Raw genomic sequence first — 72,089 nt, 5'->3', positions numbered from 1 at the left:
GTGGTGCAATCTCTGGCTCACTGCAACCATTAATTCGTAATATCTTGTTTTAGTTCCCCCCCGCCCCCACACTGATTAGGCCTTTGTGGGCCTTGAATATTGTCCAAATAAATTTCACCTAAAGCTGGATTTTTACCTCTACTTATAGTGATTTATAATCTTTAAATCATGTTAGTGTTTTTTTTTTTTTTGACAGTCTTGCTCTGTCACCCAGGCTGGAGTGCAGTGGCACGATTTCGGCTTACTGTTACCTCTGCCTCCCAGGTTCAAACTATTCCCCTGCCTTAGCCTCCCAAGTATCTGGGACTACAGGCGCACATCACTACACCTGGCTAATTTTTTTGTATTTTTAGTAGAGATGAGGTTTCACCATGTTGGACAAGCCAATTTCAAACTTGCGACCTCAGGTGATCTGCCTGCCTCCGTCTTCCAAAGTGCTGAGATTACAGGCATGAGCCACTGCACCTGGCCTAAATCATGTTAGTTTTAAAGTTAGCTATCAATAATATATTTGTACATCTTTTTATGTTACTTTGCTTTTGTGGTATATAAAAACAAAGGGGTCTTTAATGGATAATGAATTATCTACTGTAACTAAAATGAATATTTTAGTTTTTATGTAATATTTTTGGGGAACATGTATTTTTTATTGCAATTTGGGGCATAAATGGAGAATTTTAGAAGCATATATTAACCTATCTAATATTCTGTTTTGATTGGAAAAAGTTTAAATGCCTTTGCTGTGTGACACTTCATCCTTATTGATTATCGTCAGCAGATGTAATAAACTATGTATCTCTTTATTATTCCAACTTTTATTTTAGCTTTTCAATGATCTGTTTAAAAATAATGCAAACCGTGCTGAAAATACAGAGAGAAAGCAAAATCAGAATTATTTTATGGAGGTGATGACTGTAGAAGGAGTCTATGATTACCTGATGTATGTAGGTAAGATCTAAGTGGTTTATTTTAAGACTTGTTTTTCATTCATCTTTCTTCTTCTGTGATGCAAATAATGATCTTGAGTATTGCCCCATCATAACTGTTTTTTTAATTGAAGATACCTTTTATAATAATTCAATACAATTGGCCTTGATCATATTAAAGTTGCTAGTGTTTACAAATAAAATATTGACCATGGTCATTTGTGTTTTCTACATTGGCAAATTTCAAAAATACCAATTCATCTGGAACAATGAGGTATCCCATTTGATCCTTTCTCAGGACGGGTCGTTTTCCAGGTTCCTGACTGGCTTCATCATCTCTTAATGGGAACTCGAATCCTCTTTAAAAACACCCTGGAAATGTATACTGATTACTATCTTCAGTGTAAACTAGAACAGCTATTTCAGGAGCACCGTTTGGTCTCACTCATAACACTTCTCAGAGGTTTGTATTTTCTAATGTGTTTGTTTCATATTTTGTGTACTCTATGATTTTAACTGAATCTAAAAGAGGAAGAAATCTTGTTTTGCTTTGGTTTATTAGTATTTCTACTATGAGGAAATCCTTTGTGTATAAATAGATGAAAATTCCAGAAATATTTCTTTTTACTCTTTTTTAGATGCTATATTCTGTGAAAACACTGAACCTCGCTCTCTCCAAGATAAGCAAAAAGGAGCAAAACAGACATTTGAAGAAATGATGAATTACATTCCAGGTGTAATATTTAAGAAATAACTTAATTTCATATAGATTAGCAGTCCGTTGAGGTCACAATGTATAGTAATTATTGAAGCTAATTTTTACTGTGAGTTTTCATTTTACAAATAGTTGCAAAGATCAGTTAAAATTAACACAGTAATTAAATAATTCTTTCAGATGTTAGCACTAAGACTAAGATATTAGGACTTTAAGGCAAGGCTGTTTCTACTCACATAATAGCCAGATTCATTCAAAAATAACTTATAGTCAGACTGGTCAAAGTGACGTGGGACAATTGAAGGCCTGTGTCAACGACACCATAAGAATAGCTCACTAGTGTGTGTGATAAAAGATCAGAATTCATTCATTCCAAATTTATTGAGCACCTTCCATATTCCAGGCACTATGCAAAATGCAAGGCATATAAAAAATGGACTTGAGTAGGTCAGTCTAGCAGGAAGACAGGCATATAGACAAAACATACATGTGATAATAGAGGCATTTTCAAGTTACAGAGATATCACAAAGGAGGAGGATAGTCACCTCTTCTGTAAAGTTGGTAGGTTTGGGCCACTAAGGAAATGAGTGGTAGTAACCTCTTACTGTGATGGGAAATAACAAGGAAGAAATGTCAAGGGGTCAAAGCAGATGATTCTTAGTTTAGAACATTTTGAATGAGAAGTGCCTATAAATTACTCAGGAGGAAGTGTCTGTTAAACACTTAGACATCGAGGTTCAAAAGAGGGATGGAGAAAAGGTGGTATAGGATAGATTAGTAGAGAAATGGGAGCCATGTGTGAGTAGATACTCACACATATCTCACACATAGGGAGTAGATACTCACACATAGGGAGAAAGTATGGAGTAAGAAGAGAAAAGGGTGACTTCCAGTTTCTGGTCTGGCACATAAGAACCTGGCCATCATCACTCCATCCTGGTAACAGGCAAAAAGCTGAATGAACTAAAAAAACTAAACAACTCTTAGATTCACCAGAGAGTGAGGTCATACGGCAAGCCACTGCCCCCCAGGTTGGAGAGAATCATAGCTAGCTGCAGCAGAAACCCGTGAACCCAGAACCCCTGGAGAAGCCAGTGCTGAGCTAGGGAAACCTGAACTATAACTGACAAATTGCTACAGCCTTTTAAATCCTTTTTAAGAGATTAAAAACTCCAGGGGAACCAAGTCATGGGGTTACCCATCCACATTTTTTTTTTTGAGATGGGGCCCCACTGTGTCGCCAAGGCTGGAGTGAAGTGGCACAATCTCGGCTCACTGCAACCTCTGCCTCCTGGGTTCAAGCAATTCTCCTGTCTCACCCTCCTGAGTGGCTGGGACTACAATCCTGCACCACCATGCCTGGCTAATTTTTGTATTTTTAGTAGAGATGGGGTTTCACCTTGTTGATCAGGCTGGTCTCGAACTCCTGACCTCAGGTAATCCACCCACCTCGGCCTTCAAAAGTGCTGGGGTTACAGGCGTGAGCCACCGTGCCCAGCCCATCCACACTTTGTGAGTTTTACCTCCAGGGCCTTGACCAAGATCCCACAGTGAATATTGGAGAAAAATCTCCATGTGCTTCTGGCAGGGGGGCCAGAAGGGAACCATTTTGAAATACATCAGTCAGGGCATTCTGTTCTTGACAAGGCCCTACCCTCAGTAGAAACTATTTAACCAGAGCCTGACTGACCTGATGGAAGGGAAAGAACCAACTCTAGCCAGCCCTGGCCTTCCACATGGAAGAAGGGAAATACCCAACTCCAATCCACTCTAGCCATCTTGTCCTATGCAAGGGGGTCAGGGGGGCGTGAGAAGCATGTGTGAAGTTCACAGTTCAGTGGTACAAGCTCACTAAAAGATTGAGACCCCCTCCTAGGACTATAGAACCCTTCCTCTCCCTCCATATTTTATCACCACATTACTAAAGGCCTGTTTGCAGCACTTCCTCTTAACTTGTGCGTCATGTCCAGCTATCAAGAAAAAAATTACAAGACATATTAAAGGCAAGAAAAAACAGTTTGACGAGAAAGAGCAAGTATCAGAACCAGAGTCAGATATGGCAGGGATGTTAGAATTATACACCAAGTGGGATTTATCCCAGGTATTCAAGGCTGGTTCAGCATTCATTGAAAAGTCAATTAAGGTAGTCCATCATCACATCAGCAGGCTAAAGAAGAAAAATCATGATCATAACAGTAGATGCAGAAAAAGCATTTGACGAAATCTAACACCCACTTATGATCTCAGCAAACTAGGAAGAGAGGGGAACGTCCTCAACTTGATAAAGAATATCTACAAAAACACCTATAGCTGACATCACACTTGATGAAAAACTTAAAAGCTATCCCACTAAGATGAGGAACAAGGCATGCTCTCACTACTGCTTTCAACATTGTACTGGAAGTCCTAGTTAGTGCAGTAAGACAAGAAAAGGAAATAAAGAGCATACTGATTGGGAAGAAAGAAATAAAACTGTCTTTGTTCACAGATGACATGATTGTAGAATATCCAAAAATTGACAAAAACGCTCCTGGAAATAATAAGCAATTTTAGCAGGGTTGTAGGATATAAGGTTAATACACAAAATTCAGTTACTTTTCTTGTATATCATCAGTGAGCAAGTGGTATTTGAAATTAAAAAAAATACCGTTTGCATTAGCACCCCCAAAAGTGGAATACTTGGGTAGTAATCTAACAAAACATGCACAAGATTTATATAAGAAAAATTGTAAAACTTTAATTAAAGAAATCAAAGAACTAAATGAGAGAGATTTTATGTTTGTGGATAGGAATACTCTGTTTCCAAGATGTCCGTTCTTCTGAACTTCATCTATAGATTCAATGCAGTCCCAATCCAAATCCCAGTAAGTTGTTTTGTGGGTATTGACAAACATTTTGAAGTTTATATGGAGAGGCAAAAAGACCCAGAATAGCCAACTCAATATTGATTGAGAACAACAAAGTCACAGGATTGACACTACTTTTCTTCAAGGCATACTATGAAGCTACAGTAATCAAGAAAGTGTGATATTAGCAAAAGAACAGACAAATGGATGGATGGAACTGAATAGAGAGCCCAAATATAGACCCACATAAATAATGTTAACTGATCTTTGACAAAGTTGCAAAGGCAATACAATGAAGAAAAGATAGTCTTTTCAACAGATAGTGCTGGAACAACTGGACATCCACATGCAAAAAAAAAAAAAAAAAAAAATCTAAACGCAGACCTTACACTCTTCACAAAAACTAAACTCAAAATCAATTATAGACTGGGCACGGTGGCTCACACCTGTAATCCCAGCACTTTGGGAGGCTGAGGTGTGCGGATCACCTGAGGTCAGGAGTTCGAGACCAGCCTGGCCAAGATGGTGAAACCCCATCTCTACTAAAACTACAAAAATTAGCCAGGCATGGTGGCAGGCACCTGTAATCCCATCCACTTGGGAAGCTGAGGCAGGAGAATTGCTTGAACTTGGGAGGCAGAGGTTGTAGTGAGCTGAGATAGCACCATTGCACTCCAGCCTGGGTGACAGCATAACTCCATCTCAAAAACAAAAAAGAAATCAATTTTAGACCTAACTGTAGAAAGCAAAACTGTAAAACTTAGAGGATAACATGGGAGAAAATGTAGATGACCTTCTGTTTGGCGATGACTTCTTAGTTGCAACACCAAAGGCATGAACAATGGAAGAAATAATTGATAATCTTTACTTCATTAAAATTAAAAATTTTGCTTTGTGAAAGACACTATAAAGAATGAAAAGAGAAACCACAGACTGGGAGAAAATATTTGCAAGACATATCAGATAAAGGACTGTTACCAAAAACATACAAAGAAATCTTGAAACTCAACAATAAGAACACAAACAACCTGATTTTAAAATTGGCCAAATATCTTGACACCTCTCCAAAGAAGATTACACATAAGCATGTGAAAAGATGTTCTACATCATATGTCATCAAGGAAATGCACATTTAAAACAATGAGATACCATCACACACCTGTTAGAATGGCCCAGATCCAGAACACCAACACCACCATTTGCTGATGAACATGTGGAATTCTCATTCGTTGCTGGTGGGCATGCAAAATGGTACAGCCACTTTGGAAGACAGGTGAGCAGTTTCTTACAAAACTAAGCACACTCTTACCATGAGATCTGGCAATTATGTTTCTTGGTATTTACCCAAAGCAATTGAAAACATGTCCACCCAGCAACCTGCACATGAATGTTTATAGCAACTTCAGAATTGCCAAAACTCGGAAGCAACCAAGGTGTTCTTTATTTAGGTGAGTGGATAAATCAACTCATACTTCTAGACAATGGGATATTATTCAGTGCTATAAAGAAATGAGCTGTCACATCATGAAAAGTCATGGAGGAGCTTGAAATTCATCTTACTAAGAGAAAGAAGCCAATCTGAAAATACTGCATACTGTATATTTTCAACTATCTGATGTTTTGGAAAAGGCAAAACTAAGAAGACAGTGGATTGGAGGGGAGGGAGGGATGAATAGGCAGAGAAGAGAGGAGGATTTTTTGGGGCAATGAAACTACTCTATAATGATGGTTACATATCATCCCTATTTGTCCAAACCCACAGAATGTACAACACCAAGAACGAACTCCAGTGTAAATTATGGACTCTGGGTAATAATGATGTACCAATGTGTGTTCATCAGTTGTAACAAATGTACACTCTTGTTGGGGATGTTGATAGTGGGGGAGACGAGACAAGGGAACATATGCGAAATCTCTTCCTTCTCAGTTTCATTGTGAACACAAAACTACTTTAAAAAATAAAGTCTATTTTAAAAAGAGAAGAGGTCTTAGGACAGAACCTTAGATAATTCTTAATATTGAGGAACTAGCTTTAGAATAGTTCTGCTGTTCCTTGTGAAAATAATAACTTAAATATCTGCTCTGAATATAAAACTGAACATAAGCTGTTTTTGAGTAAATTTTCTGTAGGCAAATGATGAAATAATTTTTTTTACCTGTTTTCTGATATAATGACCCTTAGCATTCATACTTTTCAACAGTCTCAGCTTTGATACTCAGAAACAACATGGAGAGCCAGAGAATATAGTAATTTGTTATTTTGCTGAGGCACAAATTGAAACCACATTCATTTTAAGACTCCCGTTTGGGAGAGTAACTTAGCTCTTGAGTAAGCTTACCATTCCTTTCTGCTATCCTCTGCTCCTCATCTCTTAGTGACACCTGAAGGATCTGAAAGAATTACGTATATTTGTTCATTAGTTTCATGCATATTAATTGGGAAATTCCATGTAGTATTGGTGAGTTTGAGGATTAACAAAGATTTGTATTGGACCACATATCTTGAAAATACCAAGGATGTACTATGCCTATTGTAAATTAAATTTGGCCTTGTCTCCTAGCATTAGAATTTTTTTATGACTAACACTAGGAGTTTAGTTATGATAGGGGAAAAAGGATAAATATTTGAGTACCTTGTTTATATAAGAATAACTTCTTTTTTGTCTGCTTGGGGAAGCATTCAGTGGAGATCTTAATAAGGATTTACTTTTCTTGGTAACAGAATTGATATCAGTGGTACATGACATCTACGCAGCCAGACACAAATCTGAACTCGTTGGACCCTAAATAAGTGTTTAGATATTTGTTATATTTCCCAAAATGATTGGTTTGTAAGATGGTTAATAGTAACTTATGCAAAAGTCCAGAAATTAGGTGTTCTTATTCACTGAGAAAAGTCTGCCTTAAAAATTAAACTTTTTTTTTCTGATATTAAGAGCACTATGAAAATATATAGAATAAAAAGTAGAAGCTATCTTCTGCCCACTGTATAGAAGTCGACTTATCCTACATTGGGTGTTAATCCTTACATTTTTCCATGCATTTCTATACATGTATGTACAGATGTGCAAACATCATTTTAGGGTTTAATTTGTTTTGTTTTCCCTTAGTGGGGTAATACAATAAGTATTATTTTCCAACTAGCAGATTTTTTTTTTTTTTTTTACTGCAGCATTTCTCAGAGTTTGCGTTATGGCTTGTCCATTGTGAATCTCCAAAAGTGGGATACATGATACTGCATTCGTCAACTTGACCATAGAAACCTCTTGTCCAGGAGCCTTTTATAGAAACACTGGTTTGGGGAGTACTGATTTGCAGTTTTTGTCTAATATCTGGGAAACAGGGTGGTGATTTTGCTTTATGATCCGGTTAATGGTGAGTCACTTTATAATATAAAATTATTTCACATTTGGCCTTTTTGTTTAGATCTGTTAGTCAAGTGTATTGGTGAAGAAACGAAGTATGAAAGCATCAGACTTCTGTTTGATGGCTTACAACAACCAGTACTCAACAAGCAGGTAAAGCTCATTAAAGCTGGTAAACTCACGTTGGCTAGGTTTGGTGAATGACGTAGTAAGGTGTCTGGTAACTCATTAGTTGTATAAATGACACTATACTAAACCAAGGCAATACAATTTTAAACATTCAGATAGAAAAAAAGTTTTATTTGAGTTACTTTTTGTTTCAGTTTTTTCTAAATAAGATGAATTATTTTGATTTAAAATTAATATATAGTAATTGTAGAAAATTTGAAATAGAAAATTGATTAAATACAGTAAAAAATTAAAAATGGATAATTCCATTATTCAAGTCACATAGAATAACCAGTTAACATTTTTATGTTTATGGTTTATGTAAACTATATATAAGCTTTATATATTCTGTTGAGATCTCAATACAGTTGTGATTTTGTGTTCTTGTTTTTCTAAAAATTAAAATATTTAACATAAAAATGAATTAATGAGGCATAATGAAGTGTCCTCATGCAAACACATGTGTACTTATTACCTATTTTGAGAATAGAACATTATTGATACTACTGAGGCTACTTTTGTGCTTGTTTTATATTATCAGTCCCATTCCCTGCCTTCCCACTTAGAGGTAACCACAATCTTTAATTTTGTGTTTATCATTTTTATGGTTTTTATGTTTAGTGCCTTAACATTTATTATTATTATATTTTGGTGCTTTAGCTGACTTATGTTTTATTGGACATTGTGATACAGGAACTGTTTCCAGAGCTCAATAAGGTAACTGAAAAGCAGTAATTTTATTCATTATTTTCTTAATGGTATGCTGACATTTATTTTAATTAGGGACAAATGTAAGAAAACCCTTGTCTCTGTTCTCTGTGGTTCTTTAAAAAATTAACCTCAGCAAATTGCCTTTTTTATTTTCTTTATTAAACATGCCCAAACAATTCTGGGGGACAGCTATTGAATAGCTTCTGCTTTGACTTCATCCCTTTTTAATTACAAGCAGATAGGGGCCCTATATAGTCTTTCCAGGGGAAGAAGTGAGTGTAAGTCCTAGCACTAGCATAGGCCAAGCTCAGTGTTATCATCTGCACCATTGTATGCTGTGTAATTCAGAAACTAGAGTATTTTTGAAGCAAGTTTTATATAAACCCAAGCACAAAATGAACTAAAATTAGAGCATGGTCATATTATTATTATGTTGAATCTTGAGGATTTTGAGTTTTGAGCAAAGGTTTAAGTCATTATTTTCTGTCTTATTTTTTGACTAATCCTTTTGGTTGGATGAAACAACTATTGTTCAGTGCTGTGGTATTGCAATGAAGTGTGACTTTAGTAGAGTAGAGGAAACCAGATTTGGGCTATTTACTTATTATAAACTTTCAAGTTGACTGGGCACGGTGGGTCACACCTGTAATCCCAGCACTTTGGGAGGCCGAGGCGGGGGGATCATGAGGTCAGGGGATCAAGACTATCCTAGCTAACATGGTGAAACCCCGTCTCTACTAAAAATAAAAAAATTATCTGGGCGTGGTGGCAGGTGCCTGTAATCCCACCTACTTGGGAGGCTGACACAGGAGAATCGCTTGAACCTGGGAGGCGGAGGTTGCAGTGAGCCGAGATCGCGCCATTAGACTCCAGCCTGGGTGACAGAGTGAGACTCCATCTCAAAAAAAAAAAACTTTGAAGTTATTGTGATATTAAGTCCATATTAAAACAGGGTGGCAGTTACAGACTTTGTATCTTTAATTTTCATGGGAATCAACAATAGGAAACCTTTAGCTCTGTTTGAGACTTCATAAGGTCTGTCATTAAATGTTGCCTTTTTTCTCATATCTAGAACATAGATATTACTTGCTCCATATGCCAGCCAATTTATTTTGGTTTACAATATATATATGTCTTAGGTTAGAATTTTAATACACTAGAGCTGTTAGGCAATTTACAAATGAACCTGTGTCTTCTTGTCTTCTATTAAATGGATTTATTTTTACTTTAGGTACAAAAGGAAGTTACCTCTGTGACATCTTGGATGTAAACACTTGGATTTGGTATAGAATAACCCATTGAAATTTCTGCTGTGCTAGGGTGGTAGAAATTTACTTTTTTGGGTATATTCTTATACATATTATGTACATCGCTGTCTGAAATTTTAATTATTTTTTGTTTTTAATAAAGACTAACACAAACTTAATAATGATTAAAAGTGATTGAGTCTCATAGTCTTTCATTTGCTAGCTGTGATCCAAATTTTATTAGAACATACATCACTTGTTATTGCCACTTTTAAAAGAGAAAATTCATAATGATGTTATGGCAAACAGATAAGACTGATAAACTTCGTATTGTATAGCTTTGAAAATAATTATGCCTAGTATGGAGAAACAGGAATAAGATCTGATTTTCTTATTTAGAGTTAATATATTTTAGTAGATTGGTTTTCCTTTTTTTTATTTTGTACATAGTTAACTGTGTATCTATAAATAAAACATCCTATATGAGTTTTTAATAATAAACAAGGGATTTCTCCTTACTCTTTCTGGGTGTCTGACAGGTTGTAGCCCTGTTCAGTTTGAAAACTGAATACTTACAGATACTCGTGATTGTGTGGTTGCCTCTAAGTTTCACTGAATTGTCTGTAACTATCAATATATTCCCAAAGCTCATATAAACAATTTAGGCAAGTAGATTTTTGGTTTATGTTGTCTGTTATCTCTTCAAAAGAAAAATGTAGAATTACTTATACTTCTTGAAAGTTAACTTAAAAGATTATTTTTAAAGAATCAGTGTTTCAAAATTTTTGCAATTCCTTACCATGTCGTGCAGTTATCCTTGAAACAAGTTTGTCAAGATTGAGCATTTTGCATTAGGTTATTGGCTGTAGTGTTTATTCAGAGTATTTATTGAGCTTCATCCATGTATTAGACACTAAGCTGGGTAATGTGAGAACACTGAATATAATTTAGAAAACTAACAAATTTAATTATACCATTCATTAATTTTTCTCAAGATTTCAAAAAATGATTGTTAGGTGTTACAAATTTTTTAAAAGGTTTTCTTAGCAGTTCTATTATATTTTTAAATACTTGAAAGTTCTAGGATATGTATGAGTTTCCGTGAATCAGTGATTTAATACCAAGCCCTAATAAACAGTTACTGATTTCTCAGGGGCAGGTGGGAAATTGATCAAACTATTCACATTTAAATCCATAGCATTTTGAATATTATTATTTAAAATGTTATAGGTAAACTGGAAAAATAAAATATTTTACAGCCTTTTTTATGTCATCCTTACCTATTCTTCTTTAAATTGTGATATTCTCTTTATTAAGATAAGAAAAAATTTGTGTGTGTATCATGTCTACTCGAGTTGCCATAACAAAACACTAGACAATGGGTGGCTTACACCACAGAAATGTGCTTCTCACAGTTACGGAGGCTGGGAAGTCTAAGATCAAGGTGCCAGCAAATTAGGTTCCATACTGGGCCTGTTCTCGGCTTGTAGGTGGCTGGCTTCTCGATATGTGCTCACATGACCTCTTGTGCACATGTGGAGAGGTAAAAATAAATCTCATTCTTTCTTCCTCTTCTTAAAAGGCCACCAATCCTGTTGAATTACGGTCTGACTCTTCGGACTTCATTTAACCTAAATTACCTCCTAAAGGCTCTATCTTCAAATATAGTCATATTGGGATTTATGGTTTCAGCATATGAATTTTAGGAGGATATAGTTCATAACAATAGGTGAGCTCTATTTAAAGAAGATGTTATGTATAAAAGACTGAATGAAGAAACAAATGAGTCTGTACATATAAAATTAATAAATCACATTGTGAAAGGGGAAAGGAACTAAAATACAATCCCTATTTAATTTGCCAGGCATTTTATATATATCATCACAGCAACTCTGAGGTGGTGTTTCTTCTGTTTTATAGGTGAGGATATGGGGGCTTGAAAGAGTGGTAAAATTAGAAATTGAACTTAATATCTCTAGTCTGCATGTTCTTGTCAGTGTTGCACCATGAAAGGAGCTTGTTTTCAGATGTAGTCACTCTCTGGATCCCTTTAAAAAGTATGCTTCCTGATTTATTTAAAAAATTTACTTTGCACATTCCTTTCTATTCATTTTTGTGTGTGTCCTCTAGTGTGAACTTCATGAAGAACACATTTTTAAATGTGTTTACATAAACAGAGCTGTCAGTTTTTCTGGTTAGGGGAGATACAATGCAGTTAAATATATGCGAAAACACTTTGAAATTTATAAAGAATATTGTAAGATTGTGTTAAAAGTATTAAATTTTTTTCTTCAACTTTTAAGTTCCAGGGTACATGTGCAGGATGTGTGGATTTGTTACATAGATAAACGTGTGCCATGGTGGTGTGTGGCACAGATCAACCCATCACCTATGTATTAAGCCCAGCATCCATTAGCTATTCTTCCTGATGCTCTCCCTTCCCCTGCCACCTCCTGGCCCCCCACCACAGGCCCCAGTGTGTGTTTTCCCCGCCATGTGTCCATGTGTTTTCCTTGTTCAGCTCCCACTTGTGAGAACATGCAGTATTTGGTTTTTTCTTCCTGTGTTAGTTTGCTGAGGGTAATAGTTGCATATTAGAAGATTCTGTGAAATGATTGAAAGCATTTAAATTAACCATTTATTGACTTCCTAAAAAATGTTATAGTTTTACAATAGAAGTATAAACAGAAGTCTAATTTGCCCACTGTTGTTCTTAGCAGACTGTATAATGACATATATACCAGCTATAATTTCGGATACAATCAACATGAGAGTAAAAAATGACTGACTGAAGAAATAAATGAGTATGTCTTCTTAGTCCACTGTACAATAGTACTCCTTTGTTTTTCCTGATGCTCTCCCTCCCCCTGCAGTTTTGCTTTCCAAGGTTTCGGTTACCCAAGGTCAACCAAGGTCTGAAAATAGGTGAGTACGGTATAAGATATTTTGAAAGACCACACTCACATAACTTTTGTTACAGTATGTCATTGTAATCATTCTATTTTGTTAATCTCTTACTGTGCCTAATTTTACATGAAATTTTATAGGTACGTATGTATAGGAAAAAACAGTATAGTCATGCGCTTCATAATGATGTTTTAGTCAATGATGGATTGCATATATGACAGTGGCCCCATAAGATTGTAATGGAGCTGAAAAATTCCTGTCATTTGGTGATGTAGCCAACTTAATGTCGTAGCACAACATTTGTGGTGATGCTAGTGCAAACTAAACCTACTGTATTTCCAGTCACATAAAATTGATAATAAATCACTATGTTACTGGCTTATATATTTACTGTACTTTTTAGTATTACTTTAGGGTGTACTCCTTCTGCTTATAAAAAAAGAGTTGACTATAAAACAGCTCCAGATAGGTTTTTCAGGAGGAATTCCAGAAGAAAGCATTGTTATCTTAAGAGAGGACAGCCCCATGCACGTTACTGCCCCTGAATACCTTCAGTGGCATAAGATGTGGAGGTGGAAGACAGTAATATTGATGATCCTGTCCCTTTGCAGGCTTACGCTAGTGTGTATGTGTCTTAGTTTTTTGTTTTTTAAACTTTTATGAGAAGGGGTCTCACTTTGTTATCCAGGTTGGAGTGCAGAGGCGTGATTGCAGCTCACTGCAGCCTCAAACTCCTGGGCTGAAGGGATCTTCCTGCCTCAACCTCCCAAGTAGGCAGATTCCCAGGTGTGAGGCTGAGGTGGGAGGATCCCTTGAACCCAGGAGTTTGAGACCAGCCTGGGAAACACAGTGACACCCTTTCTCTGCAAAAAAAGAGGAAAATTAACTGGACCTGGTGGCACATTGCTGTAGTCCCAGCTACTCATGAGGCTGAGGTGAGAGGATTACTTGAGCCTGGGAGGTCGAGGCTTCAGTGAGCACTGATTGTGCCATTGCACTCTACCTTGGGCAACAGAGTGAGACCCTCTCTCTAAAGAAATTAATTAAATAAAAATAAATTTAAAAATAGAAAAAAAGCTTATAGTATAAAATATAGTAAAAGAAAATACTTTTGTACAGCTGTACAATATGTTTGTGTTTCAGGCTGGGTATTATTACAAAAGTGTCAAAAAGTTAATGCTACCCTCACTCATTTGCATGTTGTGGGCTTTCCTGAATAGGATGGGGATGGGTAGAATTTTAAGCAGTGATCAGATAATCAAGGGACCAGCAGCCTGCATTATCAGTGCTGTAGTTCTAGAGAACAGCAGTTACTGAAGTTACATTACTAGTTTGTTCATTATCACTTTTATTCTCCAGTAGTAGATGGGATCTCTTTCACAAAGAGATAGTTTTACCTAGAGATAGATTTTTCTTTTTTTTTTTTTTTTCTTTTGTTTTGAGACAGTCTCACTCTGTTGCCCAGGCTGGAGTGCAGTGGCATGATCTCGGCTCACTGCAACCTCCGCCTCCTGGGTTCAAGTGATTCTCCTGCCTCAGCCCTCTGAGTAGCTGGGACTACAGGCGCCCGCTACCACCCATGGGTAATTTTTGTATTTCTAGTAGAGACAGGGATTCACCATGTTGGTCAGGCTGGTCTCGAACTCCTGACCTTGTGATCCACCCATCTTGGCCTCCCAAAGTGCTGGGATTAGAGACATGAGCCACCCTGCCTGGCCTCAGAGATAGATTTTCATTGAGGAATAAGGCAAGGCTAGATGAAGAAGACTTAAGCAGATTAATGATACATCTATGTTGTAAATGAGCAGGAATGATGCTATTTGTATTAGTGTGACACAAAATTTGTGATCACATAATCACAGTTTCACAATGTGATGAGTTATTGAAATTTTCAGGAGTACTGTTTGTATTAATGCTAATAATATAAAGTCTGTGCATTGTGATTTTACCAGTAAAATAAAACATATGTTTGTCCTGCAAATGTATAGCCTTCCTTACTTCATCTGTGGAGTTTAGAGCTGAACAAAGAGTCAACATCCAATTAAGAACATCAAGCCCAGTTAAAAATTTGATTAGCCGTATTTATTTATTGCTATAAAATAATACTTTGAAATATTTTAGAGGCTGATTTCATTACTCACATGCTTACAGATTATTTAATGATTTGTCTTACTGAAAAAAAGGTTATTTTGTTTACTTCTCTGGCATTTTTGACTTTCATGAAAGTCTGGATATCTCACAAGTGAATATACGTTACTGGAGGGGGAAGGTTAAAGTGTAGTTTTTAAGAAAGACTTAGAAGGTAATTTTTTTTTTGTTTTTAACGTTATTTTTTTACACGTTTTTATACATGAATTCATATTCATTTTCATAGGGGCCATTTCTGGGTAATTTATAAAGAAAAGGGGTTTAGTTGGCTCACGGTTATGCAGACGGTACAGGAAGTATGGTGGTGGCATCTGCTTTGCTTCTGGGGAGGTCTCAAGAAACTTATAATCATGACTGAAGGCAAAGGGGGAGCAGACACATCACATGGCCAGAGCAGGAGCGAGAGAGAGAGAGAGCAGGGAGTTGCCACACACTTTGAAATGACCAGTTTTTATGAGAACTTACTGTCACTAGAACAGTACCAAGGGGATGCTACTAAACCATTTATGAGAAATCTACCTCCATAATCTAGTGACCTCCTACTAGGCCCCACCTCCAATGCTCAGGATTATAATTCAACATGAGATTTGGGTGGGGACACATATCCACACTATCAGAAACCAAAAGGCTGGAGTTCATTCCTCAGTCACCCTTCTATCTTTATAAATTTGGACTTGAACCAGGCTCAGCAATTTAGATGTTCCCGTCTCTATGTAGGCAACAAACCAAGGCACAAGAATAGTCTAATGTCCTAGGTTTTAGCTGTGGTGAATGTGAACCCAGCAGCTCTCCAGCCTTAGTCGGGGACCTGCAGCAACAGGGCTGTGTACTAAGACTGTTCTTGTGGTGGGATTTTAGCCATGCCTCACTTACCTTGCTGTCCATTTTCTAGGATAGCTTTCCAAGTTGCTTGATTTGGGGAGCAAGCTAATACCCTTCTGATAATGTCTCTGTTTACAGAATATATTTTTTTCCAACCAAGTATCCTAATGAATAATGAGCCTAGTATAATTTTCACTGTTGTAACTAATATGCCAGCCATCCTTGTCATGGATTAGAGTTAATTATTTTTAGATTCTAGCTAGCTTATTTGTTAACAATGTCTTTCATGAAGCATTTAGGTTCTTAGAGGCCTCAGAGGCACTACTCACTAGAAATTTGAGATCCTCCCAATTTATTATAAAACTCCAAAGCTCTTTCTTTGATTGCATTGGATAACAAAACTGGTTCCTTTTGCTGTATAGGAGCTAAAGGAGCTTAAAATGTCTTCAATTTTATCAGCAAAAAACAAAAAAAAAAAAACAACACCATGAATTATAACCTCTCATTTACAAAGTATATAGGACACAGAGCTGTAGGTTGCCCCAGGGCTGCTGCAGCTGATTATGGAGTTGTAGTGAGGACTGGTAATCAGTTGAATTGTGTCCTCCAAAAAGATCTTGAAGTCCTGTGGGGGGGGACTTCCATCCTAACCCCCCAGTAACTAAGAATGTGACCTTATCTGGAAAGAGGTTTTTGCACATAATTAAGATGAAGTCATTATAGAGCGGGCACTAATCCTGTATTATTGATGGCCTTATAAAAGGGAGATTTGGACACAAATATAATCATGTAAAAAAAGAAAAGGATGTAAAGACATGGAGAGAATACCATATATAAGACAAGGATGCCTTAGGCTAGAGGCTACCTGGTGCTAGGAAAGAGGCATGGAACAGATTCTCTCTCACTGCCCTCAGAAGAAACCAACACTGCGAGCTTGACCGCAGACTTCTAGCCTCCAGAACTGTTAGATGATACATTTCTGTCATTTATGCCAACTAGTTTGTGGTACTTTGTTGTGGTGGCCCCAGGAAACGAATACAGGAAACTTTACCTAATCTTGGCAAGCAGTTACGGCTTCTTGCCAAACCAAACATCCATGGGACTACATACAGAGGTAGCAACTTCTTCTGAAGGACACCTATTAGCAGCCTAAACTTTCCTCTAAGAAACCCAGCCTACTCTTGTGTCAGACTGCTGAAGGCAGCTACTTACATGGTCTGAATGTTTATTTTCCCCCAAACTCTGTATGTTGAAACCTGATCATCAATGTGATGATGTTGGAGTTTGGGCCTTTGGGTGGTGATTGAGTCATGAGGGCACTGAATGGGATTAGTGCTTCCTATAAATGAGGCCCCAGAGTTGCCTGGCCTCTTCCATCTTCTGATGACACAGTCAGTTGGTGCCATCTATGAATCAGGAGGCAGGCCCTCACCAGACACCAAATCTACTAGTGCCTTGCTTTTGGATTCCCCAGCCTCCACAACTGTGAGAAATAAAATTTCTGTTATTTATAAGCTAACCATTCTATTGTATTTTGCTATAGCAGCCTGATATCGCTTGGCTGTATCCCCACCCAAATCTCATCTTGAATTTGCTCCCATAATCCACATGTGTCTTGGGAGGGATCTGGTGGGAGGTAATTGAATCATGGGGGTGGGTTTTCCCATGCTGTTCTTGTGATAGTGAAAGTCTCATGAGACCTGATGGTTAAGTAAAGGGCAGTTCCCCTGCACATGCTCTCTTCTCTGCTTTTATGTAAGATGTGCCTTTGCCCCTTCTTCACCTCCTGCCATGATAGGCCTTCTCAGCCACATGGAACTGTGAGTCCATTAAACCTCTTTTTCTTTATAAATTACCCAGTCTTGGGTATGTCTTCATTAGCACCGTGAGAATGGACTAATACAGTAAATTGGTACCAGTAGAGTGGGTTACTGCTATTAAGATACCTGAAAATGTGGAAGTGACTTTGGAACTGGGTAACAGGCAGAGGTTGGAACAGTCTGGAGGGCTCAGAAGAGGACAGGAAGATGTGGGAAAGTTTGGAGCTTTCTAGAGACTTGTTGAATGGTTTTGACCAAAAAGTCCAGGCTGAGGAGGTCTCAGATGGAGATGAGGAACTTACTGGGAACTGGAGCAAAGGTGATTCTAGCTATGCTTTAGCAAAGAGACTGGTGGCATTTTGCCCCTGCCCTAAAGATCTGTGGAACTTTGAACTTGAGAGAGATGATTTAGGTTATCTGGCAAAAGAAATTTCTAGATGGTAAAGCATTCAAGAAGCAGCAGAACATAAAAGTTTGGAAGATTTGTGCTCACTTCAGTGGCACATATACAAAAAAAAAAAAAAATTGAAAGATTTGTAGCCTGACGATGCAATAGAAAAGAAAAATCCATTTTTGTGGGGGGGAGAAATTCAGGCCTGCTACTGAAATGCGCATAGGTAAGGAGGAGCCAAATGATGATCATCAAGACCATGGGGAAAATGTCTCCAGGGCATGTCAGAGACCTTCATGGCAGCCCCTCCCATCACAGGCCCAGAGGCCTAGAAGGGAAAAATAGCTCCCTGGGCCAGGTCCAGGGACCCCCTGCTGTGTCCAGCCTAGGGACTTGGTGCCCTGCATCCCAGCTGCTTTAGCTCCAACTGTGGCTAAAGTGGGCCAAGGTGCAGCTCGGGCCATGCCTTCAGAGGGTTCAAACCCCAAGCCTTGGCAGCGTCCATGTGGTGGTGAGCCTGCAGGTGCACAGAAATCAAGAATCGAGATTTGGGAACCACCTCCTAGATTTCAGAGGATGTATGGAAATGCCTGGATGTCCAGGCAGAAGTTTACTGTGGTGGCAGGGCCCTCATGGAGAGCCTCTGCTAGGGCAGTGTTGAATGGAAATGTGGGGTTGGGCCCCACACACACAGTTCCCACTGGGGCACTGCCTAATGGAGCTGTGAGAAGGCCCACTGGGGCACTGCCTAATGAAGCCATGAGAAAAGGAGCTGTGAGAAGGGGGCTGTGAGAATGGTAGATTCACCAACAGCTTGTACCATGTGCCTGGAAAAGCCACAGGCAGTCAACGCCAGCTCATGAAAGCAACCAGGAGGCCGGGGGGTGGGGTGGGGGCATCTATACCCTGAAAAGCCACAGGGATGTAGCTGCTCAAGACTGTGGGAACCCACCTCTTGCATCAGCATGACCTGGATGTGAGACGTGGAGTCAAAGAAGATCATTTTGTAGCTTTAAGATTTGACTGCCCTGCTGGATTTTGGACTTGCATGGGGCCTGTAGCCCCTTTGTTTTGGCCAATTTCTCCCATTTGGAATGGCTGTATTTACCCAATGCCTGTACTCCCATTGTATCTAGGAAGTAACTAGCTTGCTTTTGATTTTACAGGCTCATAGGTGGAAGGGATTTGCCTTGTCTCAGATGAGACTTTGGAATGTGGGCTTTTGAGTTAATGCTGGAATGAGTTAAGACTTTGGGGTACTGTTGGGAAGGCATGATTGGTTTTGAAATGTGAGGACATGATATGTGGGAGGGGCCAGGGGCAGAATGATATGGTTTGGCTGTGTCCCCACCCAAATCTCATCTTGAATTGTAGCTCCCATAATCCCCATGTGTCATGGGAGGGACCTGGTGTGAGGTAATTGAATCATGGGGGCAGGTCTTCCCCATGCTGTTCTCGTGATAGTGAATAAGTCTCATGAGATGGTTTCATAAAGGGCAGTTACCCTCCACGCATTCTGTTGCCTGTCTCCATGTAAGATGTGCCTTTGCTCCTTCTCCGCCTTGTGCCATGATTGTGAGGCCTCCCCAGCCATGTGGAACTGTAAGTCCATTAAACCTCTTTTTCTTTATAAATCACCCAGTCTCGGGTATGTCTTTATTAGCAGCATGAGAACGGACTAATACATAGCCCAAACAAAGACAGCTAACATGGTTTTAATGTGTCTGACTGATTGAGGTATAACGAAACCAACTCATTGTGTTATTAGTATACTTGAGGAAGATCTTAGGCACACAGCCAGTACAGGCAAATTAAAATCCTCAACATTAACTTGGAAGTTTTTATTGGTAGGAATCAATACTGGCCTCAAAACCATTTTTATATCAGATTCTGTATCTCAAAGCCACCAAATTTAGTAGTCTTCCTTAAAATACCACTCACTTTTCTCTCTTACTTAAAAATTGAATGCATTTTTCTTCTCATTTTTGGGGTGTGAGGGGGGATGGAGGGTTATCAGATGGTAAGTGGCTTATGATCAAGAGAAATGATACCAGTGAAAATCTGTCAGAGTTTTCCTTCAGTCATATTGTCTTTAGTTGCAGGTGTTTGAATGAGAGAAGAAATAACTATTAAAGACCAAAGAGCTTATCTTCAATTTTATTGTTGGGAATCTACAATTGCAAAGTGGTTCAAAGTCATTTCTTATACCACTTCACAATACACATACAGATTTAGGAAACTTAAAAAAAGTTCTTTAAAAAATTCTAATAAGATTTACCCTATTTTACTGGCCAAGTGTAAAAAATAAACCCTAAATGTACCTTTCTCTAATTTTCCTTGTACAATCTTATTGACATTTTTTATAGCTAATCCATATATGCATAGAACCGAGGCTATTATTTTGCTGCAACAACTTTTATAAAAAGGTTATGAAGTTTAAAAGTATATTTTGTATCAAGAGTACTTAATATTTGTAAACACTAAGAAACAAACATACTTCCTATCAAAACCTCTAGCTGCCATTTGCACACTGTTTTTAAGGTAAAGCCTCCTGTTTGTTGAATTACTTAACGCAGAGCTGAGCAGGCTCATATGGTTCCACTCCCACGTTAAGTATTTGTTCTTTGGGCCTAAGTCATTTCATCAGCATGGGTATTTTCTGACCACCCACTCAGAGGGTCCACCTTTGCAGCAGAAGTTCTCATATCTGGACTTAAGAATGATTTACAGTGACTGTTCAGATTTGGAGGCAGAGCGACTTAAAAAATGTATACCTCTTCCTAAAGTCATTTATTTTCTTTGAGAACTCTGAACATTCCATAACTGGGTGTGTGGTATGAGTAGAATGAATGCAGTGCTAGCCTCTTGCTGGAGAGGGAAAAGTGCAGGTTTAGAATTACAGCTTATCTTAGAAGGTTCTCTTCTCATGATACCTTCATGTTAGAAGAAAGAGGACAGAGGCAGGGCTGATGGAATCTCATAAAATAACAGCTAATGCCATGTGTCGGGCACTATGCTTAATAAATATCTGTTTAACATGTGTAAATGCTCTTTAGCTCTTGCTTTTCTATAATATAAAACAGTTCTGGTGTCCTGTTCTTCCCTTTCTTTTCTCTCCTGTCCTTTGTCTTTTGCAGCCTCTGGCCTTTCTCATTATCTACTACAGCTTGGTACCTGACTCATCAAAGGCACATGGGTGTTGCAAGAGAGGATGGTATCCTGTGTTTATACCATTAAATTTGCTATTATAACAGGAGCTATAAAGTGAAAAAATAGAGACAAGAAATAAAGCAGAGATTTGTCATCCATAAGCTTGGGGCTATTGATAATTATGAAGAGAGGAGATATTAAGTATCATTCTGAACAGTAACTTGATATAGTTGAGAATGCTGGACTTGAGTTCAAAAGACCTAGGTCTAGGTCTTGGATCTGTCAGCATTAGCTGTATGGTCAATTCAACCCTTTCTGAGCTTCAGTTTTTTCATCTGACAGGTGGGAAAAACATCTCTCTTTCCTACCAAAAGTAAGTTGTGGATATCAAATGAGACAATGTGCTTAAAACTTCCTTGTGAATGATAAAATTTTATGTAAACATAAGCTGTTTGATGGATTAGAAATGGATATGAAGAAGAAAAATATGATTTAAAATTGTTAGTAAAATTTTATTAAAATTTGGACACGTAAACTCAACATAGTTGGCTTTCTCCTTATAGGGCCCTATGTTAATTTTTTTTCTAACTCACTAGGTTGCTGACCCTGAGTAATCATGTCTGTCTCTTCATTTTATAATGCTCTAACCTTCAGCTTCTAGGAGCCTGTAAAGGTTGTTTTTGCTGTCACAAAGCCAGGTCCTAAAAGGCAGATTTGAATCTCAATTGAAAAAATGCAGTTTCACACATTAAAGGCAAGGAGAATTTTTGGCTATTGGTATAAAACAAAGATCACTGCCCAAAGTGAAAGAAATATTAAAGAAAAGCTTCCATGGCAGTGACTTCCTGTGGAAAACTTGATCCGACCTTCAACTGCTGGATAAATTACTTTCATTTTTGAGATATATGTAGAAACCACGTTGATATCTTGGTCACCTAGAAAAACATATACATTATTTTAACTACAGAAAAGGTAATTATCAATCAACAGTAAGGTAGTCCTTTGTAATTATAAAAGGGAAGCTATTTCATAAGCAGGGGTAAAGTGTCACAGAAGACAAGAACGCTAGTGATCATAAGTACCAAGAATTTGATTGCTTTTTCATGCTCCAGATGTAAAATGTGTCTGTTGTTCAATATTGGGTAATTGGGGGAAGTAGAGTTGCCTCAGCTCTGTGATGACTCTAGAAAGAGGTCATTGACATTATAGCCTTTGAACCACTCCAGAACAAGGGCATTAGGGAACTGGGTCAAGAGCAATTAGTTGAGAGATAAAACTGGCTTCCTTTTGTTTGCCTGCCCAATAACTATTTTCACATAATTGATGATGGGACTTGGGGGATTTCCTTTACCAAAGAGAGTAGAGGATAAATGCTAATTGCCTATAGCTACAACAAACCCATGGGAACCCAACAGAATTTTATTCTAAAAATATCACTCCAGTACTTAAGAACCCTTCTCTCTTCAGTGGTTTTCACCTCTGGGTGTACACTAGAATCACTGAAAAAGAGTTTAGCCCCAATCCAATTAACTTAGAATCTCTTAAGAGCTGCGGCCGAGCCATTGGTATTTAATTTAAAATGCTCCTGAAGTGATTCTAATGTATAACCAGTGTTGAGAACCCTTAGGTCCAGGGCTTCCTTAGCCTTCTGCATGAGCTCCTCTCTCTGACATCCTTCAGTCTAGCCTTGAGTGGTGGACAGCTGATGGCTGTCAGCCTCTTTGTCTCATGGGGCTTTTACGCCTGTCCTTCCATCTTCTGTCACGGAAGGGACAGAAGAAGCCAGCACCTTTCCTCCCAGGAAGGGCTGCCTCCTTTGGTCTGGTCCTGCCCTCCACGCTCCTTGAAATAAGTAGCTAAAATGACAGGTCCAGCATAAGACTGAGGAAGATCCTGGTGGAACTTCCCAGAGATGCCAAGAAGCTGCTTGTATGTCTTGTAAGCATGCTGATCTCTGCCCTAGGAAGAGGAAGGGGAAGTGTGTTCTGTCAGTAGTCTGTATGCACATAATGTGACTCTCAACAGAATTTCCAAAAGTGAGGCTGGCATATAATGTCGTTCAATGCTGCCAGAAATACCAACTGACATCAAGTATGGTTATTCCTGTGATTTGTACCACCAACCCACTGTGCTGAAAGGGCGGCGCCTACCCCATCCACTTCTACCTGACTGATTCACACAGAAACTTCTTCAAGAAAGAAAATTTAAATGATTTAATGTGATGGTTTTCCGTATCCTAAAATTCCAGAGGTGTGATTTTTCTGTTAATGCAAAACTCATTTATATTTCACAATTTAAATAGCTGCTTAGATGTAGTTAAAAGAATTTTAAAACATTTTTGATTTACAAATGTTTTCTCTCCAGGGTTGGATGAAGGCATGTGTGTGCTCGGGGAGTGACGGTACATATTCCTCTCTGCTGTGCTGTGCTGCTGCTTTCCAACAAGCAAAGCAGGAGGGAGTCAGCAATACAGGGAGTCACTTTGCCCTCCTGGCACCACTAGTAGCTCCCCTTCTTGGCCCAATTTTGTTGTTCTTTAGAGAAAGGAAGAGACAGTCATGCTTACCAGAGTCATGTCTTAATAATTCATCTTTTATCATCTGGAACCCATCTCCACCATTGGCCAGGAAGTTTGGGAGGATCACCTTATATACCTCGTCCATTTTGAGAGGGTCATAACTGGGCACTCGACACTTGGTGCAAAGAACATCTAATTTGACTACTCTGTCTCCAGGTTTTCGGGAAAGATCATATACCACATGGATTCCTAGAAAAGAAATGAGTCTGTTTTCACCAGATCCAAAGGGAGATTTCTGTTTCCTAAGGAATTTTGGCCAAACTCTACAACTGGGGCATGGAGCTGTGGTTTTTCCTTTGGTTTAAACCTGAGTGAAATTTTATCAAGAGAATTGTGACATTGCAGCCACCCTTTATCCTTGAGTCCTTCCAGGACATATGAGAACCACTGGAAGGAAAACCAACTCTGGACCAGAATGGGCAAAGGGTGACTCTACACGGAGAAGCCACATCTTTTTCTGTTTTTCCCTTAAAATACCGAATTGGCCTGCTAAATTGATTCAATGGCCTTAGAAAGTGAGAAACAGATGAGAGGCACAGAGCATTTTACAATTTTGAAGACCATTAAATGGTAATCATTTGGGATTGGGTGACTTTCACAAGGCATAGAGCTATGCAGTGCTTTGCTAGAGCATCAAAAAACTGCTTTTCCCTCAACTCCCTTCTGGGAAAATGGAGGATGTTTGGGTTGCCCCATAGGCAGTAGGATAGGGCCCCACTGCCTTCTGTAGCCCTTCAATCTCAACAGCAATATGTTCTGCAGAGGAAAACTCAGCAAAGCAATTCTATCTGTCAAGCGGGACCACAGCCTAAGGTTAAAAAAATGAGGCCAGATTATGGTTTCCAGGTAAAATAGGATTGCTTTTAAAGGATTAATTCACTGGACTGTGGAATTACTAACAAAAAGTGTTTCAGAAGCCCTTGGCAATTTAGGAAGCATTTATTTCCGTTCAACTTTCACTGCAGCCCATGAGATAAACAGGAAAGGTTTTCTCCCTGTGCCCAGAGGGGTTGAGAACTTGCCCCAGGTCACAGCGGGACTAGACCCAGGTGTTCAGGTGTGTCTGTGCAGTAGGCTGCTCCTTCCAGGAATCATCCTGGTTAATACAGATTGGACAGCATTCCTTTAAATCTTGGCATGGTTCCAGGCAACGATGAGAAGAACAGAGGAGAGGATTTAAAAAAAAAAAAAATTGAATGCTTAAATAACTAAGATTTTATTAGAAACTAGACCTCAAAGCAGCTGTCCTGCTTAGAGGGCCCATCTGATGTCCAAATCAGACTTGGCAAATACTGCTTATTGCCAGGGCTTTGGGGCTTGGGGGCTTTGGGGCTTTGAGGCTTTGACGCTTTGACCCCAACCTAATCTTAGTGGCTCTGAGAGTCCACAGCCATTAAAGGATGAGGTATTGGTGTTGGGTGGGGAAAAATCCAAACCAACTTGATCACAGGAATTTTGGTGAAGGGGAAGCTGAGCCAACCAGCAGGAAATGCCAGTCACTTTGGATGGGCTAGCCCTACAGGATGGGTGACTTACCGCCCACCTGCAGGAACTCTCCAGTGGACTGGCCATAGCGGTGCACGCTGTGCTCAAAGGCCTTCTTCAGGGTGGAACCTTTTAACTGGACCAGGTCAAATGTGCCTCCAAAGGGCAATACAGCAGCCAGGTTCTCCCAGGTAATTGTGCCTGAGGGTAGTCACAGATGAAGCAAGAAGGAAAATAGCTTGAGAAAATGCTTACACCATGACCAGTTTCCCTCAGCGCTGGGAGAAGAAATGAGGGGGACATGGGGAGGTTTATAGAGCATCATCAGCTATGTCTAAGTGGTTCCTGACACTGAGGGAGGGAATGAGTTTAGGAGGCCTCTGGCCCTGCAGTCCACCACTGGGCAAGATGGCAGGAGCTCACAAATGGCTGTGCCTCAGAAGTTCACCATGCTCAGTCTTAGATCTGCTAGCTTGGGGCTGGATCTCCAGTAGTTTGTTTTGCATTGTTCCATTCCTCCAGACAAACAATGTGTCCCTGCAACCTGTCCCTGTTGTCTGACAATGGGATGCGTTTGGGGCCTTGTACTGATACTGATAGGTTTTCACAGTAAATCAGGGAGGGCTACAAGAGTGTCTTGAGTATTTGTGTAGTTGATTTGTTTTGCCATATGATATAATCTTGGATATCTGTAAATAAACTAAGGTAACATTTTAATCCAGTGGTATGTCTTTTTCAGGACAGAAGATTGGTGATTTTGTCTCTTTTCAGATGCCAAGGTGGCATCTGTTGTTATTTTGCATAAATCAGAAACAACTAGTATAGCTTTGTAAATCAGAAATTCAGACCAAGTTTGGGTTCCACTAATCTTACCTGCAGCTTCTGTGTGTGAATACATATAAGAACACACAAGCTTGTGTGTGTCCTTCGGGCTAGGTTTTAGACTTTAATAATGGCTAACCCTAATTTAAAGGACTGACATTCTGGTACATGGCTGGCAGCAGAGATGAACTGAGGCTGCACATGGGTGTGTTCAGGGCAAGAACCACAGCAGAAGAGGAGATCAGAGAGAGAACATGACACACTGAGGAGCTGGGCCTGGGAGCATACCATTGTTGCGTTCATCAATGGGCGACCGGATACCACCTCCATTTAACATGCACATGGATACATGGTTCCAGAACATTTCATCTGCGTGTCTGAGGTTGTTGTTAATCTGCAACAGTAGCACAGATTTACACTAGTTACTCTGGTTCTTCTTCCTTAGGATCAGCTCCAGGAATCTGGTTAGCTCTAGAGAGGAAATAAAGCTGCTTTTCACCTGCTGCTGTGTTCCCAGGGATCTCTCAACTATAATTAGAACTAATTTTATGCTCCCAGAAGTAAAAATATACTGTTACCAGTCCATGTCAAACTCTTAGTTCCCCGTCCTAAAACTCCCATACTGTCAGGCCAGGTGGCCTTAGCAGAATGGTCTCTCAGTTGTAGCCCTGGTGTTGGGACTGGGCCTCCCATGCAAGGTGGCCTGCAGAGTCACTCCTGCACAGGCTTCTCCAGGGCAGGCCATGCCCTCTGCCTGATTCTGAGGGCTTGGCCCTAGAGCCTGGTCAACACCAGACCTCATGCCAAAGAGAACCTGGCCTCCATGTCTATGGCTGCAGCTGATTCCCAAGTTGGCAATTTTGGAAAGACAGAGACAGCCTTTTGAAACTGGGGAGAATCACATTCATTCTTACTTTTATTTTACAAAATATATGTTTAGTTATAAGAAATAAAATGAATATATTCTCATTTAGGAGAAAAAAAGCGAAAAAAAAAAAAGGCCAGGCATGGTGGCTCACACCTGTAAATCCCAGCACTTTGGGAGGCTGTGGCAGGTGGATCACCTAAGGTCAGGAGTTCGAGACCAGCCTAGCCAACATGGTGAAACCCCGTCTCTACTAAAAATACAAAAATTAGCTGGGTGTGGAGTGGACACCTCTAATCCCAGTTACTTGGGAGGCTGAAGCAGGAGAATCGCTTGAACCCAAGGGATGGAGGTTGCAGTGAGCTGAGATCATGCCACTGCACTCCAGCCTGGGTGACAGAGCAAGACTCAGTCTCAATAAATAAATAAATAAATAAATAAATAAAAAGCAAAAGCTCTCCTTTGCTCTAGCCTCTTTAACAGAGTGGATAAGCACTGCCAACAGCCTGGGTTGTTTCCCTCCAGACTTCTCTTAACATTTATATACCAGCTTCTCCTTAACTACTTCTCTGGCATTGACTGCATTATGCTGAGGAGACATCATGAGTCTGGTCTTGGCATGAGCATGATTGTTGTCATTTACATGGCAAACATTTATTGAGTGCAGTTGTATCCTGGGCACTAGGCAATGCATGCCAAGCACTGACAGAAATGACTTCCCTGGGTGCGGGCTGTGAGCCCATGGAAGTGGTGGTCCGACATAGGAGACCTTGGCTCAGTAAGGCCCCCAGGGAGCTACCATGGCCATTCTGCCCGGTGACAAGTAGACGCGCTTGTTCTTCATAGCTGGTCTTGCTCAGCCATAGGACTTGTTATTACCATTAAAACTGTGTGTTGTCTTTCTGTGCCTGTGAAAGAGGTTCCTGTCACACAAGGCCAGGGTTCTCTGGAGTCAAGTGAACAGATGAGGGAAAAACAGTATGGCCAAACAGATATGCTTTTATCTATTATGTTGATATCTGCAGGGTAGCAGAGTTTGTGCATTTGCGTCATCTTACAAAAGGAAAGCAACATCTAAAATTCAGACATCTAAGAACACCTTAGAATAAAGGTTTTAGTTCTTGTAAAGCAATATGTTGGTGGTTACCTGATCTCCTTCCAGCACCTTAGGAAGGTACTGAGTATGAAGCTACATCAGGCTTTTGTTTAGGCACTAATGTTTTATTTATTTTTCATATTTATTTAATTTTAGAGACAGAGTCTCGCTCTGTTGCCCAGGCTGGAGTGCAGTGGTGCAATTATAGCTCTCTGCACCCTCCTGGGCTCAAGCCATCCTCCCACCTAAGCCTCCTGAGTAGCTGGGACTATAGGCACATGCCACCACCCTGGCTAAAAATGTTTTGAAATCCCTCATTCTGTAGCTATCGGTCTATCCCTTCTCACATCCTTCCTTCCTCTTCCCTCTTCCTTTCCTTCCTCCCTAGCATATGTCCACTCCTGCTAATGACTTACCATTGCATCACAAATCAGGTTGCCCATGTTGCATTCTCTAAAGCGGCACGATTGAGAGGAGCCATCCAGATAGACAATTGTTTTCCCTAATTCCTGGGTAGAATAATTATCCAATTTTATCCTCCATTTGTTAATGTCTGCTTTTATGCTTGGATCTAGAAAAAAGAAAAGAAGATAGCCTACAATTAAAGCAAATCTCACACTGGGCTAAATTCTGGAAAAGGAATGAAACATCATCTATCTTACTTGCTGTGAGAACGTATTTCTTTACCATATTTGTGTGCATTTTGGTTTTGACCATGAAATTTCCTTAGGAACTTCTATTTTGTTTCCTGGTAATAAGACCTGGAATGCATCTTAATTTAAGAATATTCTGAACATCTACCAACTCATCACATCTGTATGAGCTACCCATTGGTCCACCTGGGACAGCATTAGTGGTGGCGGTAGGAGCTCTGAAAGGCCCAGGGCCAGTTATAAAAGGCCTGCTGAGGTTCATCTGGGCTATCGCTGTCAGTGTGGTTCTGGGCCTCTTTCCCATATGGCTACTGAGAGGCCTGTGTTGTGACTACAGGCTCTCCTGGGTGCTGTGCACCTCATCTTCCTGACGTGATCATAGTCAACAGAAAAGGGAAGGTGAGAGACAAGCACAGGAGTGTGTTCTGTATACATATGAAAATCAATGATATAAAAATGTATTTTTATTCTGAGACTCATGTAGGGAGACCCCCTGAAACTATTGCTACAGAATGAAAGATGAAATGCTCCTGATTATTGTAAATACAAAATTGCATGCAGGGTTGTGTAAAGACAATGCCAGGTTGGACTGCCAGAACGAGCCAACAGCACGTGATGTGGTTCCCCCTGCAGAGAGCCTACGAATGAACGTGCAGTCAGGGAGGTTTCACATCACCAAGATTCCTATCCCAGAAAAGCAGATGTTCATAGCTCTGGGAATGGAATGCGACCCTTGTGGGGAGCCTATAAACGGACGCATGGGAGGGCGCCTGTCCATAGGGATAAGATAGGGCTATAAACATCCTCATCTTGCCGCCACTCTTCTAGGCCTCTTTAGGGTTAAGGCATACTCCCCTCTGAGAATTTCTGGTCTAACCGGTTATCTAGCTTCATGTCCTGTTTCCATGGATTATTTGTAACCAGTTTTTGTTGCAATTGTTACTGCTGATTAATATCTTGCTAATCATAGGTTATGGAAAGACTGTGTTTCTGTTCTAAGGCTCTATTAGAAATTACTGATGCACACACTATATTGTAAATTCTTATCTCTGTATACTGTACTTCTACATACAAATGTACTGTACTTCTACATACAAATGTTAAAGAATTACTTCATCCCCATATGACCATCTCACCTCATAATCAAATGACCCTAAATCCCTCACTAACCTACCCCTGCCCTCACTAAACTTAATAATAAATGCTGGTATATCCAGTGCATTGTTGGCACCGCAGGACCAGAAGGCAGTGACCCCCCTGGACCCAGCTTTCACTATCTTGTGTGTGTCTATTATTAGCCCCCTGGACCCAGCTTTCACTATCTTGTGTGTGTCTATTATTTCTCAACCTGCCGATCCGCCTAGGAACAAAGAGAGAGCCCCATTGCATTGTGGGCTGCTGGCCAGATCCCGCAATAGACTCAGACGTAAAAATAAGGTACTACCTCATTTGATAAAGAAACTGAGGCCCATGAGATTGGGCAACTTGCCCAAGGCACACTGCCTCTAGTTGGGGGGCCAGGACTTGAGCCCCGCTCTGCCCAATTAGAACCCCTTTAGTTCAGTTATCTCTCCTGTAAACACAAGCTGAGAGTGGTTTTTGCATGTCAGGATCAAGATTTTAAAAGGCAGAGGAAGCAGTGATGTATGGAATCTGATGCTGAGAAGACTTGAAGAAGCAAGTGGGGCTTTTGGCATTTGGGTGTGTTTTAAATCTATCCATGAAGAGGGCAAACTCAAGGAAGAAACTAAATTCTTCAACAGTATTATAGTCTTTTCCTGAAACATTAAAGGAAAAAAATGGGAAGGAGGAAAATATCCAGCCATCTAAATTTTAGATTGGTGGAACATTCCCCTGAACTTCACTTACCTTCAGGAATGCTGCTATTTAGAAGAATGGGATTTCCATGGGAAGAGATAACATTTCCTCTTTCATCAAACTCGATCTTCAGATAGCCTAGGTATTTGCCAAAAGCATAGGCCTGGACTACAGGAACCTTCCGCCCATCATCAGAAGTGACTATGAATGGGTACTTCCCAGCAGGCACCTCTTTGGCAGGTGGATTGCCTGAAATAAAAGAGCCACAGCTGATCAAGTCAGCCCTTGTACATACATGGCTGGCTGTAGGCCAGCAGGCCACTGGCTGGATGACAGAGTTTTAAATTGATGATTTGCCATCTGTTGCTCTACATAGCTAGTCTTTCAGAGCCCTGTCTGGGCATTTGCCCATTTCCGAATGCCCTTTTGGTACATGAATCCTACCATTCTCAGCTCAGCAGTCATTTACCAAGCTCTTCCTAAGACCCGGGCATTGTGCTTGTGCTGTGGGGCACACAAAGATGGAACGCTGCGAAGAGTATCCTCCAGGCTCACTGTGGCTCCATTCTCACTAGCCAAGTGGATTAGCCAAGCCACTTTACCATACTGTAGTTCAGTTTCCTTGCCTATAAAGTGGGCGAAATCCATTTTAAATGAAATCCATTTTAAACAATCCATATTTTACAGGGCAGCTGAGAGGATTAAATATCTAAACTCTCTAGCTGGGGTGCTTGGCACATTGTAGGTGCTCAATAAATATACAATAAGAGTGTATTTTTTCCCTTATAAGGGAATAGCAGCAATCTCTAGAAACCCTAGACATATACATTGGAGCTTAAAAGTATATGTCTTTAGTAGAAGATGCAGAGATGACAAAGAGCTGTTCTTGGGGTTTGCTGCTAAATTTTGCATCCCTTCAGGTGTCTTTTAGAAGAGCCACATTTACCCTGAGGGCCAACCAGCATGCACACTCCTGACCCCAGCCAGCCCCCACACTGGTCAGGTTCTGCAGGCCTCTGTCTCAAAGGGGAGATGTGGGAGCTGCTCATCACCCAGAGGCTAGGAGGCCCACCACTGCCTGGAGTAGTGGAGAGTATGCAGGAGGGTGGAGAGTGTCGCCATACAGGGAGCAGGCAGCCCAGCCTTTAATCACTTAGCACATTTAAGTTCCTTAACTGTAGACCTACTTCAGGCACTCTGTGGCTTATATCTTACCTCCAAGGAGACAATGGCACAGTTCAGCTGTTTCAAATTAGAGACTATGGGACAGATTCATTTGACCCCATTACTGTTTCTATCGTCTCCCTCATCATACCCATGGCTAGTCGTTCCTATTAGATATTTACAGAGGGTCCAGAGAACTTCAGCACATGTTGATTACACACATGGACCTGTTACGAGAATCGGCCATGAGCCAGGCCCTGGGCTTAATCTCATTTTGTCCTCCGAGCTTCCCATGGGGCAGGTCCTCTATTATCTGTACTCTGCAGACAAGAAAATTGATTGTCATAGACAGAGTACCCATGGTCACACAGCTGGTATGTGATGAGGGTTGGGAGGAGGCAGACTGAAAACCCAGGCTGTGAGGTTCTGGAGCTTATGTTTTCTCCACTACCCACAAGCCTACCATGTATTTTTTTTTCCTAAAGTCTGCAAGCTGGTTGTGAAAGGCCACTAACAAATCAAATGCAAACCCAGGATTTGCATCTTTGTGTCCCAAGCTCTTTCTGTGCTTCTCTTTTCACATAAGACAAGCTGGGTTCTTATGTTATGAAGAACCCAATCCTGCCATGCTCCTATGTCAAGAGCAGCCCCCCTTTCAGCTCAATAACCACAGGGCAGAAGCACTGCAAATACCAACGCTTCACAAGCAGGAAATAGTTGTTGCCAATATTAACGTCCAATTTTCTTGCTCTCACTGGGGGAAAAAAAAGAAAAAGGTCTTGGAACTTTACTTTTACAGAAGCACCCAACTTGAGATCCAGTGAAAGCCTTTGTTTCATCTCCATCCATAGTGGATGCAGTTGTTTTCTGTGACAGTGGCAGATAACGTGATGAATGGAAGACCAGCATGGAAGGTTAACATCCTACTCAGCCTCATTCTGCTATGTGCTGGTCCTCCTTTGGGCAAACCTGGTGCCTGGTTTTTACTTCAGGGGAGCAGGTGGTTATGACAGCCTCTGTCAGTTCCTCTGATCATAGCTGCTTGGGCAGTGCAGTTCCCCAAATGTCCACAAGGTGGCGGAGAACGCCCCGCCCAGGGAGAGAAAGCACTAGTTGCAGGTATCAGGAGTCTGTCAGTTTCCTGGAAACCCCAGAGCTAGGCAAGCCTGATCTTTTTTTGGCCTTTATCTTTCTGCCTTCCGTAGAAATATCTGAGCTTAAAAAGAATGTAAAAGTTAGGAATCCAGTAATCCGGTCAGGTGCCTCAGCGTGCACTATGCAAATAGGAGCCAGCAATCTCAGCTCCAGAAAACATTCATTCATTTGGAAAGACCTTCATGATCCTTTTGTCATTGGCATATTAAATGGGCTTAATCAGGAACAAGAAGGAAGATGCTAACCATGCAGCTGGGCGATAGCTGGTCTAGTTTGGCTAATCTCTGCCTTCTCCACAGCTGAGCCCTTTCTGCTCCCCTTTAACTCGGCAGTCCCAGGAAACCACTGACACAGAAACCAGTCCAGGGCTTCACATTTTCCACACCATTCCATGCTGTTCAGCCGAAGATGTTCGTGCCCAGAATATTTTTTCCACAAAGAGCTACACATCTGTCTTTAGAAACCTGACTTGTCATCTTGGCAGGAAGGAAGATGTTCACCAGAACTCTGTTCCAGTCATCTAGCTGAGAATTCATCCAGGAACCAAACCCAACGGGGCTGTGGAGTTGTGGACTGACATCTGGAGTTTATAAAGGCTGCATTTCCCAGCATGGTGTGGGTGCTTGAAGGAACCTCAAAGGACTCTGTCCTGGGAGCCAAGGAATGTGGTGAACCTAAGTGTGGGTCTGGACAATTGCCCTTCTCATGTCACATGGTAATAGACAGAAGTGCCAGGGAGCAGCCTTTTCTTTCTCTTTCTTTCTTTTTTTTTTTCTTTCTTCCACCTTCCCTCCCTCCCTCTTTTCCTTTTTTCCCTCCTTCCTTCATCTTTTTTCTTTCTTTCTTCCTTTTCTTTCTTTCAACAGGGTCTCATTCTGTTGCCCAGGCTAGAGTTCAGTGGTCTCCAATTCCTGGGCTCAAGCAGTCCTCTCGCCTTGGCCTCCAAAAGTGCTGGGTTTATAGGCATGAGCCACCCACCTGGCCTGATGTGGTTTTCAATGGACTGAAGTATAGAATGTTGTAAGGCAGTCCATGCTGTGATTTTAACACAAGAACTGGTTTAAGAATTCCTGAATTGGGACAACATAAGAGGACTGGATAAAAAGGATTGGTAATTAGGTTATTTCAAATGATTGCTTCTAAGGGACTTGACTCTTTCTTTTAAATTACTTAGAAGTGCACACTCCTTGGATGCTCCTTTTATCTGTCTACTTCTCTACACTTCCTCAAGCAAGCTAGTCTTGACCACTACTATCTTGTGCCTAGGTTACTGTGACAGCTTCCTAGTCTCTGTAGGTCTCTTCTATGCTTCTTTCTACTCCAGTCTCCACACAGCAGCCTGAGTGATCTTTCTAAAACATAAATATGATCATGCACTTCCTGGTTTTAGATAGTTCAAAAACATTAACAGTTTTAACATGAATATCATAACCTATAAGACCCACATGATGTGGCCCTTTCTTATCACGCCAGCTTCATCTAGAACATTCAGTCTGCCCTTCAGCATTCTTAGCCTCTTCCCATTCCTAGACCACACCCACATGCCCAGGAACCTTATGGAGTAAAGAGCTTCTGAAGCCAGAGGGCTACATGTGAATTAGTTACATCTTTTTACTTCTTGTTTATTCATCTGTAAAGTGGAAAAAAAGTAAAAGCACCTACCTTACAGAGTTATTGTGGAGATTAAAGAAGTTAATGCAGCAAGTGAAGCCTGACTCAACTCAAAGGAAATGCTTAATAAAGATTAACAGTGATTATTGACCATGTTAACTCCTGGACATCTTTCTGATCTTGGCCCTAATGTTAGTCCATCAGGGAACACTCACCGATGATCCTCTAGACTTGGCCAAGTCCTCCTTTTATACGCTCTCACAGCATCTTGTACTTTTCCTTTCATACCATGCTTTGTAATTATATATAATATGATTTATTTGCATAATTATGTATTTTTTAAAAATCTGATCAGGGCCAGTATCTCTTTCAAGACATTTAGTTCCATGAGGGCAGGGGCAGCTGTGTCTCTAGGATTTGCCTAGCATGTGGTAGGTGCTAGATAAATGTTTGTTGAATGACAACTTAAGGAGTTTAGCAAACACTTTTCTATGGATCATACATGATTATGATGCTTTCCATGTGGTGGAATCATGTAGAAGCCAGCGATGCCTGAGTGCCAGCCCTCTACCCCAGGTCCCCTCAATTCAATGTCCTCAACTATGCAGCTGGGTGGGGGCTAATGAAGAGGAACCTGAACTGGGAGTTGGGATACAGGAGAATGGGTTTTGCTACTAGCTCAGTTTCAGTCTGGTTTCTGGACCATGGGAGAGACATTTAGTCTCTGGGGCCTAATTTTATTTTCTAAATTTGTAAAACCAAAGATTTGATTAATGGTTTAAATCAATAGTTTTTTTGTTTGTTTGTTTGTTTGTTTTTTAAAGCTATTAGTATGTTTAACACACAAGAAATCCTTTGTGGCAGGGCAAGCCAATAAAGCAGGAAAGCTGAGTTCCTCAGGCTGCACCCTGGTAGAGCTGAAACCCAGGACTAGGTTCCTGCCACCAGAGCCCCTCTGAGCACAGCACAGAAACTGCTGGCCTAGAAGTCCCCTGCACCCAGTCCCTCCAGCTCTCCAGTCAGGCCTGGCTGCTATCTCTGCTTCTGCTAGTCTAGGAGCACCTTCAGGTGACCAGGACAGAGCACGCTCTCCAGTCATCACAGCCCATTCAAGAGGTGTCCAGCAACCAGAGGAGCAACCACTGTCTCTTCAGTCATCTCTGTACCAAACCATGATGCACAAGCTGTCATGTCAACTTTAGGAAATTTGAGGGGTCAGTTACTGTTATCTATGCCCAGACTATGTCACTCTGCACATGCTTCGATTTACTGCTCAAATTCTTGCCTCTGGCCTTTCAGTGATGACCCAGGAAGTCTAAAGAGATTATGCATCTTCCGGTAGTATCCAGAGTGGGCACAAAGCCCTCATGAAATCCAATCCAGGCTATCTGCTTGTACCCAAGCCTGACAGGCTGGGCAAAGCAGGGAACCCTGTAGGTAGGGAACAGTTCACCACACATTTAGTCACTCATTCAACAGATCTTCACAGAGCTCCAGTGAGTGCCCAGCATTTTGGATCTCCACCGCCTAGCAAGACCAGGCCCATGGTCTGGTGTGTCATCTTTTGGAATGGCTGCTCCATGAATACAGAGTAGGGAAAGCGAGCAAATACTTAGCTTTCTGCCAGCCTCTTCTCTTCACATGGAATCTGGCCTTCTCCATGGCTCAGCATCGTTCCAGATACTAGGATTCCTATTCACTTCTTACATTATAGAACAGGCTTTTATAAAGCAATGTTTAAAAATAAGAAAACAAAAATCATCGAAACACAGCTACCTTCTGGTTCTATCACTCTGGCCTGTTAAAATGCAGTGGCCAAAAGAATGGGGTGGAGAGAGAGAGAGATTAATTTTCATCTTGGCATGCCCGTGTAGTTCCATTACTGGTGTTCTTTTCAGAAGTAATGACTTTATTTCTTGAGATTAAAAAGGAGGTAACTGTGACCATACATTGATATACTCCTGATATATAAGCATTTGGCCAGAGGTCTTCCTACAATGGTCGTCTACTGCTGTGTGAAAGGCTGTGTGTAGTTGGTGAGTGGTCTGAATGCCCAGTTCCCTTGAGTCATTCCTTCCCATCATGCTGGTGCGCAATGCAGTGTGGAGTACTTCAGATAAAGCTTAGAACCTGGAGGTCATCTGGAATGGACGGCCAAAGCTCTGGTTCCAAATCATGACAGAGTACTTGGAGAGTGTCTTACAGATGAGCAGTCATGAATTCCTAGCCATAAATGTTTCTTGGCCTGGGGGAAACATATACTGAGGACAAGAGAAATGAGTGAAGAATACCTAGGCTGTTTGGGTTAAACCACTGCATTCCTGGTTTCTTATCATTTAAAAGTAAGAAGATACATTTAGTCATTTTGTGAATTTAGCTTAGATTCTCAAATTTAGGATATCTTATTTTTTTATTTAACAAAAATATGTATTACAGTTCAAGTTTAGGATTAGTAGTTAATTTTATAGGGTTTAGAGGGACTTTAAAAATTTGTTATAAAAATAAAACTATCATTACAGAATATTTGGCAAATGCAGAAGAAAAAGATTATTCATAGTCCTACCGCTTTATGACCAATATAATTTCTGTGAATTAATATGTATGAGAAGCAAGGAGGGGAAACTGGTGTTGGAATACATTTTAAGGAGAAGCCATTTTGTTCAGTGAAATACCTGTATTAGAGTTCTTCAGATAGGATATATCCTACTGGTTTCTATTTCTCTAGCTCTCTCTCTCTTTCTCTCTCTCAATACTATATATATAGAGAGATAATACATGAGCAGAACTGGGCCCTAGAACATAATAGGTCTGAGATAAATATGTCAGTTCTCTAATATTCTCTCTCTCTATATACATATATAAAATATATATTTAACAGATCATATATGTCTAATATAGACATATTTATATATTCTGTTCATATATTATCTCAATCTCCACAACTCTCTAAGGTAGCCATATCACTGTCACCATTTTAATAAAAGAAAGCTGATGCTCAGAGTGGTTGAGTAACTTGTCCAAAGTCAGACAGCTAGTGGTGGCTAAGCCTGAGAGAAAACCAGTTCTTAGAGTTTAAAGCACTTTCGAAAACCCCATGCCACTTCCCAGTGAAAGCTGGAGAAATGAGATCCTCTGCAGAAGACCATCAAGCAGCAAAGTTAAGGAAACACAAACTTCAGTCCTAGTAGGAGATTTGTACCTATGAGTGGGCTTAAGACTTCACAGTAGCTGGCCATCACCTTTCCTTATAATTCAACCCTGCCAAATGACCTTGGACTGCCATTTGTTCTGTAGTCATTCTTTTTAGATTTTGGTTTTGGATAGTCGCACTTCATCTTGGAAAGCAGTTTCATAAGACAGCTAAAATGGATCAGTGTTATGTGGCTGCAAAAATTACAAACCAGAAGGCTCTGGCTTTGCTCTGTAAAGGAAGCAGTTGCTCAGGCTGGGCCATGGCCAGAATTTTACTGAAAGGACCCAAGTGGATGACCACCAGTACAAAGAAGTCCTTGTGCTTACCACATTCAAAAAGACCAGGAAAGCAATGTCCTTTTTTTTTTTTTTGAGACAAGGTCTCTCTCTGTCACACTGGCTGGAGTGCAGTGGCATAATCATAGCTCACTGCAACCTCAAACTCCTGGGCTCAAGTGATGCTCCTGTCTCTGCCTCCAAAAGCACTGGAATTGCAAACACTGGGATTGCCAACATGTCCAACCACACTCAGTCAGGAAATTATCTTTGAAGCTACCACCCACACCTCTGCCCCTTGGCTGATTCTCCCACATCACTTAATAAACACAGATGTCAGCAGTTCTTATCAAATGCCCAAAGGAAATGGTTCTTTGTTGAAGAGTGTTTCCCTGTCTTGTGAATGTTGTAAGTAATAAGATTGTTTTATTGTTCTAAAAGGCAAGATTATCTCAACTGCAAGGATGAAAATTAATGGAGAGATGAATAATGATTGTAAACACCAACAGCAGTCTCCCACCCTCTTTACTTATTCATATTACAGCAGGGATGCATCCATCCCATCAGACTATGCAACAGCCTGATGGCAGCATGAAGAAAACACAGCAGGTGCTTGTAGTCTGTCTTAGTTATAATTATATTGCAAGCTCCATTTGTTTTAAGAGCAAAATTCTGTGGTCATTAAAATTATTTCTTTAGATACATGAAAAGTTTTGAATTTTATATTCAATATGTGTGCCTAAATCCAGAAGCAATGGAAATTAGATACTTAATTAAAAAAAAACTGATCAATCAAATAAAGAAATCTTACTTTTTAAAGAAGTTGCACTTGTTAACATTCATTTAACAATACCGGACACCTGCCTTCCATGTGTCAGCCTCGACACAGTCAAGGGTGTAATGGACACTTCCAGGCTAGCAAGGAGAGAAGTGAAGCCTGCTGGACTGGGAGGGAAAGAGGAATTCAAAAGACTTGAGGTTTCATAAGGCTAAAGGTGAGCTCTAAAAAAAAATAAGGGAGTGAGAAAGATTTATGGATAGGAGGCCTGTGATAAGAGAGTTGGAGAGTGGAGGCAGGGAAATACTAGGTAGAAAAGGGTGGGGTCCCTGGCAATGGCTCCACCCTCAAGTCTGGACCCATGGCCCAAAGTGAGAACTTTATATCCCCGTTTTGCTGCCCGAATGTTGCCTTTTCCAAAATCACCCTGGCCCGCCTTGCCCCCCATCCTGTCCCCATAAAAACCCCAGGATCCACTGGCAGTGGAATGGCAGAGAAGGAGAGAAGAGAAGAAGAAGCTTGACACTGGTGAAAAGCAGCTTGACTTCAGAGGGATGGCTTGACGGTAGGACCTCAGAGAAGAGTTCAGCTGGGGATGGCCTAACTCCAGGGAGAGACACCTTCCCACTCCATCCCCTTTCCAGCTCCCCATCCTACTGAGAGCCATTTTCATCAGCAATAAAATTCTCCACATTCACCATCTTCAATTTGTTCATGCAAGCTGATTCTTCCTGGATGCTGAACGAGAGTTCAGGATACAGAGGGCTGTCACACTGAGCTGTTAAACACTTAAGCTGTCCATGGACAGCAAAGCTAAAAGAGCACACTGTAACACATGCCCTCTGGGGCTCCAGGGGTCACAGATACTCACCTAGATGCTGCCGCGGGGCCACACAGAGTTCTACTCCTGCCAGCACCCAGAAGCACTTGTCCCACCCTCTGCACTCACTCACCTATGTGCTCTCCCTCCCATGAGGAGTTGAGAGCTGCAGGATGAGTAAACAAGACAACCCCTTCATGAGTCCCACGAAGGGGTCAAGGGAACTATCCCATTTCAGTTTTGGACATGGAGAAATTCTGGAGATAATCAAGTCTCAGCCTGTGGCCCCAGAAGTGAAGTTGCTGAAATGGAATGGAGGTGTCAGTCACTGGATTGGGGAGATCAAGGGACTCTGAACTTTGGGTATTGGATCAACTACCCACATGGACACTCTGCCAGGTGAAGGCAGGAGCTGGAGTGGAGAAGAAGATAGGAAATTGGGTACTAAATTCTCAGTGACGTGGGACATTGCTTGGAGGTGATTAGATGAGAGTGATAAGAAGGGGGACAGATGGTCTGAGCCTTAAAGGAGTTAGAGGAATAATTAAGTTCATATCAGTAGCCTAATGAAAGTATGAGGTATTCTACCAAATTTTTTTTATTTCCCCAAATCCTGAAAAGTAAGCTTTCAGGCTCTGTGTATGGATGATTTTCTAGATAACAGGATGTTAGAATGGGAGGGATGACAGAATTAACAATTCGAATCCCTTTAACTTGTGGCTATAGAAACTGGTGCTTATATTCACCCAAGGCCACAGCTAGCCAGACTGATTTGCAGAATCCAAAACTCCCTTAAAATATTGGGAGGCAAACAGAGAAACAGCATCTTTGGAGTCCCTTCAAGGACAGCACAGAGAATAGAGTCCCCTGTTTTACCTGCTGCAGGTTTCAACCTGCGCTCATTTTACTACTTTTTTCTCTAAAGGAAGCAACATGGACCAGTTCGTGACTCTAGGATTTAACTTCTTTAGAGAAAGCATTTGCATTTTAGCTCTTATCTTTGTAACTTTATCATTTCGTAAGCCTCGTAGAGGGAAGTTCCCTTCTCTTCACTCTGATGTTAGACTGGTCAGCCAATGCTAGGGTTAGCTGCATACGCATGGTACTTGGGAAGAAAAGAAACTGGAATAACTTTCAACATTTGGAAGGGATCCATTCATGCACTGTTTTAGTCATGCCTTATTTGAAGCTGAGTTTTAAAAAAATATGACAAGCTACAATACAAAAATATTAATGTAATGGGTGGTAACCAGCATTTAAAAAATCAAATAACAGAACAGAAAATATGAGGGTGCAATCCACGAGCTTTGGAAGGTTTTCTTCCATGTGTGTTTGTATATTGGATACTGTGTGTGCAGAAATGGTTCTCAGTAAGATTTAAAATTCCAAGGGATGTATTATTTTAACTGTATTTTTATTAACTAATCATATTTATCAGATTCATTATTTTAATGTCATTCTAATTCCATAAAATTATTCAGCAGAGTTGTTTTCTTAAGGCCAGGAAAGTTTATTTAAACAGGCAAATATGCCTCATCCCTATTGTGTCCTGGAATTACCTTTAATGTTTTTGCTGTTGTTGCTGTTGTTGAGACAGGGTTTCACTCTGTCACTCAGACTGGAGTTCAGTGGAGCGATCATAGCTCATTGCATCCTCAACCTCCCCGATTCAAGCAATTCTCCCACCTCGGCCTCCCGAGTAGGTGGGACTACAGGCATATGCCCCTACACTTGGCTAATTTTTAAAAATTTTTTTGTAGATATGGGGTCTCCCTATCTTGCCCAGGCTGGTCTCGAACTCCTGGGCTCAAGCAATTCTTCTGCCTCAGCCTCCCAAAATTCTGGGGTTATAGGCATGAGCTGCTGTGCCCAGCCACCTTTAATTGTTAAGTTCACTCATCAAAACGATGAGTATGAAAAGTGAAGATTTTCATCAGAACAAGTTGAATCTTGGTAAGCAATCATGAAATGTGAAGTAAATGACTAAGTCTTAGTTATCTCAGTTTTCTCAGAGACTGTAATTATTTACTTCAGGATTTACAGATAAGCAAACTCTAATTTTTATCCTCAAATCTTTCTTTCATTCAGTCCTTCATCATTAACTAAATTTATCTACTTAGCAAAGGCACATACAGTTGGCTGTCTCTAACTGTGGGTTTTGCATTGTTGGATCCAGCCAACCATGAACAAAAAATATTTTCTGAAAAAGGATGGTTTTATCTGTACTGAACATACATTTTTTCTTGTCTTTACTCCCTAAATAATACAGTATAACACTATTTACATATCATTTACATTGTATCAAGTATTATAAGTAATCTAGAGATGACTTAAAATATATGCGAGGATGTGCACAGGTCATATGAAAATGCTACACCATTTATATAAGGGACTTGAGCATCCATGGATTTTGGTATCCACAGAGAGTTCTAGAACCAATCCCCCACAGATACTAAGGCATGACTGTACTGTTATGGGAACAAAGGACAAGCTACAGAAATAATGGGAAGCTGGGCGTGGTCTCCCAATCTTTTCAGGTCTATCAGGGCACACTCACTGATGGACACAAACCATAGGCTATGAATGACTAATTGTTGCTGTAAGACAGCATTGATTAAGATGGTGTAAAGACAAGTCAAGGGGAACACAGGAATGTTCACATCTGAATGAAGGGATGAACCTCCTTTGAGTGTTCATGCATTATTTTGGTCATGTCCCATTTGAAGCTGAGTTTTTAGAAACATGGATTAGCTACAGTACAAGAAAATCAATTTAATGAGTGGTAACTGGCATTAAGTGAATAAAACAGTAAAACAGAAAAGTGGGGGTGCATTCCATGTGCTTTGTGAAAGTTTTCTTTCACTTGTATGTGTTTGCACATACAAGTGCTTTTGCACATTTGTATGTGAATGCACACACACATATATGTTTGTGTGTTTTGGCTCCCTGTCTAAAATGTTCTTCTTACTACGGGTCATAGTTTAAACATTTCGAAACCATTATTCTAAAGGAATAAGGGGGAGGAGACATATCTAGCTCCCACTGTGTGTCCAAGGGTGCTGACACTGCCTCAGAGAAAAGCTAAGGTTTGGGTTTTCACAGGTCTTATCCAGTGAGCCAGCACATAACTAAAATAAGAACAGCTAACATACTAGGCCCTGTGCTAAGGCCATTTACCTATACATTCATTACACATATTAAGTCACAGTGACCCTTTATAATAGGTACTGTTGTTACCACCTTCATTCCATAGATGAGGGTAATCAGGCATTGAAAGGACCCCACCATTAGTGGTAGAGTCAGAAGGACTTCGTTGAGTCTTCACCCCACCCAGTGCTTCCCAATGACCTGCTCCAATTATTTCCTAGTCTTGGCTCTCTTAGTTCATTTAACCCTCATGGAGTTGTTGAAGCTGTTTGATTGCAATGTTATCCATGCTAACAATGTCCAAGTGCTAGTTGTCATCCTCATCACATTTATGGATTTTCTGCTATGTGCCTGGGGCTGCTCTCGACATCTTATATACATCTTTTCCCATGGAACAAGATTTATCATTCTTAGGAGTAATGTAAGTGCCTAATCTATTTTAGTCTTATCTGTCAAAAAAAAAAAGCCCTACTACTGGTCGTAGCCCATAAATTGATTTCACAACCTCTCAGTTTAACTCAGTTTGAAATTATTCCTTAGCCTGTGTTTACCAAGAAATAAAATATCTGTGAAGGAATTTAATTAGCACACATTCATACTGGTATTTTCTTAAGTGAAGGCCAACTTTAGTTTGTGAGTTATGATTTTGACTGACATATTTTTATAAGCAGGCAACCTCCATGACACTGCATACCAGAATATAGCTATTCATAGTTTATAAACTGCTCTCACATATTTTTATATCTCATATAATTTTCACAGTAACCTAGAACTTTGAGCATGATCATCCCCTATTTTGAAGCTAAGCTAGCAGATTCAGAGGTGCTAAGTGACCTGCTCAAAGTCATTCAAGTGAATTAGGAATGGGGACTTTTGACCCAATATTGTGTTTCTTTCCTTTTTATAATTTATACCTTGCTTTCCGATTGCAAAAGTAACATGCATTCATTATTTGAAAATACTCCAAAGTACTAGAAAGAAAATAAAAATTACTTCCTTAGTGATAATCCCTTTTAATGTTTTTGGGTATTTCCTACTTATTGTTTGGGGTATTTTGAGTTTTGCTTTTATCAAAATAGCATGGTCTTTGACAGCCCACATAAGGATGGTAGAAGCAGGAGCCTCTTCAAGGAGAGGGCTGTTCCCACACCAAAGCCTTCCTTGCGAATGCTGATAGACAGAAGAACTGTTTACCAGCCTCTTCTTCCTTTCCTTGGGAATACTTCAAAGATCTATGCAGTGCAAGGTAGGGGAAGTGGGAAAGGTGGAACCAGATTCAAAAGTTTTGGGACATTATAGGTTTAAAGTGGAAAAAATCATAAAAGAGTTATTCTAATGAAAACTACTTAACACCAATCTGAGAGAGAAAGAAAGAGAGTGGTGGGGGTAGTCAGGTAGTGGGTAGGAAGAGCGCATGCTCTCCTGAGGACCCAGGGTCATGTGGCTTCTAGGATACTTATATTCCTAGTCTGCAGCAGAGTTAGGACTCACACTTAGAGTTCCAGCTTCTGCTACCTGTGCAACCTACAAATCAAATCCACCTTGAGTTATAAAGGCCCTTATTTACATTATTTTGTTTATGCTTAAAATTTTTATATGACATGTTGCTTTTTGATAAGAATCTATCATAAATGACTTGGTTGGGGCTCAATAGTCTTTTTGTTTTACATATGTATGGTATATATATGTTTTATACATATTTTATGTCTTATATATTTATTATATACATAAATATATGGAATTGACCTAGAATCATGAAATCAATAAATTCTTAGTAATGTTTGTAAGATTTACACGTTCCCATTTAATGTATATTACATATATAATATATTATAGATCATATAATATACATTACATATTAAATAGCAGTAAAAAGAGTAATAACAGTTACAAAGGCAAAAGAGACAAAGTACTTATCTGGACATCCTGGCCCGTGCAATCCTTTTGAAACAATTACCTGTGTAAAGAAATGTGTTGGAGTGTCCTCCCACCACGACGTCCACACCCCTCACTTTCTGAGCGATGAGTTTATCCATTTCAAAACCCGAATGTCCCAGTGCAATAATTTTGTTCACATTTAGAGTTTTTAACTTATCTACTTCAGGTTGTAATGCAGTGATTTCATCTTCAAACACTAAATTTGTCCCTAAGGAACAAAATAAATAAAATGGATATTTATTAACAATTTTTATTATATTACTTATTATACATATTAACATTCAAAGGTTAAACACTTTAATTTACTAAAGCTCAAGAGTCAGTAAAACCAAAACATATTTATTCATTAAATACAAAACCCCTAAGAAGTAAATAAAAATTCAAATCAATATCCTCATTATATTCACTTTATGTTGTATTAGTTTAAGGTTGTGGATATTGTTTTGCTTGAACTCGGTTGCAAACTGTGAGGAGGCTTCAGATATTGTTTTACATATTTGTACATCTCAACTTCCACAATACCAATGCAGAAAATGCCTGAGCACGTAAGCATGATACACAAAACAGTATTAGCAACTCCAAGACGTTCACTGGAAACTTGGGATAATCAGTGTTCAAACTTAAAACTGTCAGCAAGTAGTCCTTGAATGCCTATTTTAATATGGCAGTTGATAACTTTGTCATGTTCTCTTTAATGCCAGCAGGCCAGGCACAGTGGTTCACACTTGTAATCTCAGTACTTTGGGAGGCTGCAGCAGGCAGATCACTTGATGCCAGGAGTTTGAGACCAGCCCAGGCAAAATGGCAAAACCCTGTCTCTACTAAAAATACAAAAATTAGTCAGGCATGGAGGCACATGCCAGGTACTTGGGAGGCTGAGGCAGGAGAATGTCTTGAACTTACCAGGTGGAGGCTGCAATGAGCTGAGACCATACCACTGCACTCCAGCCTGGGCAACAAGAGTGAGACTCTGCCTCAAAAAATATAGAAATAAATAAATAATGCCAGCATTAGAGCATTATTGAGCTCTGTGTTAATCATGGGGGCCTCATCTAAATGTTGCTGGCACTGGGATTGCGTACATTCTTCCCTGGGTGCTTATTACTGCACATAGTGATAACAAACGATAACCTTTTGTTATCAGTAGTCAAGCATGGCTCTCATTGTGCAACCCAGGTGCTCTGTGTGCAGCAAGGCAACTGGTTCCTTCAGCTGGCTCTGTTAGCCACACTTGAGCAAGCTTTGAGTTTTTATGGCTATCACTGGCATGAAGATGACTGCAAATACAGACATGCTGCCCTGAAGTCATGTCTGGTACTCTGTGACTAGGGAGTCCTCCAGTAGATCCAGACTCTCTTAACGCTGATTTCTAAGAACTAACACTAAACAAGGGGAGGAGGGTGGGAAAATGACATCTCATAAAAAGCTTTCAAAATGCAGGAGTCTGCAAACTCCAGTTTGAAAAGTACTAATCCAAAGTAACAAGATTATTAGAAATGCATCCCTTGTTTTCCACTGTGAGGTTTAGGAATGTCTGTGCGCTTCAGCAGGGGAACTCCTGAATCCTTAACATTAGCCAACTCCACAAGTGCCAATTATCATGGAAGATAATTCATGGCTGACATGATAGCCAGGGAGGCCCCAGAATGACAACCTAATAATTAGCAGCTCACAGATGTGTTGGGCAGGCAAGGCTGTCAGTAACTCATAGGCAATGTTGAAAAATCAAGAGTTGTAGTTTTGCCACTGTTGTCTATCGTGAGAACATCAAGGACAATCTGCTTCCTGTTGGTTGCCCCAAGAAGCTCAGGGCTCCCCGTTGACCCTCAGTGCTATGTTGCCCTCTATGTGAGCCTTTCCTTGAGCATCTCTTTGAAACAACAAGGTATACCTTCCCCCCGCTGCACTTGCCATTCCCCTCCTGCTTAATTCTTCTCCACAGCCTTACCACCTTCTGCCATACCAAACCATTTACTCATTTATTGATTCCCCCACTGAACATGTAATCTCCAGTGGGCAACTTTTTTTTTTTTTTTTTTTGGTCAGTATCCCTGGTGCCTAAAACAGTGCCTGGCACACAGACAGGTACCCAGGGGAATGACTGAATGTCGAGAGTATGCTACCATCTTTTGCTTAAGGTATGGCTGCCAAGAAGGAAAAAAAATTCAGAGAAATGCCTCTGAGGACAAAGGAATGTATTCCTCTATTATATCAGAAACCTCACAGGACCGGGCATCCCATATATACAAAGCATGGGTTATATTTCAAGATGTCATGAGGAGCGTTGTATTACAGGTATTTCATGATCTAGCTAAAATAAATTAGATTAAAATGTGCTAGAAATACAAGTTATACCCCTGTGGGTGCCCAGGCCACTAGCACTGGGAGAACTGGGCTTGATTAGGGTCGGAGAACTGGGCTTGATTAGGGTCAAAGAACTGTAGGAAGAACTCACACCAGGCTGCTGGGCCTGTAGTCTTGGAAGAAGCAGTGCTCCTGGAAACATTCTATTCCACCCCATCCCTTTCCCCCCACATTGGGCCCTGCAAAATGCAGCCCTCTCTTCCAGCAGCTGCTGGAAACAGCAATGTCACTTTGGATCCCCTCTCTGTTACAGCCTAAAGGGCTGGTCAGAGTCCCAGCTGGGGCAGTTTGATTTCCGGAGCTGCTGTGCCTTTCCACCAAGACCTGCACCTCCTACCTCCTTATGGGTGCCTTTTAAAGAAGAGACAATACTTTCCTCCAAATCACACCTGAACTTCTCAGCCCTACATTCTAGCCCTGATCCAACTTTCTAGCTTTTCCTAGTCAGAATCCATGCTCCAGGAAATGGAACTATCTGCTGTTCTGTGACTGTGGCCCCTATACCTTCCTGCTCTCATGTATTCATCCCAGCAATACTTCCTGAGGACTTGTCATATGCCAGGCACTGTGCACAGTCCATTCGGCAATAGTGAGACAGTAGAGGTTGCTGCCCCCATGGAGCCTCCATCCTAGCATGTGACTCTGACCTCACTTCTGGAATGTCCTGTGCCCCAGGGATGTTTTACACAGCTCTCAAGAGGACCAAGGAGGTTCTTCAGCAAGTAAACCTGACCCCAGGGTGGGGTTGGGGGGTTCTTTAGCAAGTCCTCTCACTCTTCTCACTGACCACTCCAGCCCCAGCCGCTCCACTCTGCCTCCATCTCTGCCTCCATGCCAGCTGCAGGACCCGCTCGCTGCTCTCAGCAAACACAGCTGACTTTTCTGTTGTTGTTTCCAATGGCCTGGACTTATTTATTTTATAATAACAATAACAATAAATATATATTTTTGAATTGTCAATTATATGTCCTTTATCAGTTAGTTCTTAATGAAAACTCATGTTTCTAGATGACCCTAGCTCCTAGTTTCCCTTTTTTTCTTCAAATATGGAAACGCATTTAATTTGGATAATTTAAAGAAAATGTCATTTTTGTTCTCATTGCCAAAGTATTTCAAAAACTGTTCTTATAAAAGTGCCTCAAAATAGTTTCTTGAAGGGTCTTAAGATTATATATGTGTGTGTGTCTTATATGTATGTATGTGTATGTGTCATATATGTATGTGTGTGTGTCTTAAGATTATATATATTATATGTACATATGTGTATATATGTCTATAAATGAATATACACACACTTATATATGTCCATATATATCATAAGACCACGATATATATTTCCCAGAAAGTCAGATACAAGAATGTCATTAAAACGAGATGAATAATGAAAAGCGAGAAAGGTGAGTTAGCTGGACATGTAATAATCATCCTAGAAAAGGAGCGATAAGGTAAATTGAGGTAAAACCCTGGCTCTGGGCTCATGGCTCCACAGGAGAAGGGCTGTGAGTTTTGAGGCTCTCATTCTCTAGTAAATGAATCTGTACTGTTTAGCACTGGCTATAAATTGTCTCCTCTTCCCATTTTGAAAGCACTGAATTAGACAAAGATACTGTTTTTGTCAACAAAGAAGTTCACTGAGCAGAAGAGGACATCTCTTTAAGAAGTACCTTGGAACAACAGCATAGAATTTACCAGATTGCTTTTATCAGTGTTATTCTAGTGCACTATTTACCCAGTTGTTCCTACTTTTATCTACAGTCAATAAATATAATGCCAAGCTGTCATTTAGGGCATCTATTTTCAAGCATTGAATGCTATAAAAGTAGAAAATACCTGGATTTGAGAGAAAAGGGGTTTCTTTGGAAGTGTATCCAACGATTCCCACAACTTCATCACCAACAGGAAGAACTTTATATGGCAAATAAAGTCCTGATATTTGAGATGCTAGTGGCCCCTTTGCTTTAATGTTTGCACTCAGAATTGGAAATTTGGCCTCTTTGAGAAGTGGCTCAATCAGTCCTTCTACACCATTATCAAATTCATGATTTCCCAGTGCCTAGATAAAACAGAAAAGAGAAAAAGAATTAGGTGCTTTAAAAACATAACATTAGTCCAGTATTTCCCAAAACCGACTAAGCTCTATGAGACATATTCCATGGTTTTGTGTCCTCCTCACCTGGGTCAGGCCCAGGGACATTCAGATCATCATATTGGTTGAGAATTGCTACCCAGATGTCACACCACCTAATAAAGGTGGTTTGCCAATGTGCATACGCAACACCTGGAGAGCTGGCCAGGGGTCCACTGTCCCACCATCTCAGATCGGGGGCAGGTTCGAATGTTCACATTTACCAGCCTCTGCCCAATTTTTCCATGTTGTTTTTCTCTCATAAACCCACATTTCAGATCCCATGATTCAAGCCGCGATCTGCTGGAGAGAATGATTAACATCAGCAGGACTTTAGCAAAAGGCAACCTGAAATGTACGGTTGGCAGAGACCAAAGGCCTCCTTCCTCATTTCACCTCCTCGGTCATCATTCACCTAGGTTCCCACAATTGCTTCTTCCCAAGCACTCCTGTGGTCCTCTAATTCTTCTGGGAAGATGAAGATCCTCAATAGCAGGCAGGAGCTAGCGTCTCCATACGTTCCAGTGTGGCTCTGGCTTCCTCCTCCAGTCAGTTTTGGGCACCCTTTGCTCCAGTCCCAGCAGTTTCACATCTGGGGAAGAACTCCATGGTGAAATGATTAGGTGACCTTCAGCGGGTTCTGAACCCGCTCCCAGCGCAGGGCTTCAGGAGGAGCAGGGATGGTGACAAGCAATCCTTGTTTCTCACCTTCTTATCTCTCTCCCATTCCTCACTGGTTGAGGAGTAGCTGCTGGGTACAAAACCACCCATTGTCTGTCATTGTGCAGCTCCCCGTAGTGAGTTGGGGGTTTGGGGGGAGTGGAGGGAATCCATGCGGAGGCCCCACTGACAAAGCATGACATGTCAGCCGGCTTCCCAGAAAACCTTCCTCTCCTTCCTCCATTGGCCACCTGGATACACCCATCTCCTCTGGCCCCCTACCCTACCTGCTCTGGCTGCCAAGGCTGCTTTGCTAACTTAGTACTTAAACCAGCAAATCTCAGACTTGCTAAATACCACATCCAGTTTCGTTTCACTTTGTGGGTCATCTAGGAACAGGCATGAAGTGCTGGCTGGTGGCCCGTCCATTTAAATGAGGGCCCTGTGCACTCTCTTACAGCCTCACCCTCTTCCTTCCTTGCTCATTCCATACTCTGTAATGGCATGTTAGCAGGGTCTCTCTTTTATATCAGTCTCCTGACTATATGAGTGCTCCTGGGCCACCAGGCCCTGCCACCTCTCCTGCTCAGTGCTGTCCCCCTCCTTGGCACGCAGGCATTCACTGAGTACCTGTGCCTCCAAGGGTGGTGTATACATCGTCATGTGAATGTGTTTATGCAGAGAAAGCGCAATATGTTTACATTCCTACATACTTGTCTCCCCTACTAAATTCAGAATTTCTAAATTTGCCTTTTCCCCCATCTCTGATGATCTACTCATTTTTACCTCTTCCTGTTATCTAATTAACTTTCCTCTTAAAAGCTGATCTGGTCTTACAGGTTCTTGCAGGCTTGGGTAATTGTTATTTTTTCCTTCTATTCTTAGAATGTTATGATTTTTTTCCTATGGTGAAATAAGTCTCCCTTGTTATAGTACAATCACTTTCTTGCTTAACTATAAAATTATTTTTTTTTAATGACTGTTTCTACAGTTCTTCAAGAAAGACTATCCAACTTGTTAGCCACCTTGCAGTTTAACAGCAACGTTATATTCCTAGCACTTGGCAATAACTGAAGTTATAGTTTTCATTTATTTGTTTGATGCCTTCTCCACCTCCCCATCCTAACTTGAGCCTAATCCTCCTGAAAGTAGTGACTTTGACTGTCTTTTCACCTCTCTTGCCCCATGGGGAGAGAAGCCCCTGATTCATGGTGCTCAGTGTGGTGGGATGGACTGAGTAAATGATCTCATTCCTACTCATACCTTCAACTGTAAACCGAAAATCTCCAGCCCTGACTTTTCTCCTGACGTCTAGATCTGTATGTCAACTGCCATGTGTCATTTCCTCCCAATGTCTCAAAAGTGCCCCAAGCTTACCAGGCTCAAAGCCCCTTCCCTGTGACTCACTGTCTTGGCCCAAGATGCCACCATATACCCAGTCAATAAAGCCAGAAGCCCTGGTGCGGTGGAGTCCCACTCTCTCCCCTCTCCCTCACCATCACTTCCTCCGGCATACCTCTCCCTTACCTAAATGCTCCAGTTTCCATCCACCTATTGTTGCTGCCTTAGTGTGCTCCTGGACTACCACAGCCTCCTAACTGGGTTTCCAGCTATTCTCATTTCTTTTGCTAAACCATTCTTTATATTGCTGCCAGAAAAATTTTTCTCAAATGCAAACCTGACCTTGGCACTCTCCACCTTAGGTCTCTACAGAAGCACAGCCTTTATGATAGAAGTAAACACCCTAAGCAGGGTCCAGGGGGCTCTTAGGGATCTGGTTTTGCCTTCCCCTCCAGCCTCATTCCTGACACCCACCCCATAAAGTGTGAGGAAACAAGGCAGGGGTACCTCCCTCCCAGGCTCCGTCCGCTCCTCGGCAGTGACCCAGGGCACATCTCAGAACCGCAGTTTCCTCTGGAAGGGCAGTGAATGAATAAAATAAAAGCAGTTAAGGAAATGAGCCAGCATTGAGTCAGCACTTGCCATATGCCAGCGTCATGGAAAGTGAGTTTGTATAGAGTACAGAAAATCTGATTTCATGCTGTGAGGGTGGTACTCTTACTGCGCTCATTTTACTGATGAGAAAATCTGAGATCTAGAGAAGTTAAATGAATTGTTGAAGATCACACAGTTTGTAAGTGGGAGCTGGGACTAGAACCACTTCGGTTTGATTCCAAAGTTCTTAACCTCTGTGCTTGGCTGTACATTTGCATAAAGCCTAGCACACACAAAGCACTAAAAAAAAAAAAATTCCTAACTACTTGTACAGCAAATGTATCCCTTGCACTACCACAGTGCAAGTAGTTAGTACTACCATGGCAGGGATTCACTGTTGAATGAATAAATGAATGAATGAAAGAATTACTAACAAGTTTCTTTCTTCTATACATAGCTAACTTTTCCACAGAAATTAATGCAGACAAATTCCTTTGTAAATACTTATTTTCTTTAGAAATTTGTATTTTCATTTGACTTCCTTCTACCAGTTTTTCTTCTATTGCACTTATGAGAACTTAGTGATTCCTAAGCTCTTCAGGATCATGCTACTCACTTCAGTACACCAAGTTCCCACCACACCGAGGCATACTGCAGGCACTCAAAAAATCTTGTAAATACATTGATCTAGTTTATTCATTTCTGTTATTTTTGTTTAATAACATGAAAACATCTCAGGAAAAGACTGCCCAAGAGAAGAACATAGAGCAGAGAAATACAGGGGATCATAACAGAGCAGATAATCTTATTCCACCTTTTTTGGTCCTCTCTGAACGTTCCCATGTAACTTTCCTTATGTGTTCCTGTACATTTTTTGTAGCTAAACTGTTACTTGCCACTTATTGTTTAACCATCAGTTTAGGTATGTGATTTCCATGACCCTAAACATACCTTTTTTTTTATTTGTATAAATGTATGGGGTACCTAAATCATGTTCTGATGCTCTTTCTCTCTTGTTCTGTTGCTTTCCAAACATTTCATTACTAAGATTGAGCTCATTCATTCACGAACCCTATTCCTTCACTAATTCTAGCCCTATGACATCTTGTATATGTTTACTAAAAACACTAAACTTCACCAAATGCACTTTTCTGTAATTTAAGAGAGCAAAGCCCAGCAAAATGATCTTCAGTATCTCCAACAGCAAAATCATAGAAATATAATGTGAACATCTGGCCCACCCCCAGCTCCTCACCCCCACCACTTTCTTTATGTAGGAGAAAGCCTAAAACACTATTTTTTAAAAAAGAATTGATGATCTTATATGAAAGAAACTTTCCACACTCACACAGAACAATTAACAAACTCTCAAAAAAATTGTTTCATTCACAAACAAGTGCCAGTAAGGTTTTAATAGAAATATAAAGGTAACTCGTAAATTAAAACACAGAAATGAAAACAAGAAAACCTGGGCAATTGTCCAGAGAGGGCTACTGGAGTGCCAGGCTGTGAATTGTGAAGCTGTTGGCTAAGCTTTTCACCTGTTTCCAAGCAACTTGGTTTCTCACTTTACAACGAAGACATTGCTTAACTACTTTTTACCAAGTTTGTTTCAAATCCTGACTTCTGAAAAGTTTTAATGGTTCACACACCAAATCATACCAAAACGGAGCCCATTTAAAAGAAGCAGGTGGAGTGAGTAGTTTTATTAATCATTCAGTAATCATCTGCTGGGCACTGGTGCCAGAGCTCACCTGGTGTCACAGAGAACATAGGGTCAATCTGATGTGTGAACAGACAGCCACAGTGGACAGATGGTTAGAGACATGTGTGCAAGGTACAGCTGATACACCAGAGACAGATGTCTGCAGTAGAGGTGTTATGGAGAGACCTCAAAGATGTCACACCTTGAACTGTGTCATAAGCAGCTCATGGCATCCAGGTGATTTGGTGCTCCTGGAACTGAGGGCACCTGAAAATCTGGCAGAAAAAAAAATGATGCTGCTAAGAGCATCGCTGGGAGATCAGGGAGGGTCTGCATGGTGTCCAGGGAGTCAGGGCTTTCATTTTGAGGGAAGTGGGAAGCCTCGAAGAGAAAGTAGGGCTGGAGGCAGTCCGGGGGTGCTTGGAAAGCTCAGCCTGGCAACCTGCAGTGAATGGATGGGAGCTGTGTGAGCCTGGTGGTGAAGAGACTGGCAGGAAGACACCTCTCCCTCAGGGGAGAGGTGACACGGCAAGTGGGGCAGTGGGAATGTGGTGGGGAGGTGACACTGAGGGGACAGTGCAGGAGTGGAAGCCACAGGAATATTCAGCTGGCTGGGCATGAGGGCATGGGCAGGAGAGAGGATGGCGCTTCTGGTGTTTCACTGCTCCTCCGTGCATTTCCAACAGGAACCATATGCATCCTCACAAGTAACTCACTTACAGCGTCACTGGAGCTAAGCGCCCTTCTCTGCTGGGTGGTTGGCCTGGCAGGATAGGGAGGAGTGGGGAGCTAAGGGGAGATTGGGGGCAGAAGGAGCAGTTACCCCCAATCTCTCTAGACAACTCCACAAAATGTCTCTTGAAACAGAAGAGAGAGGGGTGCCAGGCCTCTACCCCACCTGTCCCCTCCCATCTCCCAATGTCTTAACTCACTTTGCCTGGTTTCAAGCTGGGCAGGACCGAAATGGGTGTGGGAGTTGGGGTGTCATCTCAACCTTTGGAAAAAGCCTAACCAGCTGTTAACTCTTGGAATAAAAATTCTGCTGCAGGTTGAGGCAAACTAACCAACGATGCTGTACCAGGGGCTCGTCAGAGCTGGGCCATGGTGATCTCACAGCTTTATATATCTGGAGACACCCATTTCCCAGTTAAGAAAGCAGCCTGTCTCAGGTGCAACCTAACTGCCTCTTGGCCTGTGAGCCTTTTTCAGCCTTCAGGGCTTTGTGGCTTGCTTGCTTTTTGTGGCTCAATTTCCTGCTAAAGTCATCACTGTGGCTGTTGTGTTCATTTGTCAGAGGCTTTCAAAACAGAAGTCTTTACTATTTTGGTACCCCAGGCCAGAAAGACTGTGTTTTGTAACCTTTTTTCCATTACAACACACATAGAAAATGATGAGACTTGTACAGAATTCAAGGTCACATGGATGGGGCTGCCAGGGTCAACTGGATAAGGGGCTGAAGGACCAAAAACTCCAGCCTCAGGATTTAACTCTGTCTCTTTCTCCCTCCCCCCAATTATTTATTTGTTCATTCATTCAGTAAATATTTACCAAAGATTTCTCCTGTGTTAGATATATTTTAAATGGTTATAGGGATCAATTAATGAAAATTATTTAATTATTTAATAACAGGGAGAGGGACTGCTTTGATCAATCAATTCTAACTGGGGAGATCAGGAAGTGGGAGATTTCTCTATAAAAATCAAATGTTCCAGAATAGTAAGAGGCCTTGATGAAAGACCGCTGGATGGCCACTGACCTCTGTGTTTCCTCCTGCAGACAATGCAGACCAACGTCCTGCAGGCCAGGGTCAAGTCTGAGGCCTCCATCCTGGTTCCTGTGTTAGCCACCATCTCTGACCTGCTCTCACACCATGTGTTTTCATTCCTCTTGCTCTCACCCCAGGAGTGTTCTCATGATTTCTTTCATTCACCCATTTACTCAATACCAATGGGAGCATTCATTTACAGGTGAAAAGAGTAAATGGAGAAGTGGCAGCTCTTCCTTGGAAGAGCTTTGGGGAAAAAACATACAAGTTGGCACATGGCCTCAGGACAGTGTGGTCACGCAGCAGAGTTTCAGTGTGACTGCTAAATTCAGTTGCAGATTCCATCCACATTGTGTGTGGGTAAAATGTGATAAAGAGAAAAGTCAGAAGGATTCTTCCCTCTTTATTTAAAAGTATTACCTCTACCACTTGTTACTTGCTAAAGATATATTTTACTGTTGTGAAAAAACCAATAAATAGATTCCATGCTTATTATTATATTAGTACAAGATGGAAAATAATTTTATCTTGAGCGCCATCTCTAGTTGATTGACAGTAACTCCTTGCAGTATGGGGATAAGGAGGATTCTGAGGTTCAGTCCAAACACAGTGGGAAAGGCTGACTAAATCAATTGACTTCTCTCTTCTTAGGGACAAGTTTTTCTTAGCATCTGCCATGGACAGGGTAAGGGCTAGGGGAGGGTCACATAATGATATCACGCATTTGTTTGCATTTCAACTTGGGTGAGTACCCGTTTAATTTAGTTTCCAAGAGATGATAATTGAATGTTATTTTGAATTCTTTTCAGCATATGAATAGAGATATTATTACTTCATAATTACTTGAAGTAATTTCCAAATAAGGTCATTGTATATTCCCAAAGGGAAGGTAGTTTTTGGCCTGTAAAGAGAATTCATGTGAATTACAAGCCAAACTTTATACACAAGCTTTCTCTCATGCCTAACTAATTGCAAGGTATTTTTAATAATCAAAACAAGAAACTTGGATTCAGAAACTTGGATTCAGAATAACTTCATTCTTCGATCGTTGATTCATATGACCTTCTGGGCCTTATTCTTAGTGAACAGGGTTTACCCAAAGCCACTGGACTTTTATAAGCTATCCACATCGAATGTAAACATTGACAAATACCCCCAGAAGGTGTTAAAAATACCAGACTGTATCCCACAGGGTTCATTTAACAATAACAACAGGATTTTGAGTCACAGAGGAATAAAATCTCCTTTGGTTCTTCACATTTTCATTTGGTTTTGGCTTTAAACATCAGGCAAAATTCCAGGTATTTGGGTGTCAAAAATACTGGGCTGGGCTAGGCTAGGGAATGGAAACTAGAGGGATGAGGCAGTAAAAATGTTCCAAGTGATGACAAGAGGCTGAAACATGTCAGAAGGGAAACAAAGAAATGTTAGACGGTAAAACAAAGGAAAGCAGAGTTTCTTTAAAAGCAGTGTAGGATGCATGATGCAGACGAAAAGAATTTTTTTAATCCACATAAATAAATTTTAATAATGTCAAAAAGCCATTTGTCAGAGGTTTGCAGCACATTTATTTAGCTAGTCACTTACATACTAGCTCATTCATTAAGGGCTGAGGTTGCAGGAAGCCCTATAATTGAGCTAAAGAGACAGCCTAGGCTGGGCATGGTGGCTTATGCCTGTAATCCCAGCATTTTGGGAAGCAAGAAGGGATGATTGCTTGAGCCCAGGAGTTTGAGACCAGCCTAGGCAACATTGGGAGACTCTCTCTCTCTCTCTCTTTTAAAGAGAGACAGCCTGATTTATTATATGACGGGGCTCAGTTGCCAATCACTCAACATCATCCAGGGAGGATTACAAATTACATTTGTTTTGGTTGATAGGTTTCTGGCATTGTTGCCCACTTCTGATGTTGGGTTGGCTTCCATCCCTGCAGTCCTGGGCCAGGGAATGTTGGCCACAGCAGGTGAATGTGGCATCACACTGAATGGCAGGAAACACCCTGGGGTTCAACCCAGCTGCACCTGGGTTTGCTTGTTGAAAGAATGTATGAATGAGCAAGTACCGAATAGACAGCATTCTACTTGTATGGGGAGGGGGGATGTACAAACTCTCCATACATGCAAAATAGGCACATCAACATTCAGAATTAACTGCCCAACTGAGGTCCAGGAAGGTTCAACTATATCTCTGAGGGGCTAGAGGGCTCCAGCTAATATTTGGATTATATATAGAACTAATTATTCAAGTGAGGGAAAAGAAGTGTCAAAAGAATGTTCAAATTCCGGTTATGTGGCTGAGGAAAATAAACACTGGAGAGTACAGAGCATTCAGATGTATTTGTGAGTGATGTGCAGAAAGCTGCCAATATGATGTTGATTTGTTTGGTTCTCTCCAATTTTCAGTTAAGAAAACAACAGATGCTATTAATAGTACAAGGACAAGATGAGCTGAGAAACTACCTTTACTTCCTCCCTCCCCTGCCTGAAGCTGGTCATCCAGCACCTCTCTGCTCTGGAATTTAGACTGGAAAAGAGGAAGCAGAGGCCTGAGGCCACAGCCCCAGGATGGGAGTGGTACTGTTCCTGTCTCTGAGGCAGGAACCCCCTAGACATTCACAACTTCTGACACCTGAGCTTTAGGAATAATTACTTTTTTGGTTGTTGCCTTTTTAAAAGTGTCATTGCAAACAGGATCTCTCTTTCAAGCTTCCCAGACTAGTATTGCTAATTTTTCTTTCCCCAAGAAAGGCTTCATGATTGAAGATAAAGTAATTGTGACAGTTTCCTTTAACACAAGAGTCCTTGTAAGCACTTGTCTCTCTTCTTAGGGACAAGTTTTTATGGGAGAAGAAACATGCTTACTGCTGATTTGGGCATAGATGCTAAATATGAGGGTCTGATGTGTCTTCTTCTATAGACCAGATCTTTAGCTCAAGAATCCCCATGCACGGGTGTTAGAATTTCAGTCACTTTTGCTTTGCTGTTTAACCTCTCTCCTTTATAGATCTTACCCAGCCCCTCTGTGTAGTTAAGAGGAACTCGAATGGCCATTATCCACTCTGCTATCTTCTGAAGAGTAATTTTCACCCTAGCAGGTCCTGATCGCTATCCTCAGCACTTAGCAGAGAGCCTGGCATGTGGTAGTGCTGAATGAACATTTGCAGATTGAATGAATAAACGAGCTCCAAAGACTCAGGCTCAAAACTGGGCTCATACTCCTCCCATTCCCCAGGCCATCATTTCTGTTACTACCGGAGTAACATCCCGCGAGCATCCTGGAAACCTCTTCACCTGCAAACAGTGGCCAAATGGAAGCACCTGAAAGAACTACGCTATCTCTCCACAAGGAAATAGCTGCCAAAAATAAATAAATGATGTGAAGGAGAAATTAGAGAGTTGTCATGCAAACTTAGACTTGTCCAGAGACAAACCAAGTGATGTAGGCAGATTAGAAGCAAGAGAGAGGGGTGGGGAGGAGCTGAGGTGCTGAGAAGTAACATGCGATAGACCACCCTCTCCAATTCCCCCATTTTATAGATAAGGAAACCACTGCCAAACTCACACAGCTAATAAGTGGAAGAGCCAAGAAGTAAAATCTGGGTGTTCTGACGTCCCATCCAAATCTCTTTCCACTGCTCCTGTCTGCCACAGCCCTGTACAGTCCAATGGTGCCCAGTAAGTCCAGGAAAAGTCTTCAGATTGCATTTCAGGGCTTGAGGTAGCAGGCCTCAGCTGTCAGCGGTAAGCGGAAGTAGAAGAATCCAGCCCCTGTGTAGAAGCATTAAAACCTGCTGACTCTCCCATTGCCTGGTGCTTGAACCCTCATAATCATCTTTTGATTACACCCTCTCCTGAGCCACCCCTGCAAAGAGAAGGCGAGTACAGCCAGCACTTACTGTGGGCTGGCCCTGTGCTAAGCACATTATGTGCACTACTATCTCTTCTAAACCCCACAGCACCCTAGGGGTGGAGACAACAATCACATACCTCACACATGTGGAAATGGAGGTTTCATGAGATTAACTAACCTGCTCCCAGTCCATAGATTCTAAGTGGTAGGAAGGGGACTTGATCCCAGTCTCACCCCCACGTTTACTCCCTTAGCCCTACACCTACCAGACAGAATGCCTTTTGCAACTGCTTCCCGTGGATTTGCTCTCCTCAATTACCAGAGTTCAGGTGTTATCATCTCACACTTGGACTGCTGCCTGGCCTCTTTCCTCACCCTCTTCTCTCTTGTCTTCTCCCTCCCACCCTTTTCTGCTCATCTTCCAAAACCGTGACTTCCCTATGTAGCTGGGAGGGTTTTTCCTCACATCAACCAATTCCCCAATTCTGTGTGGACACCAACTTAGTGTCCAACAATTCAGATGAATTCTGACATTCTCTACCTGGACTTAGCATCAGATCCCACAAGTGAGAAGGCCCAAATGCACAAGATTGCCCCCACTTCAGACACTAGTCGAGAGTCCTGGGCCACCTGTATTCCCAACCAACTAGTTATAAATTGGAGGTTCCCATGACCCTATCCTTAGGATTGATAATTGGCTAGAACGATTCACAGAACTTGGAAAGCACTTTACACACCATTACTGGCTTATTATAAAGCATACGACTAGGGAACAAGCAAGTGAAGAGATGCACAGGGCAAGGCATGGGAGTGGATGGGTGGAGCTTCCATGCGCACTCTATGTGCACCACCTTCCCAGCACCTCAATATGTTCACCAACTTGGAAGCTCTCTGAATCTGGTTGTTTAGGGGTCTTCATGAAGGTTTATCGTGAAGGCATGATTGATTAATTCATTGGCTGTTGGAGACCAAACTCAATCTGTAGCCCATCTCTCCTCTCTAGAAGTGGGGGAGGTAGGGCTGAAAGTTCTAACCCTCTAGTCATAAATTAGTATTTCTGGCGACCAGCCCCCTTCCCAAAGCTATCTAAGGGCCCCCAGCCATAGATCATCTAATTAGCATACAAAAAAGCGCACACACACACACACACACACACACACACAAACTGCTTTTTCTCTCTACTGTCACAACACAGAACACTTCTGTGACCAGATGTGTGTGGGATTTCCCCCAGACACCAAGCAATTCTCCAGAAAACACAAACTGAGTGTCCTATAATTGAATTCAATTCTGATACTATCTCAAGACACTGTCAGATCCCATAGGTTAAGGGCTCAATCCTACAAGACTGCCCTGACTTCAGGCTGATCACAAGCCTGAGGTTGTGCTTCTGGCTGAATGGCTATAAATCAGGGGTTTCCATTACTTCCTCCTTGGCTTCAATTAACTTGCTAGGACGGCTTACAGAACTCACTCATTAGTTTATTATAAAGGCTATTACAAACGATATAGATGAACAGCCAAGTGAAGAATGGATAGGCCAAGATATGGGGGTAATGTGGAGCTTTCATGCCCTACCTGGGTGTGCACCCTCCAGGAACCTCCAAATGCTCAGCAACTAAAAAGCTTCTCACATCTTGTTCAAGAGTTTTTGTAGAGCTGAATCTCCAGTCCCACCCTCCTTTCCTGGACTTTGGTGGGTGGTACTGAAAGTTCCAACTCTTTGATCCCCTAATCTCTTGGACTTGCTGGTGACTGGTTCCATCTTGAAGCTATCTAGGGACCTCACCCTAAGTCTGCAGGAGCATAAACCCAGGTATTATCATGAGGTTTATTATGAATCACAAAGGACATTTCTATTACTTAGGAAATTTCTACGGTTTTAGAAACTCTGTGACAGGTACTGGGGACAAGGACCAAATATTTATTTTTTATTATACCACAGTGGTCTTCTATGCAGAAACCACATGGCTGCCCGTGGCAACATAGCTCAAACTTCTCAGGTGGCCTTTAGAGTTTACACAACCTTTTCTGCCATGATTCCTGCTACCTCACTCTGGTCCAACCTGGTCCATTGGGTAGATTCCTGCCTCTACACCTTTGCCCCATCCTCCTGTCCCTTCACTGAATCAAAACATTTCACTGTAGGGCTCCAGTTGTTTAGATATGTATGGGACCTCAGAGGTAAGCTGGTTCAAACTTCTATTTTATAGATGAGGAACTGGTGATGGTGAGAAGTGAATTGCATAGCCACAGATTGTAGCTTTATCTCTTAAAAGGCAGAGAGAACCGTAGTGATCTCTGAATTTCCAGTGAGGAGTGTTAAAGGTGATAAGCTTTAAATTAGCAAACTACTAGGCAAACTTTCAAAAGCACAAGCCACAAGGAAAAAAAGATTAATTCAATTACAACAAATGAAGAATTTCTGTTCAATGAAAGATACCATGGACAAAATTAATAGACCTAATATCATCATAATATATTTGCAATGTCTAAAATTGATCACAGATCAAAACCTATAACTCCTGAAAGTCAAAAAATATAAAGCTAACCCAATTTTAAAAATACCGAAGAATATGAACAAGCAATTAGAGAAGAGGAAGCTTAAAAAGTTAACAAACATATAAAAAAAGTCCAAACTCACTAGTTGTTAGAAAAGTACATGATAAAGCAGCAATGTGTATTTTACACCTACAATAAAGCTGGATACTTCCATGACATACAGGTAAAATATAGAAATTTACATGTCCTGTTTGGGGATGGGAGTAGGTGGAAGAGAATGGAGGGTGTCAGTTATTGAGGAAACCAATTTTGTAGTACTCAAAGTATGCCCTGTGGCCAGCAATTCTGCTCCTGGGTAGAAATCCTCTGGTGAGACCATCCAGGAAGATGTCTGGAGCAGCATTATTTGTGGAGGCAGGGTGTTAGATGCCATCTCCAAACCCATCAGCCAGGGAGCAGATGGGTAAAATACGTGGAGATGGGTAAAATACACAAAGCACAATTCACAGTGATGTATAGGTATAAGTGCATCTAGGGCAACATGGACAAATCATAAAAACAACAAGTTCAGGACAAAAGTAAGAAACAGGGCTAAATAACAGCACTAGGTATGCAATTATAAAATATAGGCACATAAAGGTTTTGAAAGTTCATGTAGAAACAAAACTATATGCAGTCCATCAAACACATTAGAATGTTGTCTATGTGGCAGGTGGAGGGTGGCGAACAAAGGACCATCTATCTGACTAACCTGTCCCCTGGGTGAGTTAAAGGTGGGGGCCATGTTTCCCACCCTGGCTGCTGCCTCCCCCATTTAGGAGCAATTGGCTAGGGCTAAGGCTGCAGCCTTATGGGCAGGAAGTGGGCTCAGCAGCCAGGGCCTCAGAAGCAGCAGCCAAGTGGAGAAAAGGCACCCTTCTAGGGGACCCTAGAGACCTGCTCAAAGCTACCTTCCCCACAGCCTGTCTTGATGGTGAGAATCTCACCTCTGGAGGTGGATACCTTCAGTTTTGTGCTGTAGGGAGATTTCATAAGTCTGCTCAATGAGTAACTATAATAAAAATAGTTTAGGCAATGGTACTTAGGTAAGATGGTAGAGGGCAGGCAGGTGGTAGACTGTGCCAGGCTGTGAGAATCAGATAATCTGATGCACAACCCAAACCTTCCCTTCCTCACAATTCCCCTCCTGCCTACCCAGGGCACATGAAACTAACTTTCAGTGAGCACCAGCAGGGGTTATCTCATGTATTCCTCACAAAACCTCTGCAAGATGGGGGTTATCACTCCTGTTTTACAGCTAAGGAATATGAAGCTCAGAGAAAGTAACCAGGCCAAGTGCATAGTGTCAGTGCTTCCATGCTGTCTTCCTCGTGCCTCAGGGGCCAACAGTCCTTCCACTGAGACAGCTACACTAACTGGCGAGTTTTGCCATCCTCTTCCCAGTTTTCTGCCTAGTAGTGGGTCCAGGGGGTCTCCAGGATTGCCGTGGGTCCTCTACAGCAATAAGGATTACTCCAGTAGGTCTAGAAAGTGTACACCTCCTTGGAAGTTCCTGCTCGAGGGGACTCCTGTGTTTTAGGTGGATTCTAGGAAATTCCTCTTTGTCCTCCATATGCTTCAGTCCTTTTATGTGGCTCCTTTGAACTAGGTCCAGTCTCCAGGAAACTGGAGATGCCCCTCCACAACTGTTTTCCACCCTAATTTGAATCCCCAGTGTCCTTGGAATCAACATGCGGTGAGTTGTTATGGTGGAGGAACGTTTATACCACAACAGCAATAAATTCTCTGAGGGTTAGTATAAAATAAACAGTTGACAGTGAAACATCTGTGCAATACTGGAGTACAGCAGAGCTTTAGCACATGCTTTAGCACTACAGAACTGGGATTTTATGCAGATCAAATCATGTTTGACACACCCCCAAACTGCACAGAGTAAATCCTGAGGACACAGCCATCTAACCTTGCCATTTGATCCGCTCCCAATCTTTACCCCCTGCCAACATTACGTAAGTAGCCTATTTTTCCTCAGAACCCAATTCAATTTTCTTGAGCAAAATTTGAAAGAAAGTAATTTCATCCAATAAAAAGGATTCTGAGCAAACGCAGAAGGGATAGGCTGTAACTTACAGCAGTTTACTCTGGCCTCACCTAGATGTCCTATCATAAACATTTGAGACCATGATTAACACCAGGAGCTCAACTAGACTTACAAAAGGGAAATATTATCAGGGAAAACTAGGAATTCTTCATTTTTATTTTTCCACTAAAAAGGGTTCACACAATTGTGGAGAAAAGAGTGTCACAAAAAGTAAAGTTTACAAAGTCGTGGTTTATATGCAAAATAAAACAAACACATGTAAGTTTATTCTACCCTTCTGGGAGGAAGTGGAGACACAGGGTAGCAACAACTCAATTCTACAAATATTTATTTTGTCATTACTGAGTGCAAAGTATCAGGGAAGTGTAGCTGTGGAATACCAATGCTTAAGAGACCACAGAGTTCTTGAAACCCACGATTCTTCTTCAAATCCAGATGTGGGTGAGCCCCGCCTCATGAACTCTGAAGGCTGAAGGATCAGCTGGAATTTCTGCTGCTGAGTGTCCCTGATAAGCTCAAAAGCGTCAGAACGGAGGGAGCTTTCTCCGCTTCTCTCATCTCATTAAAATGAGCTTTCTTGTTGTGGGGGGTTGGGGAGGGACTTTTAAAACCAAACAATGGTGCCCTCTTATCATCTTTTCCTGTTCTCCTTTCTCCAAGTTTCCAGAGGGGAAAATAAAACCAAACAAACCCCTCAGCATTGTGCTCTCCTGACCTCTAAGCTCTTCTCATATAAAGTGTACTGTTAGCCTTCTGTATCCCAGCCTGATCACACTTCCCTTTCCCTTCCACACTTGTGGACTTCACAGATTTCTCTGGACCTTTCTCTGGAGATTTCTCTGTTCTTCCTCCTCCAAAGCTCTTAAGTTTTCTTCTCCCAAGTTTCTCCACAGTCTTGCTGAATTCCTTTACTCAAGGCTTTTACACAGGGTTAAATTTGGGTGGTGGTTTTATTTTTTTTTTAACCACCATATATACATCTTGGTTGTACTTATTTATTGCTATGCAACCACCTCTGCTCCCTGTCTAGAATTTAGTGCAATAGAAAAGGCATTACCTTTAGCAGAACATTTGGGACTTTGAACTAAATTTTTGCACATGTTTTAAGAGCCCATTATCTCTTAAGTTGGACTCTTCCTAAATCTCTGCTGCCAAACCTACTTTATTGAAATCCTTTGAGACCCAAGTGTTTCCACATTTTGCCTCTCTCTGAAGTTTCTTTCTTTCTTTCTCTTTCTTTCTTTCTTTCTTTCTTTCTTTCTTTCTTTCTTTCTTTCTTTCTTTCTTTCTTTCCTTTTCTTAACCCTATATTATAGTGTCTGGTAATAACAACATTTATAGACACCACACTATGTGTCTGGTAATAATATAGAGACCACACTATGTGCGCTATGTACAATTATGATCCTTATTTTTATAGAGGATACAACTGAGGCAAGAAAGAGTAAATAACTTGCTCAAAGTCACATAGAAGGTAATTGAACAGAGAATCTACCCCAAAGCTGTGAGCTTAATTACGCTCAAGCTCCAGGGTCAAAGGGATCTGGTGTCCATTCTTATCACGTCTCCCTTTTTCGGGGGATGGTGCCTGTTAATTTATTCAGCTTCTTTGACGCTGTTTTCCTTTCAATAAGATTGAGATAAAGCATTTTTCGAAAGATCTACATTGAGATAACGCATTCTTTGAAAGATCTAGCAGTAAATGAGAGCTGCGTGAGGGATCTGATTCAGTCCCTAGCCCTGGATAACTGTCAGTGCTTCTATGCACCCCACCTGAAGCCCCTCGCAGGCAGGACTGGGTCCTGCTCCTCTAAATACTCCCATCTCATAGTGGGGGCGCAATAACGTCCGTTTAAGACGAATCGTCCAAGGGACTTCTATGCATCCAGCTGGCACACTGGCCGGAGTCTCACTTTATCCCCACATCTCTCCGCGCCCTGGTCCTAGGCTTGCCACACTCTGCCATCCGCTGCTTTTCCAGCCCGGCTCCTCTCTCAGTCCGGGACTACCACCCCGGGCGCGGGCTCGAGTCTTACCATGGCATCGTAGCGCAGGGCGTTCATGAAGTGCGCCACCTCGGCGCCCTTGTACACGGTGAACCAGATAGTGCCCTGGTACTGGTCGCCGGCGTCCAGCAGCAGCACGTTGGGTTCGGCGCGGCGGATCTGCTGCACCTTGGTGAAGAGCCGAGCCACGCCACCGATGCAGCGGCTGGCGTTGACGCACTTGCTGGAGTCCTCGCTGGTCTGCTCCAGCCGGCTGTGCACATCGTTGGTGTGCAGAATCGTAAGCTCCCAGGCGCCAGCCGCAGGCCACAGCACCGCGCCCAAGGCGAGGAGTAGCGTCGCGGGCGCCCGCGCGGCTCGGGGACACATAGCTGTGGCGCGTGAACTGGGTGCGAAAGCGGGCGAGCCGGGCGAGTGCCGGCGAGTAGGGGCGAGCAGCTAGGGCCGGGGCTCGGTGCCCTGGCTGGAGGGGCGGGGCCCGGGTCAAGGCCGGGGCGTGTCCTTCTTCAGCCCGGAGGCCGGCTTGGCGGCCAGGCGCAAGTTCGCGACGTCACCCGATCCGATCCTGGCACCCGGAGCGGCCCTGGCGCGGCTGTCGGCTGGCACCAGCTCCCTGCAGGAAGAGTGGAGAGGTTGTTCCCGGCGGGGAGCGGGTACCGGCCGCATCCCGGCCGGTTCAGGGAGCCTGGGCGCAGGCAGTTCGGCTGCTGGTGCGCTGCTCTTTCGGGGGCGCGAGGAAGGAATTGGAGGGGTCCGCCCTGCGCGTGGGTCCTCGCTGAGTCTCGCCTCATTCGAGGCACGGGTTTTTCTACAAGAGGAATGTATGGTTTGTGGTTGCGCTAGCTCATCACTTCAAAGAACCAAAGAAGGAAAAGAGAGGGGGCGGGAAGAAAGACGAGCGAGCTGAGGGGCAGAGAGGAGGAGTAAAGAGAGGCCGGGCAGAGGAGCTAGCTCCTTGCAGTTTTGGGCTGTGAGAGCTGAAGCTCACTGAGATGTGACGCTTCCTATTGGGTTGAGAACGCACGAAGTCTACGATGCTTAGACAAAAAAAATCTCAGAAACTAAGAAATCATTCGAATCCTGTTCCTCGTTTATTCACAATTAAAACTTTAGTGATAAAACAGTGGCGACGCGTGGACAGCTCCTGGAAGCAAAAACACGATTGGGGTAAAATCCGACAGCTATCAGGACGGGAAGGGATGCTGCCCTTCGTTGCTTTTCTGGTCTTATTTTATTTTATTTTATTTTATTTTTATTTTGTCGCGTGTGCTTTTGGTATCGTAGTGAAGTCATAGCCAAATACAATGTTAGAAGATTTTCCTCTATGTTTTCTCCTAAGAGTTTTATAATTTAAACTCTTAGACCTTTAATCCATTTTGAGTTAATTTTCATGTATGGTATGAGTCCAAATTTATTCTTTTTCATGTGGCTATCCAGTTTTCTTAGTACCATTTGTTGAAAAGACATTCTGTGCCCGTTTTTAAGACATTGACCTGAGGTTCGGAGATTGTAAATCATTTGCCAAGAAAGGCCATGCAGTTTGGGAGCAGCAGTGCCTGGGGCTACAGAAGACCCTTGCTTCTGGGACACCCTCTAATGTCATGCTTTGCAAGGTTTTGCTCTGTCCCTCTTTGAGCACCTGCTAGAAGCAAGTAAAAGAACTGGTAGTTTTACCGTTTTAACTTAAAAAATGATTTTAGACTTACAGAAAAGTTGCAAAGGTAATAAAGAGAGTTCCCACACACCCATCACCCATATTGCCCTATGTTAACAGCTTATATAACCAATGAAACTAAAAACTTAACAGTGATACAAAACTATTAACTGTATTACTGATTTTATTTTAATTTCACCAACTGTTCCACTAATGTCCTTTTTCTATTCCAGGATCCAATCCAGGATACCATATTGCAGTTAGTTTTCATGCGTTCTTAGCCTCCTCTAATCTGTGACAGTTTCTCAGTCAGTTGTCTTCAAAAACCTTGACACTTTTGAACAGTACTGGTTTCTGTATATTGTCCCTCAGTTTGGGTCTGTCTGATGTTTTCTCATGATTGGACTGAAGCTGTGGATGTTTAGAAAGAATGCTACAGAGATTATGTGCCTTTCTCATTGCCTGGTATCTGTGGGTACATGGTATCAACATGACCTATCACTGATCACTGGGGAACTGATCATTTGTTGTTTCTTGTCTTTTAAACCTAAGCCACTGCAATAGTTTCTGAAATTCCTGTCCTGGGGATGCTACCAGATTTCTGCTTCAATATCATTTCCATGCCGTTTGTTTTCGTATAGATCTAAAATGGCCTTTGATTGTTTATTGCACCAAGTTCAAGCTTCGCAAACTGGCATTTTGAAGTCTCATTTTATCCTGCCAGCTTTACCTTCCACTGTTCCTCACACATTCCCTTTGTCCTCATTTCTTCTCTCCAAACCACCATTTCCAGTCTGTCCTCAGGCCAAGGCCCAGGGTTCCTTTAATTTCTTGTTCAAGTCAACATGAAATTCCTTTGACTTCTTCACACAACAGTGAGTTTTTCTCTTTTCTAAATTTCTGGTCAGTTCCTACAATCTCACTTTAATGTAGTTTTAGTTTTTTTCTCCAGGTGTTTAATGTGTGTTTTTGGTCTTCTCTCCAAGTGATGGAAACAGAGTTGCTGCTTCAGTGGTAGTAGTACTTGCAATTCAAGTAACACTAACCTAAAATCTACTTTAGACACAGTGGGCAATAGTATGAAAGAACCAAGAAGGATTTCGGCTGTCCTGGAGCTGATAATGCTGCAAACAAGGTGAGGGTGCTACAGTAAGTAGCTGCAAAGCCATGAGGATCATAGAAAATTTCCCAAGTCCAGGAGGAAAGAAAAATATACAGGCAAAAATTTGCATACAAATCAGGGCTTTAGTTATTGTTTCATCAGTTGATTAGACTTAAGAAAGTAATGAAGAAAATGTCAAAATAATGCAGAATAAACTAAAAAGTGTGTGGTGCTAATATCCATTACGTTGGGAATAGCCCCTCAAATTGAGAAAATATTATTTCAGTACATATTAGAAAACTATTATCTGACTCAGGAAAAATCTCACTCACATCATTGATGAACAACATATCTAGTGCTAAAACTAGGTTTTAATTTAATGAGTATAGCCTGTACTACACTCATTATATAATAGAGTGACAAATACTTTAATAATAGATTACATATTAGATCCAATAACAATACGTTATTGATTTATTAGAAAATAAATGGATATATAACTCCATTTGTCAAATCACAGTTCAGTCGGAACCATAGGTTGGCTATGGATTACAAAAGTTCTGCAAAAGTCAATGAAAGCAGTCTGTAGGAACCAATAGTAAAATTTACAAATAGTAAATTGTGTGTAACAATCTTTTATATCAGAAAAATTTATAATAAATATGTATATATATAAATGCATGCGTTTTTCTTTAAGAGTCAGTTGTTGAACATTTACCAGCACACCACTGGAGCTATCTAATGGATAATATATGTTTAAGTTTCTTTTGTGATGAGAACCTATTTTATATCTTATCACAAAGTCTTTAATAAAATATCAATTTTTCTTTAAATTTGCTGAGATAGATTTATTTAGGTGGGCTGAATTAAAAATCTGAGGTCTGCTTTTAGATGAATGTGGGGTGAAAACAGGGACCGGCCAGGCGCGGTGGCTCACACCTGTAATCCCGGCACTTTGGGAGGCCGAGGCGGGTGGATGACCTGAAGTCAGGAGTTTGAAACCAGCCTTGCCAATATGGTGAAACCCCATGTCTACTAAAAATACACAAAATTAGCCGGGTGTGGTGGCGGGCGCCTGGAGTCCTAGCTACTCAGGAGGCTGAGGCAGGAGAATCTCTTGAACCCTTGGAGGCGGAGGTTGCAGCGAGCTGAGATCGCTCCATTGCACTCCAGCCTGGGCAACAAGAGTGAAACTCCATCTCAAAAAAGAAAAAAAAGGAAGAAAACAGAGGGACCTTATCATAGGCATCCTGGCACATTTGGATTATACTGTTAAATATTAACTAATATTAAATAATATTATACTGTTAAATATTAAGATGAAATATTAATATTTCATCTTATTGGTAAGAAAACTTAATGTGATATTTAACCTGGCTGAATAATTTGCTTAAGATCATTCATGTCCAAGTAAGTGGCAGTCAGGTTTTGAGCACAATTGAATTCCAATACTCAGGTTACATTGTTAAGTCTTTACAAAAGCATGAAGGGTAAATATTATTATCTGCTCCCGACCCCCACTTTTTCTGTGGTGAGAATGCTTAAAATCTACTCACATAGTGATTTTCAAGTATACAATACATTGTTATTAACTATAGTCACCAAATTATACAGTACATCTCTTGAATCTATTCTTCCTATCTAGCTGAAATTTTATATTCTTTGACCAGCCTCTCCAGTAACCCTTCAGGCAGCCCCTGGTAACCACCATTCTACTCTCCGCATTTTTTCTTTATCCATTCGTCCATTGATGGACAGTTAGGTGTATTCCAAAGCTTGACTATTGTGATAATGCTGCAATATCATTCTCCTTTTATGGGTAATAAAATGGAGCTTCAACATGTTAAATTAATTGCTCAAAGTTCCACAGGTGGACAGGATTTTTTTTCTTTTTATATTTGTAACTCTATTTCACATAAAGGCTCTCTGTCCACGCAAAAGGTTTACCTCCTGCTGTCTGCCACCTGTTATGCCCAAGGAGTAGTTCTTGGTCTGGGGACTTCTGAGAAGGCTACAAAAGCTCAGAATTCTTTCTTCCAACTTTGCTGTGGTCTCTTTGTGGCCATAGGAGGACCATCAGTGTATATTGGCCTCTTTCATAAGCCACAAATAATAGAGTGGTTTAGATTCGAGTCAATCCGGGACACAGAATGTATGTTTTCAGAGGCTGCACATAGAATGCACAGGGGATGAGGAAACTGGCCTCTTGCACAGTCACTGACTCTGACATCTAAGCTCAGACATGCCTCTTTCTCCAGCACTCTGGGACGACAGAGGTTCAATGTGCGGCTTCTCTGTCACAATCTACTACTCAGCTGCTCACAGCAGAAGTACAAGCAGAATCTTTCTCCCCTTCCCCATTAGACCTTGGTCCCTTCACGCAGTGGACTTCCTCCCGCCCACCAGCTTCCCAGAAGCAACATGGAGTCTGAGTCTCTCTCTTCCATGTGAGATGCCTCTTTCCCATAGGCAGCAGGACCTGGGAGTTTCCTGGAGCAGATCCTCTCTGTCCCTGGGTAGATGACTTTTAAAATATCATTATTGCTTTCCAATCCCCTTCTGCTACTCTGTTGTGTAGTTCCATATTGCTGGATCCTGAGTCCAAAGGATTAAATTACATCACTCTGTTAGATCCCACCAAATTAGCTACCTTCTAAAACCAAGCGGAATTAAAGGAAAAATTTTCAACTATATTAAGAATTGATATTTCCATGGATATTGTATTATTTTTAACTTAAATTATGGGAAAAGCATAAACAACTATATTGCTTTCTTCCGGAAGAGGATTAGTAAAAGATACTCAGTTCAAAGGAAGTTAAGAATTTTAGTAGGAGCATGGACCTGCTCCAACTAGATTGTAAATATCAATATAAACTACTTCCTTTATAAGAAAAACAGTTTAGCTCTTCCACTGAAGTAGCCCAAGAGTGGCTGGGCACTGTGGCTTACGCCTGTAATCCCAGCACTTTGAGAGGCTGAGGCGGGTGGATCACCTGAGGTCAGGAGTTTGAGACCAGCCTGACCAATATGGTGAAACCCCATCTCTAGTAAAAATACAAAAACTAGCTGGGCATGGTGATGGGCGCCTGTAATCCTAGCTATTTGGGAGGCTGAGGTAAGGGTTTTGGTTGAACCCCAGAGGCAGAGGTTGCGGTGAGCTGAAATTGCGCCACTGCACTCAGCCTGGGCAACAGAGTGAGACTCCATCTCAAAAAGAAAAAAAAAAAAAAAAAAGAAAGAAATAGCTCAAGAGCAATGTGACCCCATGACACACCTTAATGCTCACTACTATAGTAATATTATTTTCCACTAATGGGAACCAGGATCCTTAGAGAAATGACTAATTTGATATTTGAGGTTACCTCCCATCAGGGTCACAAACAAGAATGTAGGCAGCTTCCCGACCTAAATCACTGCTAATAAGATGATGAAGTCATCTGTTATAAAACAAGCAGCAAGTGGTTTTCCAGTTGCTATGTTGAGAAACTCAGATTGTAAGCAATCTCATGAGATTGCCCATGATAATTCCAACACTTGAAGGGCACATGGCTGTCACTTTCAAAGATTCACAGCTATTCCTACTTCCTTTTCAGAAAAACTGAGTGGCCAGGACATACTGTTTTTTGCAATAACACATCCTTTTGAGCTCAGAGGTACTTAGGTTTTCTGTGCAATGGCTCTTTTTACAATCCAGTGAAGCCTAGGGCCC

At 41.4% G+C, this 72,089-nt stretch overlaps 2 protein-coding genes across 34 annotated transcripts in view; one reads left to right on the top strand and one right to left on the bottom strand.

The window, feature by feature from the left end:
• Nucleotides 1-10,174, top strand: part of SNX14 (sorting nexin 14) — a 102,297-nt gene extending 92,123 nt beyond the window's left edge. For 15 of the 32 annotated variants that reach the window (XM_054556831.2, XM_054556832.2, XM_054556830.2 and 12 more), the window contains 6 exons: nucleotides 825-948; nucleotides 1,225-1,389; nucleotides 1,565-1,660; nucleotides 7,915-8,006; nucleotides 8,682-8,738; nucleotides 9,505-10,174. In XM_054556831.2, the coding sequence (XP_054412806.1) occupies nucleotides 825-948; nucleotides 1,225-1,389; nucleotides 1,565-1,660; nucleotides 7,915-8,006; nucleotides 8,682-8,738; nucleotides 9,505-9,579 (609 nt within the window). In that variant the 3' untranslated portion in view covers nucleotides 9,580-10,174. 32 annotated transcript variants of the gene reach the window in all.
• A 10,034-nt stretch (nucleotides 10,175-20,208) lies between these two features.
• On the bottom strand, nucleotides 20,209-66,581 carry NT5E (5'-nucleotidase ecto). Of its 2 annotated transcripts, none has more exons than XM_002817110.5 (9): nucleotides 65,655-66,581; nucleotides 48,810-49,032; nucleotides 44,635-44,823; nucleotides 30,586-30,783; nucleotides 28,480-28,634; nucleotides 26,391-26,496; nucleotides 25,332-25,481; nucleotides 23,784-23,984; nucleotides 20,209-22,152 (listed from the first exon to the last, which is right to left on the bottom strand). In XM_002817110.5, exons 1-9 carry the CDS (start codon nucleotides 65,991-65,993, stop codon nucleotides 21,989-21,991), a joined length of 1,725 nt encoding a protein of 574 aa, XP_002817156.1. In that variant the 5' UTR covers nucleotides 65,994-66,581; the 3' UTR covers nucleotides 20,209-21,988. The 2 variants fall into 2 exon arrangements, with proteins under 2 accessions (XP_002817156.1, XP_009240327.1); XM_009242052.4 differs by lacking the exon at nucleotides 65,655-66,581 and adding an exon at nucleotides 49,153-49,402.
• Nucleotides 66,582-72,089: the final 5,508 nt, after the last annotated feature.

The sequence above is a fragment of the Pongo abelii genome, chromosome 5 (genome assembly GCF_028885655.2).
Source record: "Pongo abelii isolate AG06213 chromosome 5, NHGRI_mPonAbe1-v2.0_pri, whole genome shotgun sequence".
Lineage (NCBI taxonomy): Eukaryota > Metazoa > Chordata > Mammalia > Primates > Hominidae > Pongo > Pongo abelii.
The sequence above is the reverse complement of the archived record's forward strand: the minus strand, read 5'-3'. Positions and strand labels throughout refer to the sequence as shown.

Bases quoted from the DNA above. Each gene is read 5' to 3' on its own strand.
- NT5E (XM_002817110.5), bottom strand. From the start codon at position 65,993: ATGTGTCCCCGAGCCGCGCGGGCGCCCGCGACGCTACTCCTCGCCTTG. The intron at 28,635-30,585 runs GTAAGTGAAGTT...TCTTTTTTCTAG, and splicing joins AAATAGCAGCATTCCTGAAG to ATCCAAGCATAAAAGCAGAC. The intron at 22,153-23,783 runs GTAAGCATGACT...ATGTTTTTCTAG, and splicing joins ATTATTAAGACATGACTCTG to GTGACCAAGATATCAACGTG.